General features: G+C 42.8%; 2 protein-coding genes across 2 annotated transcripts in view; one reads left to right on the plus strand and one right to left on the minus strand.

Annotated features, from left to right (window-relative positions):
- Positions 1-4,532, plus strand: part of LOC124010419 (C4b-binding protein alpha chain-like) — a 9,790-nt gene extending 5,258 nt beyond the window's left edge. Inside the window, exons 4-7 of the mRNA XM_046322830.1 lie at positions 53-235; positions 498-677; positions 3,147-3,221; positions 4,343-4,532. Coding sequence (XP_046178786.1) covers positions 53-235; positions 498-677; positions 3,147-3,221; positions 4,343-4,413 — 509 coding nt within the window. The 3' untranslated portion in view covers positions 4,414-4,532. The remainder of the gene's footprint in view (positions 1-52; positions 236-497; positions 678-3,146; positions 3,222-4,342) is intronic.
- Positions 4,533-10,311: 5,779 nt separating this feature from the next.
- LOC124011619 (interleukin-12 subunit beta-like) lies at positions 10,312-45,122 on the minus strand. Its single transcript, XM_046325070.1, has 7 exons — positions 44,843-45,122; positions 44,619-44,721; positions 40,221-40,468; positions 38,735-38,904; positions 38,342-38,451; positions 10,768-11,149; positions 10,312-10,317 (listed from the first exon to the last, which is right to left on the minus strand). Exons 1-7 carry the CDS (start codon positions 45,018-45,020, stop codon positions 10,312-10,314), a joined length of 1,197 nt encoding a protein of 398 aa, XP_046181026.1. The 5' UTR covers positions 45,021-45,122.
- Between the last annotated feature and the right edge of the window lie 26,967 nt (positions 45,123-72,089).

Genomic DNA, 72,089 nt, shown 5'->3' on the forward strand with positions numbered 1-72,089 from the left:
ACGAATGTGAACACACCATTATGTATTTATTGATATATTTTTGATGTTGCAGTGGTGAAGTGTGGAGCGCCTCCTGTTGTTGCCAATGGAAGTCTGTTGTACAGAGCTGAAGAGTCGTATGCCTACAGAGAGGTGGTGGAGTATCAGTGTGACAGGCAACTGACTCTGGATGGACCCAGGTTCTTACACTGCTCTGAAACAGGACAGTTTGAGCCAAATCCACCTAAATGTATCGGTATGTTTCAGAACATAGAAGGTGTTACTGAATAAATAATAAACTATTCCATTATGCTTTTAAAAAATCACAGATTGATCAATTGATTGATCAATTGAATTACTGATTGATTGCATGATACATTTTTTAATTGGCTGATTGGTTGATTAATTGGTATATTCCTATTGGTTCATCATCAAAGACCTACATTTAATTGTAGGTAAAACATGAATTAGATATGTTACACATGGTGATGTTGTTGGTCCTATTTCTTGTATCCTAGACATAACTTGTCCAACACCTAACATCGATAAAGCTTTCCGCGTAGAGGGACATTTGCCTCCCTACAAATACAAGTCTTTCATCAGATATGAATGTGAAAAAGGATATGAAATGGAAGGTGAATCAGGTCTTACCTGTGAAATGGACAGCCGCTGGTCAGCATCATACCCAACATGCAAAGGTAAGATGCATTGTGCACACATGATTCAATAGGTCTGTCTTGTCTAACTTGGATTGGTTCATAGATAAGTGTTTTATTATGAAACAACTATTGTGATCCATTTAGGTTGTTTATTTTAAATCACATGCCCTTGTCTTAGAAAACTATGACATAAGCCCTTGTCTTAGTTATTAGAACACTATGACATAATGGACTTGTCTTAGTTATTAGAACACTATGACATAATGGACTTGTCTTAGTTATTAGAACACTATGACATAATGGACTTGTCTTAGTTATTAGAACACTATGACATAATGGACTTGTGTTAGTTATTAGAACACTATGACTAAATGGACTTGTCTTAGTTATTAGAACATTATCACATAACCTCTTGTCTTAGTTATTAGAACACTATGACATAATGGACTTGTCCTAGGTATTAGAACATTATCACATAACCTCTTGTCTTAGTTATTAGAACACTATGACATAATGGACTTGTCTTAGTTATTAGAACATTATCACATAACCTCTTGTCTTAGTTATTAGAACACTATGACATAATGGACTTGTCTTAGTTATTAGAACATTATCACATAACCTCTTGTCTTAGTTATTAGAACACTATGACATAATGGACTTGTCTTAGTTATTAGAACACTATGACATAATGGACTTGTCTTAGTTATTAGAACACTATGACATAATGGACTTGTCTTAGTTATTAGAACACTATGACATAATGGACTTGTGTTAGTTATTAGAACATTATGACTAAATGGACTTGTCTTAGTTATTAGAACATTATCACATAACCTCTTGTCTTATTTATTAGAACACTATGACATAATGGACTTGAGTTAGTTATTAGAACACTATGACATAATGGACTTGTCCTAGGTATTAGAACATTATCACATAACCTCTTGTCTTATTTATTAGAACACTATGACATAATGGACTTGTCCTAGGTATTAGAACATTATCACATAACCTCTTGTCTTAGTTATTAGAACACTATGACATAATGGACTTGTCCTAGGTATTAGAACATTATCACATAACCTTTTGTCTTAGTTATTAGAACACTATGACATAATGGACTTGTCTTAGTTATTAGAACACTATGACATAATGGACTTGTCTTAGTTATTAGAACACTATGACATAATGGACTTGTCTTAGTTATTAGAACACTATGACATAATGGACTTGTCTTAGTTATTAGAACACTATGACATAATGGACTTGTCTTAGTTATTAGAACATTATCACATAACCTCTTGTCTTAGTTATTAGAACACTATGACATAATGGACTTGTCCTAGGTATTAGAACATTATCACATAACCTCTTGTCTTATTTATTAGAACACTATGACATAATGGACTTGTCCTAGGTATTAGAACATTATCACATAACCTCTTGTCTTAGTTATTAGAACACTATGACATAATGGACTTGTCCTAGGTATTAGAACATTATCACATAACCTTTTGTCTTATTTATTAGAACACTATGACATAATGGACTTGTCTTAGTTATTAGAACACTATGACATAATGGACTTGTCTTAGTTATTAGAACACTATGACATAATGGACTTGTCCTAGGTATTAGAACATTATCACATAACCTCTTGTCTTAGTTATTAGAACACTATGACATAATGGACTTGTCCTAGATATTAGAACATTATCACATAACCTCTTGTCTTAGTTATTAGAACACTATGACATAATGGACTTGTCCTAGGTATTATAACATTATCACATAACCTCTTGTCTTAGTTATTAGAACACTATGACATAATGGACTTGTCCTAGGTATTAGAACATTATCACATAACCTTTTGTCTTAGTTATTAGAACACTATGACATAATGGACTTGTCTTAGTTATTAGAACACTATGACATAATGGACTTGTCTTAGTTATTAGAACACTATGACATAATGGACTTGTCCTAGGTATTACAACATTATCACATAACCTATTGTCTTAGTTATTAGAACACTATGACATAATGGACTTGTCCTAGGTATTAGAACATTATCACATAACCTCTTGTCTTAGTTATTAGAACACTATGACATAATGGACTTGTCCTAGGTATTAGAACATTATCATATAACCTCTTGTCTTAGTTATTAGAACACTATGACATAATGGACTTGTCTTAGTTATTAGAACACTATCAAATAATTGTAACCCTATTATACGATTATCTCCTTGTGTTTATGTTTCAGTACTTGCTGACCGGATGTTCGACATAATGGTTTCATATCATATAATTGTTTCAAGAATGGTGGATATTTATTCAGAATTAACATCGTCTTACAATGAAAGCAGAGAGAACAGGACCTTGAACTAGTTACCTGTTCCAAGACATGGAAGGAGGAGATGCGGTCTGCTCTGCTGTTATAGCAAGACACCCGACGAACATCTGAAAAACTCATTTCTATGACAACTTATGTTTGCATTATAGTGTCAAAAGACAGCAACCCTGAAGCTGAAAATGGTTTTTTTTCCAAGATTGGAGATGAAATCAAAGGTGGACTCAGTAAGTCATTGGGTGGTTTATAAGTAACTATTTGCATAGCTGTATGCACAACTGTTTTCAAGTTATCTCTGTAGATTATTTTTGTATGTTATCTCTGTAGGTATTCTCTGTAGGTATTCACTGTAGGTTATCACTGTAGGTATTATCTGTAGGTATTATCTGTAGGTTATCACTGTAGGTATTCTATATAGGTTTATCACTGTAGGTTATCACTGTAAGTTATCTCTGTATGTTATCTCTGTAGGTTATCACTGTAGGTATTATCTGTAGGTATTCACTGTAGGTTATCACTGTAGGTATTCTATATAGGTTTATCACTGTAGGTTATCACTGTAAGTTATCTCTGTATGTTATCTCTGTAGGTATTCTCTGTAGGTATTCACTGTAGGTTATCACTGTAGGTTATCACTGTAGGTATTCTCTGTAGGTATTCACTGTAGGTTATCACTGTAGGTATTCTATATAGGTTTATCACTGTAGGTTATCACTGTAGGTTATCACTGTAGGTATTCTATATAGGTTTATCGCTGTAGGTTATCACTGTAGGTTTTCACTGTAGGTTATCACTGTAGGTTATCACTGTAGGTATTCTCTGTAGGTTTTCTCTGTAGGTTTTCTCTGTAGGTTTTCTCTGTAGGCTTTCTCTGTAGGCTTTCTCTGTAGGCTTTCTCTGTAGGTATTCTCTGTAGGTATTCTCTGTAGGTATTCTCTGTAGGTTTTCTCTGTAGGTTTTCTCTGTAGGTTTTCACTGTAGGTTTTCTCTGTAGGTATTCTCTGTAGGTTTTCACTGTAGGTTTTCTCTGTAGGCTTTCTCTGTAGGCTTTCTCTGTAGGCTTTCTCTGTAGGCTTTCTCTGTAGGTATTCTCTGTAGGTATTCTCTGTAGGTATTCTCTGTAGGTTTTCTCTGTAGGTTTTCTCTGTAGATTTTCACTGTAGGTTATTTCTTTATGTTATATATGTAGGTTATCTTTGTAGCCTGCAGTTATATTGTGCTGTGAAGCCTAGGGTGGTTCATTCAGATTATTCAATTGTTTTGTATTGTATTGTTTTTCATTCTATTGAGGTGTCATTTTTATGGTTTCAATCCAACTTTTTACATTCCGCAACTTCCTTTTTTTCAGACACATTTTTAAACTGGGTTTCCAACAAAATCCCAGAGGTCGAACTCAAGCTCCCCTGGATGAGGAAATGACACATTTAAACTAAAAAACTATTAAACTCATCACATTGGGAAGGACATTCAGGACATCAAAATGAACCTTTACACATGTATCTTTTACAGTAGTAACAATACATGTCTTCTGAAAAGTAGCTTGACTTCTGGTATCATTCCATACTTCATGAGCCAGACACTTTTCTCCCTCTCTACCACTAGAGGTCAGCAAAGTATTCACTTGAGCTTTACATACCCACATAATATATATGGACATGAGCTTCACATACCCACATAAGCGTGAGAGTGTGCATGTTTCTAACCCCTGTGTGTGTGTGTGTGTGTGTGTGTGTGTGTGTGTGTGTGTGTGTGTGTGTGTGTGTGTGTGTGTGTGTGTGTGTGTGTGTGTGTGTGTGTGTGTGTGTGTGTGTGTGTGTGTGTGTGTGTGTGTGTGTGTGTGTGTGTGTGTGTGTGCTTCAGAATTTCGATCCATCCTATGTGGGTAAATTATTTCATTCACATTGTCATTCCAGAACATTTTTCTTGTTTGTTTTGAGCCTATTGATAGTTGTATAGTGAGTCTGCCAGAAAAAGCTTACAACATTGTGGCATCTTCTGCTTTCATATGAAGGAACTAAACCAACCGCTGCTGACATAGGCTACATCCCTAATGACACCATATTCCCTTTATAGTGCACTACTTTTGACCTGGGTCCATATGGCTATGATTAACAGTAGGGAACAGGGTGCCATTTGGGATGCACACTTACGGACTGTAAAGGCAATGTTGGACAGCAGGTTACTTTGGGATGCACCCCTTGTCTATGGGCTAGGCTGGCTGGGGTTTCCATTCATGTGACATGGAATTCCTGGCTGAAATTCACAACATAGATTCCCAAGTCATGTTGATATATTCAACCAGTTTATAGGTACATGTCCAGATTCTACCAGTTTATAGGTACATGGTCAGATTCTACCAGTTTATAGGTACATGGTCAGATTATACCAGTTTATAGGTACATGTCCAGATTCTACCAGTTTATAGGTACATGTCCAGATTCTACCAGTTTATAGGTACATGTCCAGATTCTACCAGTTTATAGGTACATGGTCAGATTCTACCAGTTTATAGGTACATGGTCAGATTCTACCAGTTTATAGGTACATGTCCAGATTCTACCAGTTTATAGGTACATGTCCAGATTCTACCAGTTTATAGGTACATGTCCAGATTCTACCAGTTTATAGGTACATGTCCATATTCTACCAGTTTATAGGTACATGTCCAGATTCTACCAGTTTATAGGTACATGTCCAGATTCTACCAGTTTATAGGTACATGTCCAGATTCTACCAGTTTATAGGTACATGTCCAGATTCTACCGGTTTATAGGTACATGGCCATATTATACCAGTTTATAGGTACATGGTCAGATTCTACCAGTTTACAGGTACATGGTCAGATTCTACCGGTTTATAGGTACATGTCCAGATTCTACCAGTTTATAGGTACATGGTCAGATTCTACCAGTTTATAGGTACATGGTCAGATTCTACCAGTTTATAGGTACATGGTCAGATTATACCAGTTTATAGGTACATGGTCAGATTCTACCAGTTTATAGGTACATGTCCAGATTCTACCAGTTTATAGGTACATGTCCAGATTCTACCAGTTTATAGGTACATGGTCAGATTCTACCAGTTTATAGGTACATGGTCAGATTCTACCAGTTTATAGGTACATGTCCAGATTCTACCAGTTTATAGGTACATGTCCAGATTCTACCAGTTTATAGGTACATGTCCAGATTCTACCAGTTTATAGGTACATGTCCAGATTCTACCAGTTTATAGGTACATGTCCAGATTCTACCAGTTTATAGGTACATGTCCAGATTCTACCAGTTTATAGGTACATGGTCAGATTCTACCAGTTTATAGGTACATGTCCAGATTCTACCAGTTTATAGGTACATGTCCAGATTCTACCAGTTTATAGGTACATGGTCAGATTCTACCAGTTTATAGGTACATGGTCAGATTCTACCAGTTTATAGGTACATGTCCAGATTCTACCAGTTTATAGGTACATGTCCAGATTCTACCAGTTTATAGGTACATGGTCAGATTCTACCAGTTTATAGGTACATGGTCAGATTCTACCAGTTTATAGGTACATGGTCAGATTATACCAGTTTATAGGTACATGGTCAGATTCTACCAGTTTATAGGTACATGTCCAGATTCTACCAGTTTATAGGTACATGTCCAGATTCTACCAGTTTATAGGTACATGGTCAGATTCTACCAGTTTATAGGTACATGGTCAGATTCTACCAGTTTATAGGTACATGTCCAGATTCTACCAGTTTATAGGTACATGTCCAGATTCTACCAGTTTATAGGTACATGTCCAGATTCTACCAGTTTATAGGTACATGTCCAGATTCTACCAGTTTATAGGTACATGTCCAGATTCTACCAGTTTATAGGTACATGTCCAGATTCTACCAGTTTATAGGTACATGGTCAGATTCTACCAGTTTATAGGTACATGGCCAGATTCTACCAGTTTATAGGTACATGGTCAGATTCTACCAGTTTATAGGTACATGGTCAGATTCTACCAGTTTATAGGTACATGTCCAGATTCTACCAGTTTATAGGTACATGTCCAGATTCTACCAGTTTATAGGTACATGGCCAGATTCTACCAGTTTATAGGTACATGGTCAGATTCTACCAGTTTATAGGTACATGGTCAGATTCTACCAGTTTATAAGTACATGTAACAGCTTTCCTCCTGCTTTTCTGAGAGGAGAAGTGAGAAGGATCGGAGGACCAATGCGCAGCGTGGTAAGTATCCATAACGTTTATCTACAGACATAAACTGAACACTAGAAAACAAGAAACGTGAAACGAACGAAACCGAAACAATACCGTGTGGCAACAAACACTCACACGGAAAACAAACACCCACAACTCAAAAGTGAAACCCAGGCTACCTAAGTATGATTCTCAATCAGAGACAACTAACGACACCTGCCTCTGATTAAGAACCATACTTGGCTGAACTCAAAATCCCAACATAGAAAAACACACATAGACTGCCCACCCCAACTCACGCCCTGACCATACTAAATAAAGACAAAACAAAGGAAATAAAGGTCAGAAAATGACAGTACAGTTGAAGTCGGAAGTTTACATACACCATAGCCAAATATATTAAACTCAGTTTTTCACAATTCCTGACATTTAATCCTAGTAAAATGTCCCCGTCTTAGGTCAGTTAGGATCACCACTTTATTTTAAGAATGTGAAATGTCAGAATAATAGTACAGATAATGATTTATTTCAGCTTTTATTTCTTTCATCACATTCCCATTGAGTCAGAAGTTTACATACACTAAATTAATATTTGGTAGCATTCCCATTAAATTGTTTAACTTGGGTCAAAAGATTCGGGTAGCCTTCCACAAGCTTCCTACAATAAGTTGAGTGAATTTTGGCCCATTCCTCCTGACAGAGCTGGTGTAACTGAATCAGGTTTGTTGGTCTCCTTGCTCGAACACACTTTTTCAGTTCTGCAAACAAATTTTCTCTGGGATTGAGGTCAGGGCTTTGTGATGGCCACTCCAATACCTTGACGCTGTTGTCCTTAAGCCATTTTGCCACAACTTTGGAAGTATGCTTGGGTCATTGTCCAGTTGGAAGACCCATTTGCGATCAAGCTTTTAACTTCCTGACTGATGTCTTGAGATGTTGCGTCAATATATCCACAGAACTTTCAGGCCTCATGATGCTATCTATTTTGTGAAGTGCACCAGTCCCTCCTGCAGCAAAGCATCCCCACAATATGATGCTGAAACCCCCATGCTTCACGGTTGGGATGGTGTTCTTCGGCTTGCAAGACTCCCCCTTTTTCCTCCAAACATAACGATGGTCATTATGGCCAAACAGTTCTACTTTTGTTTCATCAGACTGGAGGACATTTCTCCAAAACGTACGATCTTTGTCCCTATGTGCAGTTGCAAACCGTAGTCTGGCTTTTTTAAGTCGGTTTTAAAGCAAGGCTTCTTCCTTGCTGAGAGGCCTTTCAGGTTATGTTGATATAGGACTCGTTTCACTGTGGATATAGATAGTATTGTACGTGTTTCCTCCAGCATCTTCACAAGGTCCTTTGCTGTTGTTCTGGGATTGATTTGCACTTCGCACCAAAGTATGTTCATCTGTAGGAGACAGAACGCGTCTCCTTCCTGAGCGGTATGATGGCTGCGTGGTTCCATGGTGTTTATACTTGCATACTATTGTTTGTACAGATGAATGTGGTACCTTAAGGCGTTTGGAAATTGCTCTCAAGGATGATCCAGACTTGTGGAGGTCTACACATTTCTTTTTTTTTAGGTTGATTTATTGTGATTTTCCCATGATGTTAAGCAAAGAGGCACTGAGTTTGAAGGCAGGCCTTGAAATACATTCACAGGTACACCTCCAATTCACTCAAATGATGTCAATTAGCCTATCAGAAGCTTCTAAAGGCATGTCATAATTTTCTGGAATTTTCCAAGCTGTTAAAAGGGACAGTCAACTTAGTGTATGTAAACTTCTGACCCACTGGAATTGTGATACAGTGAATTATAAGTGAAATAATCTGTCTGTAAACAATTGTTGGAAAAATTACATGCACAAAGTAATGTCCTAACCGACTTTACAAAACTATAGTTTGTTAACAAGACATTTGTGGGGTGGTTTAAAAACAAGTGTTAATGACTCCAACCTAACTGTATGTAAACTTCTGACTCCAACTGTGCATGGAAACAACTACTGAAATCAGTTGATGCTCCACCTACTGACATAGCTCATACAGTCACAGCTAGTCCAGTTGATACTCCACCTACTGACATAGCTCATACAGTCACAGCTAGTCCAGTTGATACTCCACCTACTGACATAGCTCATACAGTCACAGCTAGTTCAGTTGATACTCCACCTACTGACATAGCTCATACAGTCACAGCTAGTCCAGTTGATACTCCACTGTAACTGGGAGTCTTGTGAGTGCAACCATATGAAGATCATCAAAGGCAAGTGATTCATTTTATCGCTATTTCTGACTTTAGTGACTCCTCTATGATACAAAGAGATACAGTCTGAGTACCTGTAAGACCACCCATGATACAAAGAGATACAGTCGCAGTACCTGTAAGATCACCCATGATACAAAGAGATACAGCCTGAGTACCTGTAAGACCACCCATGATACAAAGAGATACAGTCTGAGTACCTGTAAGACCTCCCATGATACAAAGAGATACAGTCTGAGTACCTGTAAGGGAAGAGGAAAGACAACCTGAGAATTAACACTCACCTGATCGAAACGAACCAGAGCCAGAGAATGAGCACGAGGAGCATCTTGAAAATGAGCAGAAAGAGAGATGCACGACCCCCCCGCCAGGCTGCATGGAGAATGTCACAGTATTACTGATATGGGGTTTCAAGGCTGCATGGGGAATGTCACAGTATTACTGATATGGGGTTTCAAGGCTGCATGGAGAATGTCACAGTATTACTGATATGGGGTTTCAAGGCTGCATGGGGAATGTCACAGTGTTACTGATATGGGGTTTCAAGGCTGCATGGGGAATGTCACAGTGTTACTGATATGGGGTTTCAAGGCTGCATGGAGAATGTCACAGTGTTACTGATATGGGGTTTCAAGGCTACATGGAGAATGTCACAGTGTTACTGATATGGGGTTTCAAGGCTGCATGGAGAATGTCACAGTGTTACTGATATGGGGTTTCAAGGCTGCATGGAGAATGTCACAGTGTTACTGATATGGGGTTTCAAGGCTGCATGGAGAATGTCACAGTGTTACTGATATGGTTTTTCAAGGCTGCATGGAGAATGTCACAGTGTTACTGATATGGGGTTTCAAGGCTGCATGGAGAATGTCACAGTGTTACTGATATGGGGTTTCAAGGCTGCATGGAGAATGTCACAGTATTACTGATATGGTTTTTCAAGGCTGCATGGAGAATGTCACAGTGTTACTGATATGGGGTTTCAAGGCTGCATGGAGAATGTCACAGTATTACTGATATGGTTTTTCAAGGCTGCATGGGGAATGTCACAGTATTACTGATATGGTTTTTCAAGGTTGCATGCGCATTTACATTCCTGTGTTTATGAAAGAAATGTGGTTTTCCAATTGCTGTATTTGAGATGTGACGCACCACAAATGTATATTCAATGCATAGAAAGGTCTCAGTCAAATAGGTTTCGGTCAAATGTTTAGATTGGTTTTTAAATAGCACAAATTCCACCTCTGTATTTATCATCCAGAATAAATAACATATTTTCAGGTGGAGCGTCAACATTTAGTTCTACCAGTTGAGGGAGACATGAGTGTTGCTGCTGCCTGTCATGCTGCTGCCCGTCCTGCTGCCTGTCATGCTGCTGCCCGTCCTGCTGCCTGTCATGCTGCTGCCCGTCCTGCTGCCTGTCATGCTGCTGCCCGTCCTGCTGCCTGTCATGCTGCTGCCCGTCCTGCTGCCTGTCATGCTGCTGCCCGTCCTGCTGCCTGTCATGCTGCTGCCTGTCCTGCTGCCTGTCATGCTGCTGCCCGTCCTGCTGCCTGTCATGCTGCTGCCCGTCCTGCTGCCTGTCATGCTGCTGCCCGTCCTGCTGCCTGTCATGCTGCTGCCCGTCCTGCTGCCTGTCATGCTGCTGCCCGTCCTGCTGCCTGTCATGCTGCTGCCCGTCCTGCTGCCTACATTTATCCGTTTCAAGCAACCCAAAAAACCAAATGACCACTGCTGCACATGCTGCCACTGTTTAGAACAGATTAGATTATACCATTTAGAACGAGCAGCCAGCTCATGAATAAACGAGTGCACCAGGGGGAACGTAACAAGCATGCAGATGCAATAAGTGAAAACACATGAACTTACTCGGGGTAGCTGTGTTACTTTTTATTTTATTGTGTTACTTTTAAAAATATATATTTAGTAAATATTTTCTTAACTCTATTTCATCAACTGTGTTGTTGGTTTAGGGCTTGTAAGTAAGCATTTCACCTGTTGTATTTGACTCATATGACAAATCAGATTTGATTTGAGTTAACTTTAATTCTGAAATAACTTCCTGTTTCCAAGTTAGTCAGATATTATACTGAACAAAAATATAAACCCCACATGCAAACATTTCAAAGAGATACAGTTCAAATAAGGAAATCAGTGAATTTAAATAAATTCATTAGACTCTAATCTATGGATTTCACATAACTAGGTAGGTGTGCAGCTATGGGTGGGCCTGCGAGGGCATATGGGAACAGCCCCAGCCAATCAGAATGAGTTTTTCCTGACAAAAGGCTTTATTACAGACAGAAACGCTTCTCAGTTTCATTAGCTGTCCAGGTGGCTGGTTTCAGATGTTCCTGTAGGTGAAGAAGCCAGATTTGGATCCTGGATCCTGGACTGGTTTGGATACACTTGGTCTGCGGTTGTGAGGCCGGATGGATGTATTTTCTAAAACAACACCGGAGGCGGTTTATGATTTATATTTTTGTTCAGTATAGTTTAGAAATACTTGAAATTGGTATGGGAGCTAACTACAGTAGCTAGTGAGCTACTAGCTAGCTATAGCTAGCCAGCTGCCTATCAAAAAGTAGATCACTGGTTCAATTGACCAAACTATTTCTCAATGTTTAAAAAAATGACCGTGGCTGGCTAATGAATTTGATCATGCTTTGTGATACACCCGGGTTTATGCTATTGTAGTGCACACAACATGTCACTCTGTAATCTAGCTACAGTAGAACCTGATGAACAACATGGAGGGAAACAATGAGCCACAGTCATGCTTTGTTGTCCTAGCAGGTCTGCCGTGAAAATAATCTATCTAGTGTATCCATCTGTCCATCGACTCTTGTTGGATGGATATGTCAGGTTTATCAGGTCCCAGGCTCACACTGGTATGATTGTTTATTTACAATTTATATACAATTAGCATTTTGCTTTAGCGCCATCTGTATAGAGCAAATCTAGTCTCATGTGCGGAAGCAAGCCGCCTGGTGCGAGAGACTCATTGGGAGGGAGAGTAGGGCAGACCCAGAAGTTCTGACTGAACGTACATTTGAGCGCACCCAGGATGGTCCAGTTACTTCGTGCTGTTGTAATTTAATCTATATTTAATCTATAATCTGTTGTAATTCATGCTATGATTTCATTTTGGCAGTTCCCCCTCATAGCAAATTGCTTTGATTGTTTTGCTAGCTATTTTGCTAGCTATGTTCACTCAGCCTATGTGCCTTCGGTGGCGGAGTGCTGCTCCTGGCAGAGTAGTGAGTAACTGAACAGCTCGTTTTGAACAATATCTTTTTTAAACAGGAACAGGTTCACATTTACCACACTTTTATAAGCATTAAAAAAATAATCCATGAATTATATAATATATGAACAGTACCAGTCAAAAGTTTAGACATTCTTTTTTACTATTTTCGACATTGTAGAGTAATAGTGAAGACGTTAAAACTATGAAATAACATATGGAATCATGTAGTAACCACAAAACGTGTTAAACAAATCAAAAGAAATGTTATATTTGAGATTCTTCAAAGTAGCTACTCTTTCCCTTCATGACAGCTTTGCACACTCTTTGCATTCTCTCAACCAGCTTCACCTGGAATGCTTTTCAAACAGTCTTGAAATAGTTCCCACATATGCTGAGCACTTGTTGGCTGCTTTTCCTTCACTCTGCAATCCAACTCATCCCAAACCATCTCAATTGGATTGAGGCCGGGTGATTGTGGAGGCCAGGTCATCTGATGCAGCACTAAATCACTCTCCTTCTTGGTCAAATAGCCCTTAAACAGCCTGGACGTGTGTTGGGTCAATTCCCTGTTGAAAAACAAATTATATTCCCACTAAGCGCAAACCATATGGGATGGCGTATCGCTGCAGAATGCTGTGGTAGCCATGCTGGTTAAGTGTGCTTTAAATTCTAAATAAATCACAGACAGTGTCAGCAGCAAAGCACCCCCACACCATCACACCTCCTCCTCCATGCTTCAGGGTAGGAACCACACATGCAGAAATAATCCGTTCACCTACTCTGCGTCTCACAAAGACACAGACACAAATCTCAAATTTGGACTCATCCAACGAAAGGACAGGTTTCCACCGGTCTATTGTCCATTGCTGTGTTAATGGGCCAAGCAAGTCTCTTCTTATTATTGGAGTCCGTTAGCAATGGTTTCTTTGCAGCAATTCAACCATGAAGGTCTGATTCACGCAGTCTTCTCTGAACAGTTGATGTTGAGATGTGTCTGTTATTTATTTATTTATTTATTTTATTTATTTGTGCTGCAATCTGAGGTGCAGTTTACTCTAATGAATTTATCCTCTACAGTAGCGTTAACTCTGGGTCTTCCTTTCCTGTGGTGGTCCTCATGAGAGTCAGTTTCATTGGCTACAATGTATTTAGAAGGAAAGAAATTCCACAAATAAACTTTTAACAAGGCACACCTGTTAATTGAAATGCATTCCAGGTGACTACCTCATGAAGCTGGTTGAGAGAATGTCAAGAGTGTGCAAAGCTGTCATCAAGGCAAAGGGTGGCTACTTTGAAGAATCTCAAATATAAATATATATTTAGATTTGTTTAACATTTTTTTGGTTACTACATGATTCCATTTGTGTTATTTTATCGTTTTGATGTCTTCAATATTATTATTCTACAATGTAGAAAATAGTGAAAATAAAGAAAAACCTTTGAAGGTGTGTCCAATACAGTTGAAGCCAGAAGTTTACATACACCTTAGCCAACTACATTTAAACTCAGTTTTGACAGAGCTGGGGTAACTGAATCAGGTTTGTAGGCCTCCTTGCTCGCACACACTTCTTCAGTTCTGCCCACAAATCTTCTGTGGGATTCAGGTCAGGGCTTTGTGATGGCCTCTCCAATTACCTTGACTTAGTTGTCCTTAAGCCATTTTGCCACCACCTTGAAAGTATGCTTGGGGTCATTGTCCATTTGGAAGATCCATTTGCAGATTTACATTTACATTTACATTTAAGTCATTTAGCAGACGCTCTTATCCAGAGCGACTTACAAATTGGTGCATTCACCTTATGACATCCAGTGGAACAGTCACTTTACAATAGTGCATCTAAATCTTAAAGGGGGGAGGGAATACTTATCCTATCCTAGGTATTCCTTAAAGAGGTGGGGTTTCAGGTGTCTCTGGAAGGTGGTGATTGACTCCGCTGTCCTGGCGTCGTGAGGGAGTTTGTTCCACCATTGGGGAGCCAGAGCAGCGAACAGTTTTGACTGGGCTGAGCGGGAGCTGTACTTCCTCAGTGGTAGGGAGGCGAGCAGGCCAGAGGTGGATGAACGCAGTGCCCTTGTTTGGGTGTAGGGCCTGATCAGAGCCTGGAGGTACTGAGGTGCCGTTCCCCTCACAGCTCCGTAGGCAAGCACCATGGTCTTGTAGCGGATGCGAGCTTCAACTGGAAGCCAGTGGAGAGAACGGAGGAGCGGGGTGACGTGAGAGAACTTGGGAAGGTTGAACACCAGACGGGCTGCGGCGTTCTGGATGAGTTGAAGGGGTTTAATGGCACAGGCAGGGAGCCCAGCCAACAGCGAGTTGCAGTAATCCAGACGGGAGATGACAAGTGCCTGGATTAGGACCTGCGCCGCTTCCTGTGTGAGGCAGGGTCGTACTCTGCGGATGTTATAGAGCATGAACCTACAGGAACGGGCCACCGCCTTGATGTTGGTTGAGAACGACAGGGTGTTGTCCAGGATCACACCAAGGTTCTTAGCGCTCTGGGAGGAGGACACAATGGAGTTGTCAACCGTGATGGCGAGATCATGGAACGGGCAGTCCTTCCCCGGGAGGAAGAGCAGCTCCGTCTTGCCGAGGTTCAGGTTGAGGTGGTGATCCGTCATCCACACTGATATGTCTGCCAGACATGCAGAGATGCGATTCGCCACCTGGTCGTCAGAAGGGGAAAGGAGAAGATTAGTTGTGTGTCGTCTGCATAGCAATGATAGGAGAGACCATGTGAGGTTATGACAGAGCCAAGTGACTTGGTGTATAGCGAGAATAGGAGAGGGCCTAGAACAGAGCCCTGGGGGACACCAGTGGTGAGAGCGCGTGGTGAGGAGACAGATTCTCGCCACGCCACCTGGTAGGAGCGACCTGTCAGGTAGGACGCAATCCAAGCGTGAGCCGCGCCGGAGATGCCCAACTCGGAGAGGGTGGAGAGGAGGATCTGATGGTTCACAGTATCGAAGGCAGCCAATAGATCTAGAAGGATGAGAGCAGAGGAGAGAGAGTTAGCTTTAGCAGTGCGGAGCGCCTCCGTGATACAGAGGAGAGCAGTCTCAGTTGAATGACTAGTCTTGAAACCTGACTGATTTGGATCAAGAAGGTCATTCAGAGAGAGATAGCGGGAGAGCTGGCCAAGGACGGCACGTTCAAGAGTTTTGGAGAGAAAAGAAAGAAGGGATACTGGTCTGTAATTGTTGACATCGGAGGGATCGAGTGTAGGTTTTTTCAGAAGGGGTGCAACTCTCGCTCTCTTGAAGACGGAAGGGACGTAGCCAGCGGTCAGTGATGAGTTGATGAGCGAGGTGAGGTAAGGGAGGAGGTCTCCGGAAATGGTCTGGAGAAGAGGGGAGGGGATAGGGTCAAGCGGGCAGGTTGTTGGGCGGCCGGCCGTCACAAGACGCGAGATTTCATCTGGAGAGAGAGGGGAGAAAGAGGTCAGAGCACAGGGTAGGGCAGTGTGAGCAGAACCAGCGGTGTCGTTTGACTTAGCAAACGAGGATCGGATGTCGTCGACCTTCTTTTCAAAATGGTTGACGAAGTCGTCTGCAGAGAGGGAGGAGGGGGGGGAGGGGGAGGAGGATTCAGGAGGGAGGAGAAGGTGGCAAAGAACTTCCTAGGGTTAGAGGCAGATGCTTGGAATTTAGCGTGGTAGAAAGTGGCTTTAGCAGCAGAGACAGAGGAGGAAAATGTAGAGAGGAGGGAGTGAAAGGATGCCAGGTCCGCAGGGAGGCGAGTTTTCCTCCATTTCCGCTCGGCTGCCCGGAGCCCTGTTCTGTGAGCTCGCAATGAGTCATCGAGCCACGGAGCGGGAGGGGAGGACCGAGCCGGCCTGGAGGATAGGGGACATAGAGAGTCAAAGGATGCAGAGAGGGAGGAGAGGAGGGTTGAGGAGGCAGAATCAGGAGATAGGTTGGAGAAGGTTTGAGCGGAGGGAAGAGATGATAGGATGGAAGAGGAGAGATGTTGCTTCAATATATCCACATAGTTTTTCTCCCTCATGATGCCAACTATTTTGTGAAGTGCACCAGCCCCTCCTGCAGCAAAGCTCCCCCACAAATTGCTGCCACCCCCGTGATTCACGGATGGGATGGTGTTCTTCGGCTTGCAAGCCTCCCCCTTTTTCCTCCAAACATAACAATGGTCATTGTTGGCAAAACGATCTAGTATTGTTTCATCAGACCAGCGGACATTCCTCCCAAAAGTATGATCTTTGTCCCCATGTGCAGTTCCAAACTGTATTCTGGCTTTTTTATGGCAGTTTTAGAGCAGTGGCTTCATCCTTGCTGAGTGGCCTTTCAAGTTATGTCGTTATAGGACTCGTTTTACTGTGGATATAGCTACTTTTGAAGCTGTTTCCTCCAGCATCTTCACAGGGTCCTCTGCTGTTCTGGGATTGATTTGCACTTTTCGAACCAAAATACGTTAATCTCTAGGACACAGAACGCGTCTCCTTCCTGAGCGGTATGACGGCTGCATGGTCCAATGGTGTTTATACTTGTGTACTATTGTTTGTACAAATGGATGTGGTACCTTCAGGTGTTTGGAAATTGCTCATAAGGATGATCTAGACTTGTGGAGGTCTACAATTATTTTTCTGAGGTCTTGGCTGATTTCTTTTGATGTCCCAAAGATGTCAAGCAAAGAGGCACTGAGTTTGAAGGGAGGCCTTGAAATACATACACAGGAACACCTCCAATTGACTCAAATTATGTAAATTAGCATATCAGAAGCTTCTAAAGGCATGACATAATTTTCTGGAATTTTCCAAGCTGTTTAAAGGCACAATCAACTTCATGTATGTAAACTTCTGTCCCACTGGAATTGTGATACAGTGAATTATAAGTGAAATAATCTGTAAACAATTGTTGGAAAAATTACTTGTGTCATGCACAAAGTAGATGTCCTAACAGACTTGCCAAAACTGTTGAAAAACTAGTTTTAATGACCCTGACCTAAGTGTATGTAAACTTCTGACTGTATATATATTTACTTTTTGAAACAAAGGACATCAAAGACAACTGAAATCATAACAGCAATGCCAACTGTATACGTTTGTGTGCATGTCTGGCACTATTACATGTATTTGTGTGTTCTTGTTTGTGTTTGTTTGATTGAGAGTGTGTGTATATGCATGTGTACAAACACCTGCACGGCATCAGCCTCAGACAAACCAGCATTAGTTGTAAAAACACTGTCCCTCAGTGTCATTCAAACATACTTTTTATTATGTTTTATTTTTACTGTCATGCAGGTGAAAGAGGACCCAAAAGCGACTTGGCGAAAACAGAGTCTTTAATCCAGTAAAGTAAATACAAACAAAAAAACACAACTTTCACTCGAAATGACGAGGACAAACTGGAGACTCGATCTTGAACAGCAGGTGAACAGCAGGTTGCCTCGGGAAGGCACTTGAACCAGACAGACTCAGACACCTGCTCACCACGCAGCATCTGAGGAAAACACGACACGACAGGGCGATACACAATCACAGCACGGTGAATTCTAAACAAGGAACCGACAGGACAGGAACGGAACACAAAGGAAGAAATAGGGACTCTAATCAGGGGAAAGGATCGGGAACAGGTGTGGGAAGACTAAATGATTGATTAGGGGAATAGGAACAGCTGGGAGCAGGAACGGAACGATAGAGAGAAGAGAGAGCGAGAGAGTGAGAGAGGGAGGGGGAGAGAGAGGGATAGAAAGAGGGAAAGAACCTAATAAGACCAGCAGAGGGAAACGAATAGAATGGGAAGCACAGGGACAAGACAAGATAATAAATGACAAAACATGACAGTACCCCCCACTCACCGAGCGCCTCCTGGCGCACTCGAGGAGGAATCCTGGCGGCAACGGAGGAAATCATCAATGAGTGAACGGTCCAGCACGTCCCGAGACGGAACCCAACTCCTCTCCTCAGGACCGTAACCCTCCCAATCCACTAAGTATTGGTGACCCCGTCCCCGAGAACGCATGTCCATGATCTTATGTACCTTGTAAATAGGTGCGCTCTCGACAAGGACGGGAGGGGGGAGGGAAGACGAACGGGGGTGCGAAGAAAGGGCTTAACACAGGAGACATGGAAGACAGGATGGACGCGACGAAGATGTCGCGGAAGAAGCAGTCGCACAGCGACAGGATTGACGACCTGGGAGACACGGAACGGACCAATGAACCGCGGAGTCAACTTACGAGAAGCTGTCGTAAGAGGAAGGTTGCGAGTGGAAAGCCACACTCTCTGGCCGCAACAATACCTTGGACTCTTAATCCTGCGTTTATTGGCGGCTCTCACAGTCTGTGCCCTGTAACGGCAAAGTGCAGACCTCACCCTCCTCCAGGTGCGCTCACAACGTTGGACAAAGGCTTGAGCGGAGGGAACGCTGGACTCGGCAAGCTGGGATGAGAACAGAGGAGGCTGGTAACCCAGACTACTCTGAAACGGAGATAACCCGGTAGCAGACGAAGGAAGCGAATTGTGAGCGTATTCTGCCCAGGGGAGCTGTTCTGCCCAAGACGCAGGGTTTCTGAAAGAAAGGCTGCGTAGTATGCGACCAATCGTCTGATTGGCCCTCTCTGCTTGACCGTTAGACTGGGGATGAAACCCGGAAGAGAGACTGACGGACGCACCAATCAAACGACAGAACTCCCTCCAAAACTGTGACGTGAATTGCGGGCCTCTGTCTGAAACGGCGTCTAACGGGAGGCCATGAATTCTGAATACATTCTCGATAATGATTTGTGCCGTCTCCTTAGCGGAAGGAAGTTTAGCGAGGGGAATGAAATGTGCCGCCTTAGAGAACCTATCGACAACCGTAAGAATCACAGTCTTCCCCGCAGACAAAGGCAGACCGGTAATGAAGTCTAGGGCGATGTGAGACCATGGTCGAGAAGGAATGGGGAGCGGTCTGAGACGACCGGCAGGAGGAGAGTTACCCGACTTAGTCTGCGCGCAGTCCGAACAAGCAGCCACGAAACGGCGCGTGTCACGCTCCTGAGTCGGCCACCAAAAGCGCTGGCGAATAGACGCAAGAGTGCCTCGAACACCGGGATGACCAGCTAACTTGGCAGAGTGAGCCCACTGAAGAACAGCCAGACGAGTGGAAACAGGAACGAAAAGGAGGTTACTAGGACAAGCGCGCGGCGACGCAGTGTGCGTGAGTGCTTGCTTAACCTGTCTTTCAATTCCCCAGACTGTTAACCCGACAACACGCCCATAAGGAAGAATCCCCTCGGGATCAGTAGAAGCCACAGAAGAACTAAACAGACGGGATAAGGCATCAGGCTTGGTGTTCTTGCTACCCGGACGGTAAGAAATCACAAACTCGAAACGAGCGAAAAACAACGCCCAACGAGCTTGACGGGCATTAAGTCGTTTGGCAGAACGGATGTACTCAAGGTTCTTATGGTCTGTCCAAACGACAAAAGGAACGGTCGCCCCCTCCAACCACTGTCGCCATTCGCCTAGGGCTAAGCGGATGGCGAGCAGTTCACGGTTACCCACATCATAGTTGCGCTCAGATGGCGACAGGCGATGAGAAAAATAAGCGCAAGGATGAACCTTATCGTCAGACTGGAAGCGCTGGGATAGAATGGCTCCCACGCCTACCTCTGAAGCGTCAACCTCGACAATGAATTGTCTAGTGACGTCAGGAGTAACGAGGATAGGAGCGGACGTAAAACGTTCTTTTAGAAGATCAAAAGCTCCCTGGGCGGAACCGGACCACTTAAAACACGTCTTGACAGAAGTAAGAGCTGTGAGAGGGGCAGCAACTTGACCGAAATTACGAATGAAACGCCGATAGAAATTAGCGAAACCTAAAAAGCGCTGCAACTCGACACGTGACCTTGGAACGGGCCAATCACTGACAGCTTGGACCTTAGCGGAATCCATCTGAATGCCTTCAGCGGAAATAACGGAACCGAGAAAAGTAACGGAGGAGACATGAAAAGAGCACTTCTCAGACTTTACGTAGAGACAATTCTCTAAAAGGCGCTGTAGAACACGTCGAACGTGCTGAACATGAATCTCGAGTGACGGAGAAAAAATCAGGATATCGTCAAGATAGACAAAAACAAAGATGTTCAGCATGTCTCTCAGAACATCATTAACTAATGCCTGAAAAACAGCTGGCGCATTGGCGAGACCAAACGGCAGAACCCGGTACTCAAAATGCCCTAACGGAGTGTTAAACGCCGTTTTCCACTCGTCCCCCTCTCTGATGCGCACGAGATGGTAAGCGTTACGAAGGTCCAACTTAGTAAAGCACCTGGCTCCCTGCAGAATCTCGAAGGCTGATGACATAAGGGGAAGCGGATAACGATTCTTAACCGTTATGTCATTCAGCCCTCGATAATCCACGCAGGGGCGCAGAGTACCGTCCTTCTTCTTAACAAAAAGAACCCCGCCCCGGCCGGAGAGGAAGAAGGCACTATGGTACCGGCGTCAAGAGACACAGACAAATAATCCTCGAGAGCCTTACGTTCGGGAGCCGACAGAGAGTATAGTCTACCCCGAGGAGGAGTGGTCCCCGGAAGGAGATCAATACTACAATCATACGACCGGTGAGGAGGAAGGGAGTTGGCTCGGGACCGACTGAAGACCGTGCGCAGATCATGATATTCCTCCGGCACTCCTGTCAAATCGCCAGGTTCCTCCTGAGAAGTAGGGACAGAAGAAACGGGAGGGATGGCAGACATTAAACACTTCACATGACAAGAAACGTTCCAGGATAGGATAGAATTACTAGACCAATTAATAGAAGGATTATGACATACTAGCCAGGGATGACCCAAAACAACAGGTGTAAACGGTGAACGAAAAATCAAAAAAGAAATAGTCTCACTGTGGTTACCAGATACTGTGAGGGTTAAAGGTAGTGTCTCAAATCTGATACTGGGAAGATGACTACCATCTAAGGCGAACATGGGCGTAGGCTTCTCTAACTCTCTGAAAGGAATGTCATGTTTCCGAACCCATGCTTCGTCCATGAAACAACCCTCAGCCCCAGAGTCTATCAAGGCACTACATGTAGCACCCGAACCGGTCCAGCGTAGATGGACCGACAAAGTAGTACAGGATCTTGATGGAGAGACTTGAGTAGTTGCGCTCACCTGTAGCCCTCCGCTTACAGATGAGCTCTGGCTTTTACTGGACATGAATTAACAAAATGTCCAGCAACTCCGCAATAGAGGCACAGGCGGTTGGTGATCCTCCGTTCCCTCTCCTTAGTCGAGATGCGAATCCCTCCCAGCTGCATGGGCTCAGACTCTGAGCCAGAGGAGGGAGATGGTTGCGATGCGGAGCAGGGAAACACCGTTGATGCGAGCTCTCTTCCACGAGCCCGGTGACGAAGATCTACCCGTCGTTCTATGCGGATGGCGAGAGCAATCAAAGAGTCCACATCTGAAGGAACCTCCCGGGAGAGAATCTCATCCTTAACCACTGCGTGGAGTCCCTCCAGAAAACGAGCGAGCAGCGCCGGCTCGTTCCACTCACTAGAGGCAGCAAGAGTGCGAAACTCAATAGAATAATCCGTTATGGACCGTTCACCTTGGCATAAGGAAGCCAGGGCCCTAGAAGCCTCCCTACCAAAAACTGAACGGTCAAAAACCCGAATCATCTCCTCTTTAAAGTTCTGGAACTTGTTAGAGCAATCAGCCCTTGCCTCCCAGATAGCTGTGCCCCATTCTCGAGCCCGGCCAGTAAGGAGTGAAATGACGTAAGCAACCCGAGCTCTCTCTCTAGAGTATGTGTTGGGTTGGAGAGAGAACACAATCTCACACTGCGTGAGAAAGGAGCGGCACTCAGTGGGCTGCCCGGAGTAGCAAGGTGGGTTATTAACCCTAGGTTCTGGAGGCTCGGCAGGCCAGGAAGTAACAGGTGGCACGAGACGTAGACTCTGGAACTGTCCAGAGAGGTCGGAAACCTGAGCGGCCAGGTTCTCCACGGCATGGCGAGCAGCAGACAATTCCTGCTCGTGTCTGCCGAGCATGGCTCCTTGGATCTCGACGGCAGTGTAACGAGCGTCTGAAGTCGCTGGGTCCATTCCTTGGTCGGTTCCTTCTGTCATGCAGGTGAAAGAGGACCCAAAAGCGACTTGGCGAAAACAGAGTCTTTAATCCAGTAAAGTAAATACAAACAAAAAACACAACTTTCACTCGAAATGACGAGGACAAACTGGAGACTCGATCTTGAACAGCAGGTGAACAGCAGGTTGCCTCGGGAAGGCACTTGAACCAGACAGACTCAGACACCTGCTCACCACGCAGCATCTGAGGAAAACACGACACGACAGGGCGATACACAATCACAGCACGGTGAATTCTAAACAAGGAACCGACAGGACAGGAACGGAACACAAAGGAAGAAATAGGGACTCTAATCAGGGGAAAGGATCGGGAACAGGTGTGGGAAGACTAAATGATTGATTAGGGGAATAGGAACAGCTGGGAGCAGGAACGGAACGATAGAGAGAAGAGAGAGCGAGAGAGTGAGAGAGGGAGGGGGAGAGAGAGGGATAGAAAGAGGGAAAGAACCTAATAAGACCAGCAGAGGGAAACAAATAGAATGGGAAGCACAGGGACAAGACAAGATAATAAATGACAAAACATGACATTTACATGATGTTTTACTTCTATATTTGACCATCATTCTATCTCCCGAACAGCAACTCCACTCCCACTTGTCTCCACTTCCACATCCCAACCCTCAGTTTCCCTCAGCCCATCCCATCTATCTCTGTTGGCCACCCTCAGCCCATCCCATCTATCTCTGTTGGCCACCCTCAGCCCATCCCATCTATCTCTGTTGGCCACCCTCAGCCCATCCCATCTATCTCTGTTGGCCACCCTCAGCCCATCCCATCTATCTCTGTTGGCCACCCTCAGCCCATCCCATCTATCTCTGCTGGCCACCCTCAGCCCATCCCATCTTTCTGCTGGCCACCCTCAGCCCATCCCATCTATCTCTGCTGGTCACCCTCAGCCCATCCCATCTATCTCTGTTGGCCACCCTCAGCCCATCCCATCTATCTCTGTTGGCCACCCTCAGCCCATCCCATCTATCTCTGCTGGTCACCCTCAGCCCATCCCATCTATCTCTGTTGGCCACCCTCAGCCCATCCCATCTATCTCTGTTGGCCACCCTCAGCCCATCCCATCTATCTCTGCTGGCCACCCTCAGCCCATCCCATCTATCTCTGCTGGTCACCCTCAGCCCATCCCATCTATCTCTGCTGGTCACCCTCAGCCCATCCCATCTATCTCTGTAGGCCACCCTCAGCCCATCCCATCTATCTCTGCCGGTCACCCTCAGCCCATCCCATCTATCTCTCCTGGTCACCCTCAGCCCATCCCAGAATCAAATCAAATCAAATCAAGTTGTATTTGTCACATACACATGGTTAGCAGATGTTAATGCGAGTGTAGCGAAATGCTTGTGCTTCTAGTTCCGACAATGCAGTAATAACCAACAAGTAATCTAGCTAACAATTCCAAAACTACTACCTTATAGACACAAGTGTAAGGGGATAAATAATATGTACATAACGATATATGAATGAGTGATGGTACAGAGCGGCGTAGGCAAGATACAGTAGATGGTATTGACTGCAGTAATGTATATCTCTGTTGGCCACCCTCAGCCCATCCCATCTATCTCTGCTGGCCACCCTCAGCCCATCCCATCTATCTCTGCTGGTCACCCTCAGCCCATCCCATCTATCTCTGCTGGTCACCCTCAGCCCATCCCATCCCTCAGCTTCCCTCAGCCCATCCCATCTATCTCTGCTGGCCAACCTCTTCAGATTTCTACGCAGCATATATCTTTCAACTATGCTGTGATGTTTAACTTACAATTTCAATCTATCTATTCGAATAGGATCCACAGATTGCGAGTTGAAGATAAATACTTTTATTAAGAGTTTTAGTATATTAGTAATTGACTGACCCGGTCTCTCCAGATCTCCTAACAGTAATATTTCTAGGGTCAATTTTAGATCAATGCTTTTCATTTTCAGCCATTCCTGAACCTGAGACCAGAGACAGGCTACCCGAGGGCAATACCAAAATAAATGGTCTATTGATGATTTTATGCCCCAAATATTCAACATTTTGTTGGTGGAAAGAATTCTATATAATAATTTTAGCTGAAAAGCACAAAGTCTTGAATCTTGCGTTGGTTTATATATCAACTCATACCCTGTACCATGGAATCGGTACATAAAAAATCTCTTCCCAACTATTTTGCAATCTGTATGGCACAGTTGTCAACATCCTGGTCCTCAAATGAAACTGGTGTCACCTGCCTCCTCCAATTTTGATCCTTTATATTGGGCAGACAGACCATTTCACTGCCTCCTCCCACTACCACCTGCCTCCTCCAGTTTTGGAGTAATGCTGTAATCAATTGGATTGAGCAGACCTTCCCGTACAATTCTGATAACTTCATGAAGGACATAACTCTACCATTCCAATTTACAATATAATTTAAGAACAAAATACCCTTTTCCAACATCTTCCCCATAAATACAGGTATTTTATCAACCAGCACATTTGAGTTTAGCCATAATATTTGTTCTATCTTTTCAGGGAGAGGAAATTGAAATTGTAGCCAGCTCTGCAATGCTTGTTTGAAAAGAGAGATATTTTTTTAATGTATCAGGGTAGCTTAATGGTTGGAGCGTTGGAGCGTTGGACTAGTAACCGGAAGGTTGCAAGTTCAAACCCCCGAGCTGACAAGGTACAAATCTGTCATTCTGCCCCTGAACAGGCAGTTAACCCACTGTTCCTAGGCCGTCATTGAAAATAAGAATTTGTTCTTAACTGACTTGCCTAGTTAAATAAAGATAAACAATTAATCGAAAATGAGATGTGGCAATCTGCACAAATGTAAAAAGGCAATTTTTAAACAATGGATGAGATTATTTTAGTAATCTACTTGATAACTATTTAGGTTCAAGTAAGACTTTTGAATACGTGAAGCTTTTATATTTAATAATCTCAACCCACCTCCCAATTCATATTCACTATATAGATAGGCATGTTTCATTTTGTCTGGTTCAGTGTCCCAGATAAAGCTAAATATTTTTTGCTCATATGATTTGAAAAACGAATCATCAGCAGTAGGCAGCGCCATAAGTAAGTGAGTAAACTGAGATATATAAACTTTAAATAGACAGGTATTTACCTCTCAAGGGTTGCAGGATCTTGTCTATTTTTACAAGTTTTCTATTGAAATTCATTGTGGAGAGCGTATTTATATATTTTGTGATGTGAATACTGAGTATGTCTACTTCACCATCAGCCCATTTTATAGGTAAACTGCAGGGTAATGTAAAAGTTGTATTTTTTAAGTATCCAAGGTCTTAGTCCAGAGAGTCCAGAAAAGTTATCTAGATGTTTAATGAGACATTGCAGGGATCTAGCTTGAGGACTTCATATAAAACTTGAGTCATCGGCTCACATGGACACCTTTGTTTTTAAGCCTTGGGTTTCTATTCCTCTAATGTTGCTATTGGATCTGATTTTAATAGCTTGCATTTCTATGGCCGTAACGAATAGATATGTTGACAGCGGACACCTTTGTTTTTAAGCCTTGGGTTTCTATTCCTCTAATGTTGCTATTGGATCTGATTTTAATAGCTTGCATTTCTATGGCCGTAACGAATAGATATGTTGATAGCGGACACCTTTGTTTTTAAGCCTTGGGTTTCTATTCCTCTAATGTTGCTATTGGATCTGATTTTAATAGCTAGCATTTCTATGGCCGTAACGAATAGATATGTTGACAGCGGACACCTTTGTTTTTAAGCCTTGGGTTTCTATTCCTCTAATGTTGCTATTGGATCTGATTTTAATAGCTAGCATTTCTATGGCCGTAACGAATAGATATGTTGACAGCGGACACCTTTGTTTTTAAGCCTTGGGTTTCTATTCCTCTAATGTTGCTATTGGATCTGATTTTAATAGCTTGCATTTCTATGGCCGTAACGAATAGATATGTTGATAGCGGACACCTTTGTTTTTAAGCCTTGGGTTTCTATTCCTCTAATGTTGTTATTGGATCTGATTTTAATAGCTAGCATTTCGATGTCCATAACGAATAGTTATGGTGACAGCGGACACCCTTGTTTAACTCCTCTTGACAATTCAAAACTCTCTGAGAAGTAACCATTATTTACTATATTACATCTGGGGTTACTATACATTATTTTTTACCCTTACGAGAATTACTGAAATTTAAAAAATCTAGGCATTTATAAATAAAATCCAGACTTACTTTATTCAAATGCCTTTTCAAAATTCGCTATAAACACCAGGCCTGGCTTCTTATGTGTTTCATGATGTTATATTATTTCTAGTAGTTGTCGTGTATTATCTCCAATGTATCGTCCATGTAAAAAAACCTGTCTGATTAGGATGAACAATACCTGGTAAAACCCTTATAATTCTGAGTGTTATGGATTTCGCTAGTATTATTGCATCACAACATTGAAGTGTTAGGGGCCTCCAGTATTTTAGATAGACTGGGTCTTTATATTTGCCATCTGGGTCTTGTTTTAATAATAGAGAAATCAGACATTCCTGCTGAGTACCTGACAGACTGTCATTTCTATAGGAGTAGTTAAAACTGTCATGTTTGTCATTTATTATCATGTCTTGTCCCTGTGCTCCCCATTCTATTCGTTTCCCTCTGCTGGTCTTATTAGGTTCTTTCCCTCTTTCTATCCCTCTCTCTCCCCCTCCCTCTCTCACTCTCTCGCTCTCTCTTCTCTCTATCGTTCCGTTCCTGCTCCCAGCTGTTCCTATTCCCCTAATCATCATTTAGTCTTCCCACACCTGTTCCCGATCCTTTCCCCTGATTGGAGTCCCTATTTATTCCTTTGTGTTCCGTTCCTGTCCTGTCGGTTCCTTGTTTAGAATTCACCGTGCTGTGATTGTGTATCGCCCTGTCCTGTCGTGTTTTTGCTGTGATTGTGTATCGCCCTGTCCTGTCGTGTTTTTTGCCTTCATCAGATGCTGCGTGTGAGCAGGTGTCTCTGTCAACTACGGCCTGCGCCTACCCGAAGCGACCTGCAGTCTGTGGCCGCTTCTCCTGTTATTTCCCTCTACAGACTAGAGGATTTCTGTTATTCCCTGTTTGGACTTGAATAAACTCTGTTTCTGTTAAGTCGCTTTTGGGTCCTCTTTCACCTGCATGACAGAAGGAACCGACCAAGGAATGGACCCAGCGACTTCAGACGCTCGTTACACTGCCGTCGAGATCCAAGGAGCCATGCTCGGCAGACACGAGCAGGAATTGTCTGCTGCTCGCCATGCCGTGGAGAACCTGGCCGCTCAGGTTTCCGACCTCTCTGGACAGTTCCAGAGTCTACGTCTCGTGCCACCTGTTACTTCCTGGCCTGCCGAGCCTCCAGAACCTAGGGTTAATAACCCACCTTGCTACTCCGGGCAGCCCACTGAGTGCCGCTCCTTTCTCACGCAGTGTGAGATTGTGTTCTCTCTCCAACCCAACACATACTCTAGAGAGAGAGCTCGGGTTGCTTACGTCATTTCACTCCTTACTGGCCGGGCTCGAGAATGGGGCACAGCTATCTGGGAGGCAAGGGCTGATTGCTCTAACAAGTTCCAGAACTTTAAAGAGGAGATGATTCGGGTTTTTGACCGTTCAGTTTTTGGTGGGGAGGCTTCTAGGGCCCTGGCTTCCTTATGCCAAGGTGAACGGTCCATAACGGATTATTCTATTGAGTTTCGCACTCTTGCTGCCTCTAGTGAGTGGAACGAGCCGGCGCTGCTCGCTCGTTTTCTGGAGGGACTCCACGCAGTGGTTAAGGATGAGATTCTCTCCCGGGAGGTTCCTTCAGATGTGGACTCTTTGATTGCTCTCGCCATCCGCATAGAACGACGGGTAGATCTTCGTCACCGGGCTCGTGGAAGAGAGCTCGCATCAACGGTGTTTCCCTGCTCCGCATCGCAACCATCTCCCTCTTCTGGCTTTGAGACTGAGCCCATGCAGCTGGGAGGGATTCGCATCTCGACTAAGGAGAGGGAACGGAGGATCACCAACCGCCTGTGCCTCTATTGCGGAGTTGCTGGACATTTTGTTAATTCATGTCCAGTAAAAGCCAGAGCTCATCTGTAAGCGGAGGGCTACAGGTGAGCGCAACTACTCAAGTCTCTCCATCAAAATCCTGTACTACTTTGTCGGTCCATCTACGCTGGACCGGTTCGGGTGCTACATGTAGTGCCTTGATAGACTCTGGGGCTGAGGGTTGTTTCATGGACGAAGCATGGGTTCGGAAACATGACATTCCTTTCAGAGAGTTAGAGAAGCCTACGCCCATGTTCGCCTTAGATGGTAGTCATCTTCCCAGTATCAGATTTGAGACACTACCTTTAACCCTCACAGTATCTGGTAACCACAGTGAGACTATTTCTTTTTTGATTTTTCGTTCACCGTTTACACCTGTTGTTTTGGGTCATCCCTGGCTAGTATGTCATAATCCTTCTATTAATTGGTCTAGTAATTCTATCCTATCCTGGAACGTTTCTTGTCATGTGAAGTGTTTAATGTCTGCCATCCCTCCCGTTTCTTCTGTCCCTACTTCTCAGGAGGAACCTGGCGATTTGACAGGAGTGCCGGAGGAATATCATGATCTGCGCACGGTCTTCAGTCGGTCCCGAGCCAACTCTCTTCCTCCTCACCGGTCGTATGATTGTAGTATTGATCTCCTTCCGGGGACCACTCCTCCTCGAGGTAGACTATACTCTCTGTCGGCTCCCGAACGTAAGGCTCTCGAGGATTATTTGTCTGTGTCTCTTGACGCCGGTACCATAGTGCCTTCTTCCTCTCCGGCCGGGGCGGGGTTCTTTTTGTTAAGAAGAAGGACGGTACTCTGCGCCCCTGCGTGGATTATCGAGGGCTGAATGACATAACGGTTAAGAATCGTTATCCGCTTCCCCTTATGTCATCAGCCTTCGAGATTCTGCAGGGAGCCAGGTGCTTTACTAAGTTGGACCTTCGTAACGCTTACCATCTCGTGCGCATCAGAGAGGGGGACGAGTGGAAAACGGCGTTTAACACTCCGTTAGGGCATTTTGAGTACCGGGTTCTGCCGTTCGGTCTCGCCAATGCACCAGCTGTTTTTCAGGCATTAGTTAATGATGTTCTGAGAGACATGCTGAACATCTTTGTTTTTGTCTATCTTGACGATATCCTGATTTTTTCTCCGTCACTCGAGATTCATGTTCAGCACGTTCGACGTGTTCTACAGCGCCTTTTAGAGAATTGTCTCTACGTAAAGGCTGAGAAGTGCTCTTTTCATGTCTCCTCCGTTACTTTTCTCGGTTCCGTTATTTCCGCTGAAGGCATTCAGATGGATTCCGCTAAGGTCCAAGCTGTCAGTGATTGGCCCGTTCCAAGGTCACGTGTCGAGTTGCAGCGCTTTTTAGGTTTCGCTAATTTCTATCGGCGTTTCATTCGTAATTTCGGTCAAGTTGCTGCCCCTCTCACAGCTCTTACTTCTGTCAAGACGTGTTTTAAGTGGTCCGGTTCCGCCCAGGGAGCTTTTGATCTTCTAAAAGAACGTTTTACGTCCGCTCCTATCCTCGTTACTCCTGACGTCACTAGACAATTCATTGTCGAGGTTGACGCTTCAGAGGTAGGCATGGGAGCCATTCTATCCCAGCGCTTCCAGTCTGACGATAAGGTTCATCCTTGCGCTTATTTTTCTCATCGCCTGTCGCCATCTGAGCGCAACTATGATGTGGGTAACCGTGAACTGCTCGCCATCCGCTTAGCCCTAGGCGAATGGCGACAGTGGTTGGAGGGGGCGACCGTTCCTTTTGTCGTTTGGACAGACCATAAGAACCTTGAGTACATCCGTTCTGCCAAACGACTTAATGCCCGTCAAGCTCGTTGGGCGTTGTTTTTCGCTCGTTTCGAGTTTGTGATTTCTTACCGTCCGGGTAGCAAGAACACCAAGCCTGATGCCTTATCCCGTCTGTTTAGTTCTTCTGTGGCTTCTACTGATCCCGAGGGGATTCTTCCTTATGGGCGTGTTGTCGGGTTAACAGTCTGGGGAATTGAAAGACAGGTTAAGCAAGCACTCACGCACACTGCGTCGCCGCGCGCTTGTCCTAGTAACCTCCTTTTCGTTCCTGTTTCCACTCGTCTGGCTGTTCTTCAGTGGGCTCACTCTGCCAAGTTAGCTGGTCATCCCGGTGTTCGAGGCACTCTTGCGTCTATTCGCCAGCGCTTTTGGTGGCCGACTCAGGAGCGTGACACGCGCCGTTTCGTGGCTGCTTGTTCGGACTGCGCGCAGACTAAGTCGGGTAACTCTCCTCCTGCCGGTCGTCTCAGACCGCTCCCCATTCCTTCTCGACCATGGTCTCACATCGCCTTAGACTTCATTACCGGTCTGCCTTTGTCTGCGGGGAAGACTGTGATTCTTACGGTTGTCGATAGGTTCTCTAAGGCGGCACATTTCATTCCCCTCGCTAAACTTCCTTCCACTAAGGAGACGGCACAAATCATTATTGAGAATGTATTCAGAATTCATGGCCTTCCGTTAGACGCCGTTTCAGACAGAGGCCCGCAATTCACGTCACAGTTTTGGAGGGAGTTCTGTCGTTTGATTGGTGCGTCCGTCAGTCTCTCTTCCGGGTTTCATCCCCAGTCTAACGGTCAAGCAGAGAGGGCCAATCAGACGATTGGTCGCATACTACGCAGCCTTTCTTTCAGAAACCCTGCGTCTTGGGCAGAACAGCTCCCCTGGGCAGAATACGCTCACAATTCGCTTCCTTCGTCTGCTACCGGGTTATCTCCGTTTCAGAGTAGTCTGGGTTACCAGCCTCCTCTGTTCTCATCCCAGCTTGCCGAGTCCAGCGTTCCCTCCGCTCAAGCGTTTGTCCAACGTTGTGAGCGCACCTGGAGGAGGGTGAGGTCTGCACTTTGCCGTTACAGGGCACAGACGGTGAGAGCCGCCAATAAACGCAGGATTAAGAGTCCAAGGTATTGTTGCGGCCAGAGAGTGTGGCTTTCCACTCGCAACCTTCCTCTTACGACAGCTTCTCGTAAGTTGACTCCGCGGTTCATTGGTCCGTTCCGTGTCTCCCAGGTCGTCAATCCTGTCGCTGTGCGACTGCTTCTTCCGCGACATCTTCGTCGCGTCCATCCTGTCTTCCATGTCTCCTGTGTTAAGCCCTTTCTTCGCACCCCCGTTCGTCTTCCCTCCCCCTCCCGTCCTTGTCGAGAGCGCACCTATTTACAAGGTACATAAGATCATGGACATGCGTTCTCGGGGACGGGGTCACCAATACTTAGTGGATTGGGAGGGTTACGGTCCTGAGGAGAGGAGTTGGGTTCCGTCTCGGGACGTGCTGGACCGTTCACTCATCGATGATTTCCTCCGTTGCCGCCAGGATTCCTCCTCGAGTGCGCCAGGAGGCGCTCGGTGAGTGGGGGGTACTGTCATGTTTGTCATTTATTATCATGTCTTGTCCCTGTGCTCCCCATTCTATTCGTTTCCCTCTGCTGGTCTTATTAGGTTCTTTCCCTCTTTCTATCCCTCTCTCTCCCCCTCCCTCTCTCACTCTCTCGCTCTCTCTTCTCTCTATCGTTCCGTTCCTGCTCCCAGCTGTTCCTATTCCCCTAATCATCATTTAGTCTTCCCACACCTGTTCCCGATCCTTTCCCCTGATTGGAGTCCCTATTTATTCCTTTGTGTTCCGTTCCTGTCCTGTCGGTTCCTTGTTTAGAATTCACCGTGCTGTGATTGTGTATCGCCCTGTCCTGTCGTGTTTTTGCTGTGATTGTGTATCGCCCTGTCCTGTCGTGTTTTTTGCCTTCATCAGATGCTGCGTGTGAGCAGGTGTCTCTGTCAACTACGGCCTGCGCCTACCCGAAGCGACCTGCAGTCTGTGGCCGCTTCTCCTGTTATTTCCCTCTACAGACTAGAGGATTTCTGTTATTCCCTGTTTGGACTTGAATAAACTCTGTTTCTGTTAAGTCGCTTTTGGGTCCTCTTTCACCTGCATGACAAAAACAATCTAACAATGGAGCTTTTAGGATATCAAAAATGCTTGATATGCCTCTACTTGTACGCCATCAAGCCCTGGGGTTTTTCCAGAATGAAATGAAAGGATTTAATAGCTTCAAAAAGTTCTTCCTTTGTAATTTGGCCTTCGCACTGATCTCTCTGTGCATTTGTTAATTTTGTATTTTTTATACTGTAGTATTTGGAAAGAATTCCTTACCGTAATCTTCATTCAGTGGGAGAGGATGAGACGGAAAAGAGAAGATCTGCCTAAAATAATTAGCTTCCTCTTTTAAAATGTCATTCAGAGAATCATAGATGACTCCGAGTTTCTGCAAATTGTTTTTGTTAGTATTCCCGTATTGGAGATTCAGGAATAATTTTGTGCATTTTTCTCCATATTCCATCCAGTTTGCTTTATTTTTGTAATAGATTACATTAGATCATTCTTGAATAAGTTCCTCAAGTTCTTTTTGTTTTTCCTCTTAACTTATCTTGTATCTCTGTAGTATCGTTTATATTGCTATATTGCTAGCCGGAAACGTTGTTTTATTATTGATGAATATTGAATATTGAATATTGAACTGAATGACCTCTGAAGGTACATTTTAAGGTCTCCCAAACAATAAGGGGATTTGCTGAATGTATATTATTACTGGAATAGCTCAGTTATAAACTATTTTGTTTCAGTTAAAAATAAATTGTCCTCCAGTAAACTGTGATTACATTTCCAATATCCCCGTCCACATGGAAATCTATAAGTTATGTGAAGGCCAATTAGATGATGATCCGATCGCATTGTCTCCTATTCAAACTTTTAAAATCTTTGATGCAAGAGAGAAAGAGACAAGAAAGTAGGCAAGACGACTAGCTTGATGAAGTCTCCTCCATGTATATCTCACTAGGTCTGGGTTTTTTAGTCTCCAAATATCCACTATTTCTAATGTGTCCATAATATTTGTGATTTCCTTAAAGACACGGTGATGATAGTCTGTAGAGTGATTTCCTTAAAGACACGGTGATGATAGTTTGTAGAGTGATTACCTTAAAGACACGGTGATGATAGTTTGTAGAGTGATTTCCTTAAAGACACGGTGATGATAGTTTGTAGAGTGATTTCCTTAAAGACACAGTGATGATAGTTTGTAGAGTGATTTCCTTAAGGGCACGGTGATGATAGTTTGTAGAGTGATTTCCTTAAAGACACGGTGATGATAGTTTGTAGAGTGATTTCCTTAAAGACACAGTGATGATAGTTTGTAGAGTGATTTCCTTAAGGACACGGTGATGATAGTTTGTAGAGTGATTTTCTTAAAGGCACGGTGATGATAGTTTGTAGAGTGATTTCCTTAAGGGCACGGTGATGATAGTTTGTAGAGTGATATCCTTAAAGGCACGGTGATGATAGTTTGTAGAGTGATTTCCTTAAAGGCACGGTGATGATAGTTTGTAGAGTGATTTCCTTAAAGACACGGTGATGATAGTTTGTAGAGTGATTTCCTTAAAGGCACGGTGATGATAGTTTGTAGAGTGATTTCCTTAAGGACACGGTGATGATAGTTTGTAGAGTGATTTCCTTAAAGGCACGGTGATGATAGTTTGTAGAGTGATTTCCTTAAGGACACGGTGATGATCGTTTGTAGAGTGATTTCCTTAAAGGCACGGTGATGATAGTTTGTAGAGTGATTTCCTTAAGGACACGGTGATGATAGTTTGTAGAGTGATTTCCTTAAAGGCACGGTGATGATAGTTTGTAGAGTGATTTCCTTAAGGACACGGTGATGATAGTTTGTAGAGTGATTTCCTTAAAGACACGGTGATGATAGTTTGTAGAGTGATTTCCTTAAAGGCACGGTGATGATAGTTTGTAGAGTGATTTCCTAACTGTCCATTGATGTATTTAACACTGTGTTATAGTCTCCTGTCATAATGATTTAATCATTTGTTGCCTGTAAGTTCAATAAATTGGTCTAAATGTTTTCAAAGAAGTATGGACCATATAGATTAATGAGTCAGTGCACCTCATGCAGTCTTGCAAAATAACTTCCATCCCTGCAACCTCACAACCCTAAGTTGGATAAATAGAGAGAAAAGCAACAGTCACCGTGATCGAGAACCCTCAAGTGTCACGACATTGGTCTAAGCATTCCAACCAGTTTCCTGGACATCCTGTTGTGGTTTGTAAGAGACAAAGGAAGTGTATTAGCGTAGGTATTTATATTGCATTTAACAATGAGATTAGTCCTACATTACTGCCTTTTCATTGATGCTTGATTTCACGTTGTTATTTTTTTATCCTGAAAGTCATTAAAGATTGTGAGCACAGAGTAGTGGAAAGAACTCTAACACATCTACTGTAAGTGCAGGTCTGTACGTTTATTTTGATTTATAGTATTAAAGTCACAAAAATGTAATTTCAGTTTATGTTAGTGCATGACATGTCATACTCTATGAGATAAAAAGCAACATTAATAAATAAATAATCATAAATATTACTAAATACATTTCATAACAAGTATAAAGATTGTAAAAGTGAAGTTTATGTCAGTAAATGATCTTGGCAACAAAGTCATCTTTGTCATAATGGATGTTTTAGAGTGTAAATTAAGTCACCTTTGTCATAATGGATGTTTTAGAGTGTAAATGAAGTCACCTTTGTCATAATGGATGTTTTAGAGTGTAAATGAAGTCACCTTTGTCATAATGGATGTTTTAGAGTGTAAATGAAGTCACCTTTGTCATAATGGATGTTTTAGAGTGTAAATGAAGTCACCTTTGTCATAATGGATGTTTTAGAGTGTAAATGAAGTCACCTTTGTCATAATGGATGTTTTAGAGTGTAAATGAAGTCACCTTTGTCATAATGGATGTTTTAGAGTGTAAATGAAGTCACCTTTGTCATAGTGGATGTTTTAGAGTGTAAATGAAGTCACCTTTGTCATAATGGATGTTTTAGAGTGTAAATGAAGTCACCTTTGTCATAATGGATGTTTTAGAGTGTAAATGAAGTCACCTTTGTCATAATGGATGTTTTAGAGTGTAATTGAAGTCACCTTTGTCATAATGGATGTTTTAGAGTGTAAATGAAGTCACCTTTGTCATAATGGAAGTTTTAGAGTGTAAATGAAGTCACCTTTGTCATAATGGATGTTTTAGAGTGTAAATGAAGTCACCTTTGTCATAATGGATGTTTTAGAGTGTAAATGAAGTCACCTTTGTCATAATGGATGTTTTAGAGTGTAAATGAAGTCACCTTTGTCATAGTGGATGTTTTAGAGTGTAATTGAAGTCACCTTTGTCATAATGGATGTTTTAGAGTGTAAATGAAGTCATCTTTGTCATAATGGATGTTTTAGAGTGTAAATGAAGTCACCTTTGTCATAATGGAAGTTTTAGAGTGTAAATGAAGTCACCTTTGTCATAATGGATGTTTTAGAGTGTAAATGAAGTCACCTTTGTCATAATGGAAGTTTTAGAGTGTAAATGAAGTCACCTTTGTCATAATGGATGTTTTAGAGTGTAAATGAAGTCACCTTTGTCATAATGGATGTTTTAGAGTGTCAATTAAGTCACCTTTTTCATAGTGGATGTTTTAGAGTGTCAATTAAGTCACCTTTTTCATAGTGGATGTTTTAGAGTGTAAATGAAGTCACCTTTGTCATAATGGATGTTTTAGAGTGTAAATGAAGTCACCTTTGTCATAATGGATGTTTTAGAGTGTAAATGAAGTCACCTTTGTCATAGTGGATGTTTTAGAGTGTAAATGAAGTCACCTTTGTCATAATGGATGTTTTAGAGTGTAAATGAAGTCACCTTTGTCATAATGGATGTTTTAGAGTGTAAATGAAGTCACCTTTGTCATAATGGATGTTTTAGAGTGTAAATGAATTCACCTTTGTCATAGTGGATGTTTTAGAGTGTAAATGAATTCACCTTTGTCATAGTGGATGTTTTAGAGTGTAAATGAAGTCACCTTTGTCATAATGGATGTTTTAGAGTGTAAATGAAGTCACCTTTGTCATAATGGATGTTTTAGAGTGTAAATGAAGTCACCTTTGTCATAATGGATGTTTTAGAGTGTAAATGAAGTCACCTTTGTCATAGTGGATGTTTTAGAGTGTAATTGAAGTCACCTTTGTCATAATGGATGTTTTAGAGTGTAAATGAAGTCATCTTTGTCATAATGGATGTTTTAGAGTGTAAATGAAGTCACCTTTGTCATAATGGAAGTTTTAGAGTGTAAATGAAGTCACCTTTGTCATAATGGATGTTTTAGAGTGTAAATGAAGTCACCTTTGTCATAATGGATGTTTTAGAGTGTAAATGAAGTCACCTTTGTCATAATGGATGTTTTAGAGTGTAAATGAAGTCACCTTTGTCATAGTGGATGTTTTAGAGTGTAATTGAAGTCACCTTTGTCATAATGGATGTTTTAGAGTGTAAATGAAGTCATCTTTGTCATAATGGATGTTTTAGAGTGTAAATGAAGTCACCTTTGTCATAATGGAAGTTTTAGAGTGTAAATGAAGTCACCTTTGTCATAATGGATGTTTTAGAGTGTAAATGAAGTCACCTTTGTCATAATGGAAGTTTTAGAGTGTAAATGAAGTCACCTTTGTCATAATGGATGTTTTAGAGTGTAAATGAAGTCACCTTTGTCATAATGGATGTTTTAGAGTGTCAATTAAGTCACCTTTTTCATAGTGGATGTTTTAGAGTGTCAATTAAGTCACCTTTTTCATAGTGGATGTTTTAGAGTGTAAATGAAGTCACCTTTGTCATAATGGATGTTTTAGAGTGTAAATGAAGTCACCTTTGTCATAATGGATGTTTTAGAGTGTAAATGAAGTCACCTTTGTCATAGTGGATGTTTTAGAGTGTAAATGAAGTCACCTTTGTCATAATGGATGTTTTAGAGTGTAAATGAAGTCACCTTTGTCATAATGGATGTTTTAGAGTGTAAATGAAGTCACCTTTGTCATAATGGATGTTTTAGAGTGTGAATGCCTACAAACTAGAGTGAATTAATAGGTTAATATTTGATGGCCATCAGTATGGTAAAGATATACTATTGAGACACATTCTTCTTCTTCTTCTTCTTCTTCTTCTTCTTCTTCTTCTTCTTCTTCTTCTTCTTCTGCTTTTCCCGCCTCCCCCTCTTGTTTCCCTTGTTGCTGAGTCTGAAAAATCACATTATATTGTAAAACGTGTTGTTCTACAACGTCTTCTCAGAAATTATATTCTTGAATTGATAAACAAAGGCCCATTTTCCAATTTCAATCCACGTACTGAATGTACTGAATGGAAAACCACATTGAACCTAACCCAGGTAGTGTAGATGTAGCTCAATGTCTCCGTAATGAAACAATAGACTACAGCAGGGTTTTTAACCCTCTACTCGGGGAGCTGTTTCACTATTTTGTTGTAGCCCTGAACTAGCACACCTGATTCAGTACTATTCAAGGGCTTGATGATTGGTTGACAGATTGAATCAGGTGTGTTAACTCTTCAATAGTTCAACTACATGGAACAGCTGGGGGTCCTCGAGGAGAGGTTCTGCTGAATACAGTAGACTAGAGAGTGTGGTACTGACCTGTACTCTGTCCAGTCGCTCCAGGGGGAGTCACATAGGGCATCCTGGGCCCTGACACACACCGTCACCTTGGCCTTGACTGACCACTGGCTGCTCTCTGTGGTGTGAACCTGGGGGAACGCAAAGGTTTCATTCATTAAGCACCAAATGTAGGAAAATGGCCTGACGCAGGGACAACATGAACTTGCCAATAAGAAATGCTCCTTTTCGTTGCAAAACGTTTTGCTAAGGTGTGCTCTAATGAATTGAACCAGGAACCAGAGTGACCACCTCTATTAGTTGAAGAGTATGAGCCTATTAGTACATGGTCTGGATCTCTTGGTGTAATGGCCCTCAAAAAGCTCTGGAGACAAGGGTTAGTAGGATGTACAGTATGTAGACAGTAGTCCTCACCTCTGTGTAGGGAGAATCACACGTGCACCCATTCTTGCACTTTCTGCCTTCGATTTCTTTGACCTGGAAAGAGAGGGGAAAGTAGGAGATGGGTCTGTTCCAGGAGACAGGATAGCTCCACTCTATAGTACTGCTGTTCACCTCCTTAATGTATACATTGTCTGGCTTCACTGGAGAGAGAGAGAGAGAGAGAGAGAGAGAGAGAGAGAGAGAGAGAGAGAGAGAGAGAGAGAGAGAGAGAGAGAGAGAGAGAGAGAGAGAGAGAGAGAGAGAGAGAGAGAGAGAGAGAGAGAGATGGGATAGATAATATTAACATAACTTCTACTAACACTGCACTATCAAACTACCTTTCAGTAGCACTTAAACCAACAAACTCTCAGCATAAAATCTTCTGATAGGCCTACGTATATCCAAGATTTTGCTGAGTAACAATTCATATAAGGAAATCAGTCAATTGAATTAAATGTATTAGGCCCTAATCACAACCCAGGCCCATCCACCTGGTCTGCAGTTGTGAGGTAGGTTTGACGTACCGCCAAATTCTCTACTAAGACGGTGGAGGCAGCTGATGCTAGACAAATGAACATTCCATTTTCTGGCAACAGCTCTTGTGGATATTCCGGCAGGCAGACTTCCTCAAAACCTGAGACATCTGTGGCATTGTGTTGTGTGAAAAAACAGCATATTTTAGAGTGGCCTTTTATCAGCACAAGGTGCACCTGTGTAATGCCCATGCTGTTTAATAAGCTTCCTGATATGCCACACCTGTCAGGTAGATGGATTATTTTGGCGAAGGACAATTGCTCACCAGTAGGGATGTAAACAGATTTGTGAACAGAATTTGAGAGAAATACATTTTTTTGTGCATCTGGAAAATTTCAGGGATTTTTACACTTCACATGTTGCGTTTATATTTTTATTCAGTGTATTTAGAGGTGGTGACGAAGACTTTAGTAGTGCGTCTCTGCACTAGTGCTCTACAAACTCCTGCCATTTTAGAGAGCTTTGTTTCTGCATTCTAAATGTTTGCTACGGGATAGACAGGTTTACCAGCTCCAAAGCTTTTTATTTTCAGAGACCACTTACATTGTGAAGTTTGTAAATATAATTGTTTCATTAGTTGGTAAATATAGTGAAGTGCACACCTAGACCATTATTGTCACCTTTAAGTAGCCTAAAATCACAACTTGTGCACCTGACCCTGCCAGCCTCTTGCAGCATGTCTGCCCTTATGACTGCAACAAGGTCCCCTTTTAACACTCACCTATCTCTGATAAGTAGAAGTGTTGTGTGTGTGTGTGTGTGTGTGTGTGTGTGTGTGTGTGTGTGTGTGTGTGTGTGTGTGTGTGTGTGTGTGTGTGTGTGTGTGTGTGTGTGTGTGTGTGTGTGTGTGTGTGTGTGTGTGTGTGTGTGTGTGTGTGTGTGTGTGTGTGTGTGTGTGTGTGTGTGTGTGTGTGTGTGTGTGTGTGTGTGTGTGTGTCCTCACCTATCTCTGATATGTAGAAGCGTTTGGAGTATTCCTCCAGCAGGTAGTTAGTCCTCATGTAGATGGTCAGGGTGATCCGGTCAGTCTCCTCAGCATAGGGACAATACTGTCTGTCCACACAGGACAACCCCAGTCCACTACTGTTCACAGAACACATGATGTCACTCTGGCCAGACAAAGAGGAACATGTCCACTGCTGTCCACTGGCATCCACAGAACAGCTGATGTTCTCCGCATCAGACAGGCCACTATAGAAAAGCCAAGAAATGGATGAATAAAAGTAGAGTAACATTGCAGTAGTCCAGTAATATTTGACATTGAGGTAGTCCATTCAGTAATATTTGACATTGCAGTAGTCCATTCAGTAATATTTGACATTGAGGTAGTCCATTCAGTAATATTTGACATTGAGGTAGTCCATTCAGTAATATTTGACATTGCAGTAGTCCATTCAGTAATATTTGACATTGCAGTAGTCCATTCAGTAATATTTGACATTGCAGTAGTCCATTCAGTAATATTTGACATTGAGGTAGTCCATTCAGTAATATTTGACATTGCAGTAGTCAATTCAGTAATATTTGACATTGCAGTAGTCCAGTAATATTAGACATTGCAGTAGTCCACTCAGTAATATTTGACATTGCAGTAGTCCATTCAGTAATATTTGACATTGCAGTAGTCCATTCAGTAATATTTGACATTGAGGTAGTCCATTCAGTAATATTTGACATTGAGGTAGTCCATTCAGTAATATTTGACATTGCAGTAGTCCATTCAGTAATATTTGACATTGCAGTAGTCCATTCAGTAATATTTGACATTGCAGTAGTCCATTCAGTAATAGTTGACATTGCAGTAGTCCATTCAGTAATATTTGACATTGCAGTAGTCCATTCAGTAATATTTCATTTGAAGTCAAGTCAATACTGTAAGTTATTATTTACATGTTTTAGGCTATACAGCACTATAGCACTATACAATAGTCACATGTTATAGGCTATACAGCACTATAGCACTATACAATAGTCACATGTTATAGGCTATACAGCACTATAGCACTATACAATAGTCACATGTTTTAGGCTATACAGCACTATAGCACTATACAATAGTCACATGTTATAGGCTATACAGCACTATAGCACTATACAATAGTCACATGTTATAGGCTATACAGCACTATAGCACTATACAATAGTCACATGTTATAGACTATACAGCACTATAGCACTATACAATAGTCACATGTTATAGACTAAGTCGTTCTGGATAAGAGCGTCTGCTAAATGACTTAAATGTAAATGTAAATACAATAGTCACATGTTATAGGCTATACAGCACTATAGCACTATACAATAGTCACATGTTATAGGCTATACAGCACTATAGCACTATACAATAGTCACATGTTATAGGCTATACAGCACTATAGCACTATACAATAGTCACATGTTATAGGCTATACAGCACTATAGCACTATACAATAGTCACATGTTATAGGCTATACAGCACTATAGCACTATACAATAGTCACATGTTATAGGCTATACAGCACTATAGCACTATACAATAGTCACATGTTATAGGCTATACAGCACTATAGCACTATACAATAGTCACATGTTATAGGCTATACAGCACTATAGCACTATACAGCACTATAGCACTATACAATAGTCACATGTTATAGGCTATACAGCACTATAGCACTATACAATAGTCACATGTTATAGGCTATACAGCACTATAGCACTATACAATAGTCACATGTTATAGGCTATACAGCACTATAGCACTATACAATAGTCACATGTTATAGGCTATACAGCACTATAGCACTATACAATAGTCACATGTTATAGGCTATACAGCACTATAGCACTATACAATAGTCACATGTTATAGGCTATACAGCACTATAGCACTATACAATAGTCACATGTTATAGGCTATACAGCACTATAGCACTATACAATAGTCACATGTTATAGGCTATACAGCACTATAGCACTATACAATAGTCACATGTTATAGGCTATACAGCACTATAGCACTATACAATAGTCACATGTTATAGGCTATACAGCACTATAGCACTATACAATAGCCACATGTTATAGACTATACAGCTCTATAGCACTATACAATAGTCACATGTTATAGGCTATACAGCACTATAGCACTATACAATAGTCACATGTTATAGGCTATACAGCACTATAGCACTATACAATAGTCACATGTTATAGGCTATACAGCACTATAGCACTATACAACAGTCACATGTTATAGGCTATACAGCACTATAGCACTATACAATAGTCACATGTTATAGGCTATACAGCACTATAGCACTATACAATAGTCACATGTTATAGGCTATACAGCACTATAGCACTATACAACAGTCACATGTTATAGGCTATACAGCACTATAGCACTATACAATAGTCACATGTTATAGGCTATACAGCACTATATCACTATACAATAGTCACATGTTATAGGCTATACAGCACTATAGCACTATACAATAGTCACATGTTATAGGCTATACAGCACTATAGCACTATACAATAGTCACATGTTATAGGCTATACAGCACTATAGCACAATACAATAGTCACATGTTATAGGCTATACAGCACTATAGCACAATACAATAGTCACATGTTATAGGCTATACAGCACTATAGCACTATACACTAGTCACATGGTATAGGCTATACAGCACTATAGCATAATACAATAGTCACATGTTATAGGCTATACACCACTATAGCACTATACAATAGTCACATGTTATAGGCTATACAGCACTATAGCACAATACAATAGTCACATGTTATAGGCTATACAGCACTATAGCACAATACAATAGTCACATGTTATAGGCTATACAGCACTATAGCACTATACAATAGTCAGACCCATATAATGTTTACACTTTTAGAAAAAAGGGTTCCAAACGGGTTCTGTGAGGAGGGAGAGGGTTCTACCAAGAACCACTTCAATCAAAATAACCCTTTTTGGAAGACAGGAGTTCTTTGTAAGACAAAGGGTTCTACCTAGACCATTTAACATCCTAAGAACCATTTTTGTAAGAAACGATTTCTTGATGATTCTTCAGAAGGCAAGAATGATTTTTCATAGAACCATATATAATATTTCCCAGCATGCTCTCTTGCAGGGAGAGAATTAGTAATCTTTTTTTGTATTTGACACCCTTTTCACCTCAATTTCGATCTTGTCTCATCGCCGCAAGTCCCCAACGGGCTTGGGAGGTGACAGTCGAGTCATGCGTCCTCCGAAACATGAAGCATCAAACCAAGCTTCTTAACAGCCACCCGCTTAACCCGGAAGCTGCACCAATGTGTCGGAGGAAACACAGTTCAACTGATGACCGAGGTCGGCTTGCAGGCGCCCGGCCCGCCACAAGGAGTCGCTACAGCGCGATGAGCCAAAGCCCCCCCGGCCAAACTCTCCCCTAACCCGGATGACGCTGGGCTGATTGTGCACCGCTTTATGTGACTACCGATCAAGGCCGGCCGTGTTACAGCCCGGGATCAAACGTGGGTCTGTAGTGACGCCTCTAGCTCTGCGATGCAGTGCCTTAGACCGCTGCGCCACTCAGGAGGCTGCAGGGAGATTTACTTAATTGTTTATTTTATTGATATATCTGTGTTTTTGCATGTTCTACACATTGATTGATTGATTAATTTTATGCTACATAAAGATAAATAACATACCGTTTTTATAAACGTATCCCAATCTGTTAGTTATTGGATTTATTGCACCTGTTGCTGAGATGGTTGTTCCAGTATAGATGATTGAGCTAGGCTCAGAATTCAATCTTCTCTACCCTGGCAGTTATTCTGAATGCAGGTCGCAAGTGATAACATATTCCACTTGTTCGATATTCTAGCTCTGGCTGGATTTCAATAAGAGTTTAAAGTCAATAAGACTTTGCAAGCCAGCATAATGTGATTTGCAGTCCTGATGTGGCCTGTGAACCAGGAGTTTCCAAACACCACTTTGTTAGGCTATAACTAGGCGCTCAAAGACAGGCCTTATGATATATGTCATTTAATAATAAAATTATAACGGCTGGTGGAACCATTTATAATGGGTTCTAGGAAGAACACTTCATAGATAAAAGGGTTCTCGGTAGAACCCATTACAGACGGTTCTTGGCAGAACCCTTCAGAGGTTGTAGGTAGAACCATAGTATATTATACAGGGGGTTCTCTACATATAGGGTTTTAGATAGAAACCTCTGCAAAGGGTTCTATCCAGAACCAAAAATGGTTCAAATCGAAGAACCCTCCATGGTTCTACTTCTACTTTCTAATAGTGTAGTAGTAATACATAGAAAAGGTTGGTGGTGATAGTACCGTGCCACTTTGACAAACATAACAGTCCCAAAACGTGTAGGGGTGAATTTCCAGGAGCAGTGGAACCTTCCTTGGTAGTTCTGTGTTGAACATTTCATAAAGCCTTAGAATAGAAACAAACAAACAGAAGAGAGACAGAAGATGTCATGTTAGAATTGGATAATGAATGGAAAAACAATATTTGACTTGATTTCAGATGACAGACAGACAGACATCCTGTATACCTGTTCTGGTGGATCCTTCTAGAATGCGTTTCTCTTCGTCCAAGTGTTTGACCAGCACTGTAGTATTCTTCAGGAGGGTTTTATCCAGGCTGTGACATGTAAATATCCCCCCTCCAGTTCTCTCTTCCAGGTTGACAAGGAAGCTGTTCCCCTTCTTCTTCTCCTCTTCATCCATCATCCATATGATCTCCTCATCCTCCTCTCCATCTCTCCGCCACACCCAGTCATTGTCTCTCCTCCAACCCTCCTGCTCTCGGTTGAAGGAACCCAGGCAGGTTAGAGGATGTTGAACCAGTGAGCCGTCTACGTTCACCACAACAACTGGTGACAACACACACTTCAATCAACACCAACATATAGAGTCAGGTCAAACAGTATTGCCACGCTTGATAAAGATGAGCAAAAAAATACTGTTTAAAATATATCATAAAAATACTGTATAAAATATATCATAAAAATACTGAGCTATATTGTATGCTCAAATTCTTTTGAGAATTATATTATTTTAAACTAATACAATTGCTCAGAGATCTTGTGTAACAAGCATAATTTTATTTTTTAAAGATTGTTAAAAATGATTGGGAACCCTGTTGTCAATACCTTTCAATACCTCCCCTTTCAAGGATAATGGCACTGAGCCTCTTTCTAAATTGACCACAACATCAAGACTTTGCAATGGCCTTCTCAGTCTTCTGACTTGAACCCCATCAGAAACCTGTGGTTTGAATTGAAGAGGCCAGCCCATAAGAGCAGACAAAGAATATCAAGGATCTGGACAGGTTCTGTATGGAGGAATGGAAAGGTCTAGTATCCTTTCCAATGTGTTTTCCAATTTCAAAACATTCTAGAAAAAAGCTCAGTGCCCGTGAGTTATCCTGTTAAAAACACGGGTGCCAATAATTTTGATCAATAGCTTTTTGAGAGAAAAAAATAATATTTGTTGAACAAATTCTCTTTCTCTGACTAATTGTATTGGTATAAAATAATATAATTATTCCATCTGTTTGAGCGTATAAGATACAGTAGTTCAGCATTTGTATTATGTATTTTATACGTTATTTTTTTGCTCATCTTTTTCAAGGGTGCCGATAATTTGGGATCTGACTGAAGCTCATCAACACAAACATATAAAGTACCTCAACTGTATATAGCCTTATAATGAACTGACATACACATAGCTTTACACTCCGGACTGGGAAAACCAAAATAGAACTACAGTAAGTGATCATTATAGACAGTTCCTTCAGAAGTATTAACACCCCTTGACATTTTACACATTTTCTTGTGTTACAGTCTGAATTTAAAACGGATTCAATTGAGATTTTGTGTAACTGGCCTACACACAATACCCTATAATATAAAAGTAGAATTTTGTCTTTAGAACATTTTACAACTGAATTAAAATTGAAAAGCTGAAATGTCTTGGGTTAATAAGTATTCAATCCCTTTGTTATGGCCTAAATAAAGAACCGGAAGTGAGCTAAGCAAAATACTAGCGGAAAACCTGATTCATTCTGCTTTTCAAAGGACACTGGGTGACAAACGGACCTTTCAGCAGGAGTTGCCTACCAAGATTATATTGAATGTTCCTGAGTGGCCAAGTTACAGTTTTGAATTAAATCGGCTTGAAAATCTATGGAAAGACTTGAAAATGGCTGTCTAACAGTGATCAACAACCGACTTGACAGAGTTTGAAGAATTCTTTAAAGAATAATGTGCAAATATTGTACAATCCAGGTGTGTAAAACTCTTAGAGACTTACCTAGAGAAACTCACATCTGTAATCCTTTCCAAAGGTGATTATAACAAGTATTGACTCAAGGTGTGAATACTTATGTATAATATGTGGTATTGTGTGTGGAATCAGTCAAGGGGTATGAATACTTTCTGAAAGCACTATACCAGAGTGGAAACACATATACGTCGCTTGATAATGAGATGACAACATACTGACAAGTGTACAGGCTGACATTATTGTGACAAACTGTACTGATCTAACAGATGACAGTAATATACATGTACTGATCAGAGATAATGATTTCCTACCATTGGGTAGAAGATTCCAGCTGCTCTGAGTGAACTTGGGGCTTTGGCTTTTTGACCAGTGTAGGAATAGAATGCCTAGTAAAGTAGGCAGGATGCTTAATAAAGTAAACCTCATCTACGTGGGAGACAGAGTATGAGGCAGGGAGAGAGAGTGAGAGAGAGAGAGAATCATGTTTAGTCAAATCAATTTAAACATAAAAATCTAAGATTCTACCCATGCAAGTGTTCATGATGAATAGAATATGATGTACACAATGAATAATTGATCTGCATAATACATTCATAGGCCAACAAGTTAATTTAAACGTAAATTGTTCATACCTTTAGACAGCAATCAAACATCTTCTGATCAACACGTCCTCTGAATAACGCTGAACTCTCAACAGTGGCTTTTTAATATGTGTCAATGACAATGACATTTAGCATCCAATAGAATTCCCCCGTTGAGAAAAGTACAGACAGACAGAACGAGGAACTCAACCACTTTCTAATCAAACCTAAATAAGGCATGGTCATAGAGGACTGTTCAGGCAAGGTCATAGAGGACTGTTCAGGCATGGTCATAGAGGACTGTTCAGGCATGGTCATAGGGGACTGTTCAGGCATGGTCATAGAGGACTGTTCAGGCAAGGTCATAGAGGACTGTTCAGGCATGGTCATAGAGGACTGTTCAGGCATTGTCATAGAGGACTGTTCAGGCATGGCCATAGGGGACTGTTCAGGCATGGTCATAGAGGACTGTTCAGGCATGGTCATAGGGGACTGTTCAGGCATGGTCATAGAGGACTGTTCAGGCATGTCATAGAGGACTGTTCAGGCATGGTCATAGAGGACTGTTCAGGCATGGTCATAGAGGACTGTTCAGGCATGGCCATAGAGGACAGTTCAGGCATGGTCATAGGGGACTGTTCAGGCATGGTCATAGAGGACTGTTCAGGCATGGTCATAGAGGACTGTTCAGGCATGGCCTAGCTGTATTTTTCGTACTTCCACATGCTGTGTACACATCCCAAGACTTTCATGTATTCTTTGAAAGGTTTTTATTAGTTGCCAACAGTATTTCTTAATATAATCTGGATATTGTAGCCTCAATCATCCCCTTTCAAAATCAATCTCTTCACTTTGATAGAATTATTATCCTTCTTATCCATAAAGTTATAAATGTAAACATGGTATGTAATTGCACAGTAAACAGCAGTGAAATTAAAATGGTTTCATATAAGCCTTTACTAGTTTTATGTTACTATTCTGCAATACTTGGGCAATGGGCTACAGATGATGTGATCGAGTAGGGACTGAGGAAATGAAGTGATGTAACGCAGGTGAGCGAGAAACACGTCTTTTACTTTCACCTCCTTCGAGACGTGTTTGTCTGTGATGATGGACCTTTGCAGGTATGTGAAAGGTAGTGAGGTAATGAGGTAATGTAGCTAATATTGGATTTCCCTGACAGTGTGCAGAACAGTTTTAGACCTATGAATTAGTCAAGTGAATTGCTGTCTTTTCAGTGTAGTGACAATAAATGCACAGGTTTTATGGAAAAGACTGGTAAGTTATCATATACTGTCAACATAGTATGTTATGATCACTCAATTAAAACGCTACTAAATTAGTTAGAATGTAGAAACTGTAAAAGAACACGCATGGTGAACCATTGTGATGTCAGTGTCAGGTAGAGCTGAGAAGGACAGCTGTTCTGCAGTGGTCAGTCAGTGTCAGGTAGAGCTGAGAAGGACAGCTGTTCTGCAGTGGTCAGTCAGTGTCAGGTAGAGCTGAGAAGGACAGCTGTTCTGCAGTGGTCAGTCAGTGTCAGGTAGAGCTGAGAAGGACAGCTGTTCTGCAGTGGTCAGTCAGTGTCAGGTAGAGCTGAGAAGGACAGCTGTTCTGCAGTGGTCAGTCAGTGTCAGGTAGAGCTGAGAAGGACAGCTGTTCTGCAGTGGTCAGTCAGTGTCAGGTAGAGCTGAGAAGGACAGCAGTTCTGCAGTGGACAGTCAGTGTCAGGTAGAGCTGAGAAGGACAGCAGTTCTGCAGTGGTCAGTCAGTGTCAGGTACAGCTGAGAAGGACAGCATTTCTGCAGTGGTCAGTCAGTGTCAGGTAGAGCTGAGAAGGACAGCAGTTCTGCAGTGGACAGTCAGTGTCAGGTAGAGCTGAGAAGGACAGCAGTTCTGCAGTGGTCAGTCAGTGTCAGGTAGAGCTGAGAAGGACAGTAGTTCTGCAGTGGTCAGTCAGTGAGCCAAGATGAAGCTAAAGAAAGGAGCTGTTTTACAGTTTTTTTTTCAATTGCTACAAAGCATTGGTCAACTGAAGCCACTTTTTCAAAACCCTTCACACAGTCTGCATTACCAACATGCATCTTGGCCAAACAGTTAATCTCACCTCCAAAAACTCACTCAAACCACCAAAACAATTCATACATGTTTCAAAGTAAGCTTGTTTGACCATAACACTGGCAACAATTCTCACTCAGAAAGCATACAACACACGGACCTATAGGGAACATTACATAAATAGTGAACTTTTCACAAATCAGTATTTCATTATAGAAAAATAATAACACCTTTTCACTTTATTGAAGTGTACTAAAGTATATGTAACAAGAATGAACCAGAACTGCAGCAATTTGCTTCAATAGGCTTTTTTTTCTTTACTTTGCATATAGTAATTTACTTGTAAAAAATAAAAGTTGCAACAAAAACATAATTCCTGAAATTCCAGGGCTGCAAAAAAAAAATTACAAAAAAACATCGACAACATGTGTAGTATAACACTCATACTGTACAGTACTGTGAGGGTTCTAGTTCTCATCAACATGTATAGTATAATCACTCATACTGTACAGTACTGTGAGGGTTCTAGTTCTCATCAACATGTATAATATAACACTCATACTTTACAGTACTGTGAGGGTTCTAGTTCTCATCAACATGTATAATATAACACTCATACTGTACAGTACTGTGAGGGTTCTAGTTCTCATCAACATGTATAATATAACACTCATACTGTACAGTACTGTGAGGGTTCTAGTTCTCATCAACATGTATAATATAACACTCATACTGTACAGTACTGTGAGGATTCTAGTTCTCATCAACATGTCTAGTATAATCACTCATACTGTACAGTACTGTGAGGGTTCTAGTTCTCATCAACATGTATAGTATAACACTCATACTGTACAGTACTGTGAGGGTTCTAGTTCTCATCAACATGTATAATATAACACTCATACTGTACAGTACTGTGAGGATTCTAGTTCTCATCAACATGTCTAGTATAATCACTCATACTGTACAGTACTGTGAGGGTTCTAGTTCTCATCAACATGTATAGTATAACACTCATACTGTACAGTACTGTGAGGGTTCTAGTTCTCATCAACATGTATAATATAACACTCATACTGTACAGTACTGTGAGGGTTCTAGTTCTCATCAACATGTATAATATAACACTCATACTGTACAGTACTGTGAGGGTTCTAGTTCTCATCAACATGTATAATATAACACTCATACTGTACAGTACTGTGAGGGTTCTAGTTCTCATCAACATGTATAATATAACACTCATACTGTACAGTACTGTGAGGGTTCTAGTTCTCATCAACATGTATAATATAACACTCATACTGTACAGTACTGTGAGGGTTCTAGTTCTCATCAACATGTATAATATAACACTCATACTGTACAGTACTGTGAGGGTTCTAGTTCTCATCAACATGTATAATATAACACTCATACTGTACAGTACTGTGAGGATTCTAGTTCTCATCAACATGTCTAGTATAATCACTCATACTGTACAGTACTGTGAGGGTTCTAGTTCTCATCAACATGTATAGTATAACACTCATACTGTACAGTACTGTGAGGGTTCTAGTTCTCATCAACATGTATAATATAACACTCATACTGTACAGTACTGTGAGGGTTCTAGTTCTCATCAACATGTATAATATAACACTCATACTGTACAGTACTGTGATGGTTCTAGTTCTCATCAACATGTATAATATAACACTCATACTGTACAGTACTGTGAGGGTCCTAGTTCTCATCAACATGTATAATATAACACTCCTACTGTACAGTACTGTGAGGGTTCTAGTTCTCATCAACATGTATAATATAACACTCATACTGTACAGTACTGTGAGGGTTCTAGTTCTCATCAACATGTATAATATAACACTCATACTGTACAGTACTGTGATGGTTCTAGTTCTCATCAACATGTATAATATAACACTCATACTGTACAGTACTGTGAGGGTTCTAGTTCTCATCAACATGTATAATATAACACTCCTACTGTACAGTACTGTGAGGGTTCTAGTTCTCATCAACATGTATAATATAACACTCATACTGTACAGTACTGTGAGGGTTCTAGTTCTCATCAACATGTATAATATAACACTCATACTGTACAGTACTGTGAGGGTTCTAGTTCTCATCAACATGTATAGTATAATCACTCATACTGTACAGTACTGTGAGGGTTCTAGTTCTCATCAACATGTATAATATAACACTCATACTGTACAGTACTGTGAGGGTTCTAGTTCTCATCAACATGTATAATATAACACTCATACTGTACAGTACTGTGAGGGTTCTAGTTCTCATCAACATGTATAATATAACACTCATACTGTACAGTACTGTGATGGTTCTAGTTCTCTCTCTCTCCTGCATTTATTCACACGTTCCCATCAACATTACATCTCATGTCTTCTCTGGTGATACATCTTGTAAAGTATCTTCTGGGATGTCTAATCCAACCCTGCCACTCTTTTTTCCCCACAAACCTGTCTTTCTTGATCCAAGTTTCCAAACTAAATCATTCCGGAAGCTGTCCTTTTTTGTCTGTTTGGTAACGAGACTAAAAACAGGACACTTGGGTCGTCTTTCAGCTGAAATTGCATTCACCTGTGTTTAGAATGATTCAATATTCTGCTGAGATTTTCTTTTTCTTTCAATCTGGTTACTGCAGAAATGCACAACATTTGCGATCATTCTGTTTTGAATGTGTTTAACATTTTTTTAAAACAGTGTGTTAGCATTTGAAAACGTGCTGCAAAAATATAATTTAGCAGGTGGTGGAGTATGAATGAGAAAAGAGTTGATGGAGTTCGGAGAATGTGGTCATTGAATGCATTTTGTGTGAAAGCAATGAAAAATGATTCACAGTTTGGTTCGCATACACTGGTTCGCTGACTGTGTGAAGAGTTTTGATAACGTGACTTCAGTTTTGACCAACGCATGTTAGCAATTGGAAACATGTCAGGGATTTCCTCCACTTCTTCCTAAGAGGAGAGGCGAAAAGGATCAGAGGACCAATATGCGGCGTGGTAAGTGTCCATGGTTCTTTTAATACGTAAATGTACACTACAAAACAATAAACATGGAAAACCTAAACAGTCCTATCTGGTGCAAAGACAGAGACAGGAACAATCACCCACAAACACACAGTGAAACCCAGGCTACCTAAGTATGATTCTCAATCAGAGACAACTAATGACACCTGCCTCTGATTGAGAACCATACTAGGCCGAAACATAGAAATACCCCAAAACATAGAAAAACAAACAGACTGCCCACCCAACTGCCCACCCAACTCACGCCCTGATCATACTAAATAATGACAAAACAAAGGAAATAAAGGTCAGAACGTGACAGTACCCCCCCCCCCCCCACAAAGGTGCGGACTCTGGCCGCAAAACCTTAACCTATAGGGGAGGGTCTGGGTGGGTGTCTGTCCACGGAGGCGACTCTGGCGCGGGACGCGGACCCCACTTCACCATTGTCTTAGTCCGCTTTATTGTCCGCCTCCGTGGCTTTCTAACCATGGCCACCCCTCTCAATGACCCCACTGGACAGAGGGGCAGCTCGGGACAGAGGGGCGGAAGCTCTGGACAGAGGGGCGGAAGCTCTGGACAGAGGGGCAGAAGCTCTGGACAGAGGGGCAGAAGCTCGGGACAGAGGGGCAGAAGCTCGGGACAGAGGGGCAGGGGCTCTGGCGCCTCAGACTCCGGCAGCAGCGCCGGACAGGCGGGAGACTCCGGCAGCAGCGCCGGACAGACAGGACCACCTGCAGGGAGGAGACAGAGAGACAGCCTGGTGTGTGGGGCTGCCACAGGAACCACCAGGCTGGGGAGACCTTCAGGAGACTTGGTGTTAGGAGGAGGCACCTGAAGGACTGGGCTGTGGGGGAGCACTGGAGCTCTGGTGCGCAACCTTGGCACCACTTCCCCAGGCTGGACAACTACTCTAGCCCGGACCCTCCAGAGTGCAGGCACAGGTTGAACCGGGCTGTGGGTAAGCACGGGAGATCTAGTGCTTACTACATGCACCTCTCCCTTAGGCTCCACTCCCACATTTGCCCAGCACGAGCGAAGCGCAGGCAGAGGACGCACTGCACCCTCCCAGCGCCCCGGAGACACAGCACGCAGAGCCGGCGCAGGATACCCTGGACCAAAACTGCGAACCGGCGACCAGACCCGATGAGCAGGCACCATACGCCCTGGCTCGATGCCCACACTCGCATGGCACTTTCGGGGGGCTGCCCTATAGCACACCGGGCTATGGGCACGTACTGGCGACACCGTGCGCTTAACCGCATAACACGGTGCCTGACCAGTAATGCGCTGCTTATAATAAGCACGAGGAGTGAGCTCAGGTCTGCTACCTGGCTTAGTACACACCTCGTCTGCCCCCTTCCCCCCAAAAAAGTGGCGTGGTAAGGGCTGCCTCTCATACCTGTCGCACTGCCGTGCTGCCTCCTCATATCGCCGCCGCGCAGCTTTCGCTGCCGCCAGCTCTGCTTTGGGGCGGCGATATTCCCCAGCCTGTGCCCAGGGTCCCTCTCCGTTCAGTATCTCCTCCCATGTCCAGGAGTCCTGTGATGCTGGCCTCTGTTGTTGATGCTGCTGCTGCTGCTGTCGTCGCTGTCTTTTACCACGTCGCTTGGTCCTTGGTTGGTGGGTGATTCTGTCAGGGATTTCCTCCTCTTCTTCCGAAGAGGAGAGGCGAAAAGGATCAGAGGACCAATATGCGGCATGGTAAGTGTCCATGGTTCTTTTAATACGTAAATGTACACATGAACACTACAAAACAATAAACATGGAAAACCTAAACAGTCCTATCTGGTGCAAAGACAGAGACACTTTCTAATCAAACCTAAATAAGGCATGGTCATAGAGGACTGTTCAGGCAAGGTCATAGAGGACTGTTCAGGCATGGTCATAGAGGACTGTTCAGGCATGGTCATAGAGGACTGTTCAGGCATGGTCATAGAGGACTGTTCAGGCATGGTCATAGAGGACTGTTCAGGCATGGTCATAGAGGACAGTTCAGGCATGGTCATAGGGGACTGTTCAGGCATGGTCATAGAGGACTGTTCAGGCATGGTCATAGGGGACTGTTCAGGCATGGTCATAGAGGACTGTTCAGGCATGGTCATAGAGGACTGTTCAGGCATTGTCATAGAGGACTGTTCAGGCATGGCCATAGGGGACTGTTCAGGCATGGTCATAGAGGACTGTTCAGGCATGGTCATAGAGGACTGTTCAGGCATGGTCATAGAGGACTGTTCAGGCATGGTCATAGAGGACTGTTCAGGCATGGTCATAGAGGACTGTTCAGGCATTGTCATAGAGGACTGTTCAGGCATGGCCATAGGGGACTGTTCAGGCATGGTCATAGAGGACTGTTCAGGCATGGTCATAGGGGACTGTTCAGGCATGGTCATAGAGGACTGTTCAGGCATGGTCATAGAGGACTGTTCAGGCATGGTCATAGAGGACTGTTCAGGCATTGTCATAGAGGACTGTTCAGGCATGGCCATAGGGGACTGTTCAGGCATGGTCATAGAGGACTGTTCAGGCATGGTCATAGGGGACTGTTCAGGCATGGTCATAGAGGACTGTTCAGGCATGGTCATAGAGGACTGTTCAGGCATGGTCATAGAGGACTGTTCAGGCATGGTCATAGAGGACTGTTCAGGCATGGTCATAGGGGACTGTTCAGGCATGGCCATAGAGGACTGTTCAGGCATGGTCATAGAGGACTGTTCAGGCATTGTCGTAGAGGACTGTTCAGGCATGGTCATAGAGGACTGTTCAGGCATGGTCATAGGGGACTGTTCAGGCATGGTCATAGAGGACTGTTCAGGCATGGTCATAGAGGACTGTTCAGGCATGGCCTAGCTGTATTTTTCGTACTTCCACATGCTGTGTACACATCCCAAGACTTTCATGTATTCTTTGAAAGGTTTTTATTAGTTGCCAACAGTATTTCTTAATATAATCTGGATATTGTAGCCTCAATCATCCCCTTTCAAAATCAATCTCTTCACTTTGATAGAATTATTATCCTTCTTATCCATAAAGTTATAAATGTAAACATGGTATGTAATTGCACAGTAAACAGCAGTGAAATTAAAATGGTTTCATATAAGCCTTTACTAGTTTTATGTTACTATTCTGCAATACTTGGGCAATGGGCTACAGATGATGTGATCGAGTAGGGACTGAGGAAATGAAGTGATGTAACGCAGGTGAGCGAGAAACACGTCTTTTACTTTCACCTCCTTCGAGACGTGTTTGTCTGTGATGATGGACCTTTGCAGGTATGTGAAAGGTAGTGAGGTAATGAGGTAATGTAGCTAATATTGGATTTCCCTGACAGTGTGCAGAACAGTTTTAGACCTATGAATTAGTCAAGTGAATTGCTGTCTTTTCAGTGTAGTGACAATAAATGCACAGGTTTTATGGAAAAGACTGGTAAGTTATCATATACTGTCAACATAGTATGTTATGATCACTCAATTAAAACGCTACTAAATTAGTTAGAATGTAGAAACTGTAAAAGAACACGCATGGTGAACCATTGTGATGTCAGTGTCAGGTAGAGCTGAGAAGGACAGCTGTTCTGCAGTGGTCAGTCAGTGTCAGGTAGAGCTGAGAAGGACAGCTGTTCTGCAGTGGTCAGTCAGTGTCAGGTAGAGCTGAGAAGGACAGCTGTTCTGCAGTGGTCAGTCAGTGTCAGGTAGAGCTGAGAAGGACAGCTGTTCTGCAGTGGTCAGTCAGTGTCAGGTAGAGCTGAGAAGGACAGCTGTTCTGCAGTGGTCAGTCAGTGTCAGGTAGAGCTGAGAAGGACAGCTGTTCTGCAGTGGTCAGTCAGTGTCAGGTAGAGCTGAGAAGGACAGCATTTCTGCAGTGGTCAGTCAGTGTCAGGTAGAGCTGAGAAGGACAGCAGTTCTGCAGTGGACAGTCAGTGTCAGGTAGAGCTGAGAAGGACAGCAGTTCTGCAGTGGTCAGTCAGTGTCAGGTAGAGCTGAGAAGGACAGTAGTTCTGCAGTGGTCAGTCAGTGAGCCAAGATGAAGCTAAAGAAAGGAGCTGTTTTACAGTTTTTTTTTCAATTGCTACAAAGCATTGGTCAACTGAAGCCACTTTTTCAAAACCCTTCACACAGTCTGCATTACCAACATGCATCTTGGCCAAACAGTTAATCTCACCTCCAAAAACTCACTCAAACCACCAAAACAATTCATACATGTTTCAAAGTAAGCTTGTTTGACCATAACACTGGCAACAATTCTCACTCAGAAAGCATACAACACACGGACCTATAGGGAACATTACATAAATAGTGAACTTTTCACAAATCAGTATTTCATTATAGAAAAATAATAACACCTTTTCACTTTATTGAAGTGTACTAAAGTATATGTAACAAGAATGAACCAGAACTGCAGCAATTTGCTTCAATAGGCTTTTTTTCTTTACTTTGCATATAGTAATTTACTTGTAAAAAATAAAAGTTGCAACAAAAACATAATTCCTGAAATTCCAGGGCTGCAAAAAAAATTACAAAAAAAACATCGACAACATGTGTAGTATAACACTCATACTGTACAGTACTGTGAGGGTTCTAGTTCTCATCAACATGTATAGTATAATCACTCATACTGTACAGTACTGTGAGGGTTCTAGTTCTCATCAACATGTATAGTATAATCACTCATACTGTACAGTACTGTGAGGGTTCTAGTTCTCATCAACATGTATAATATAACACTCATACTTTACAGTACTGTGAGGGTTCTAGTTCTCATCAACATGTATAATATAACACTCATACTGTACAGTACTGTGAGGGTTCTAGTTCTCATCAACATGTATAATATAACACTCATACTGTACAGTACTGTGAGGGTTCTAGTTCTCATCAACATGTATAATATAACACTCATACTGTACAGTACTGTGAGGATTCTAGTTCTCATCAACATGTCTAGTATAATCACTCATACTGTACAGTACTGTGAGGGTTCTAGTTCTCATCAACATGTATAGTATAACACTCATACTGTACAGTACTGTGAGGGTTCTAGTTCTCATCAACATGTATAATATAACACTCATACTGTACAGTACTGTGAGGATTCTAGTTCTCATCAACATGTCTAGTATAATCACTCATACTGTACAGTACTGTGAGGGTTCTAGTTCTCATCAACATGTATAGTATAACACTCATACTGTACAGTACTGTGAGGGTTCTAGTTCTCATCAACATGTATAATATAACACTCATACTGTACAGTACTGTGAGGGTTCTAGTTCTCATCAACATGTATAATATAACACTCATACTGTACAGTACTGTGAGGGTTCTAGTTCTCATCAACATGTATAATATAACACTCATACTGTACAGTACTGTGAGGGTTCTAGTTCTCATCAACATGTATAATATAACACTCATACTGTACAGTACTGTGAGGGTTCTAGTTCTCATCAACATGTATAATATAACACTCATACTGTACAGTACTGTGAGGGTTCTAGTTCTCATCAACATGTATAATATAACACTCATACTGTACAGTACTGTGAGGGTTCTAGTTCTCATCAACATGTATAATATAACACTCATACTGTACAGTACTGTGAGGATTCTAGTTCTCATCAACATGTCTAGTATAATCACTCATACTGTACAGTACTGTGAGGGTTCTAGTTCTCATCAACATGTATAGTATAACACTCATACTGTACAGTACTGTGAGGGTTCTAGTTCTCATCAACATGTATAATATAACACTCATACTGTACAGTACTGTGAGGGTTCTAGTTCTCATCAACATGTATAATATAACACTCATACTGTACAGTACTGTGATGGTTCTAGTTCTCATCAACATGTATAATATAACACTCATACTGTACAGTACTGTGAGGGTTCTAGTTCTCATCAACATGTATAATATAACACTCCTACTGTACAGTACTGTGAGGGTTCTAGTTCTCATCAACATGTATAATATAACACTCATACTGTACAGTACTGTGAGGGTTCTAGTTCTCATCAACATGTATAATATAACACTCATACTGTACAGTACTGTGATGGTTCTAGTTCTCATCAACATGTATAATATAACACTCATACTGTACAGTACTGTGAGGGTTCTAGTTCTCATCAACATGTATAATATAACACTCATACTGTACAGTACTGTGAGGGTTCTAGTTCTCATCAACATGTATAATATAACACTCATACTGTACAGTACTGTGAGGGTTCTAGTTCTCATCAACATGTATAATATAACACTCATACTGTACAGTACTGTGAGGGTTCTAGTTCTCATCAACATGTATAGTATAATCACTCATACTGTACAGTACTGTGAGGGTTCTAGTTCTCATCAACATGTATAATATAACACTCATACTGTACAGTACTGTGAGGGTTCTAGTTCTCATCAACATGTATAATATAACACTCATACTGTACAGTACTGTGATGGTTCTAGTTCTCTCTCTCTCCTGCATTTATTCACATGTTCCCATCAACATTACATCTCATGTCTTCTCTGGTGATACATCTTGTAAAGTATCTTCTGGGATGTCTAATCCAACCCTGCCACTCTTTTTTCCCCACAAACCTGTCTTCCTTGATCCAAGTTTCCAAACTAAATCATTCCCGAAGCTGTCCTTTTTTGTCTGTTTGGTAACGAGACTAAAAACAGGACACTTGGGTCATCTTTCAGCTGAAATTGCATTCACCTGTGTTTAGAATGATTCAATATTCTGCTGAGATTTTCTTTTTCTTTCAATCTGGTTACTGCAGAAATGCACAACATTTGCCATCATTCTGTTTTGAATGTGTTTAACATTTTTTTTAAACAGTGTGTTAGCATTTGAAAACGTGCTGCAAAAATATAATTTAGCAGGTGGTGGAGTATGAATGAGAAAAGAGTTGATGGAGTTCGGAGAATGTGGTCATTGAATGCATTTTGTGTGAAAGCAATGAAAAATGATTCACAGTTTGGTTCGCATACACTGGTTCGCTGACTGTGTGAAGAGTTTTGATAACGTGACTTCAGTTTTGACCAACGCATGTTAGCAATTGGAAACATGTCAGGGATTTCCTCCACTTTTTCCTAAGAGGAGAGGCGAAAAGGATCAGAGGACCAATATGCGGCGTGGTAAGTGTCCATGGTTCTTTTAATACGTAAATGTACACTACAAAACAATAAACATGGAAAACCTAAACAGTCCTATCTGGTGCAAAGACAGAGACAGGAACAATCACCCACAAACACACAGTGAAACCCAGGCTACCTAAGTATGATTCTCAATCAGAGACAACTAATGACACCTGCCTCTGATTGAGAACCATACTAGGCCGAAACATAGAAATACCCCAAAACAAAGAAAAACAAACAGACTGCCCACCCAACTGCCCACCCAACTCACGCCCTGATCATACTAAATAATGACAAAACAAAGGAAATAAAGGTCAGAACGTGACAGTACCCCCCCCCCCACAAAGGTGCGGACTCTGGCCGCAAAACCTTAACCTATAGGGGAGGGTCTGGGTGGGTGTCTGTCCACGGAGGCGACTCTGGCGCGGGACGCGGACCCCACTTCACCATTGTCTTAGTCCGCTTTATTGTCCGCCTCCGTGGCTTTCTAACCATGGCCACCCCTCTCAATGACCCCACTGGACAGAGGGGCAGCTCGGGACAGAGGGGCGGAAGCTCTGGACAGAGGGGCGGAAGCTCTGGACAGAGGGGCAGAAGCTCTGGACAGAGGGGCAGAAGCTCGGGACAGAGGGGCAGAAGCTCGGGACAGAGGGGCAGGGGCTCTGGCGCCTCAGACTCCGGCAGCAGCGCCGGACAGGCGGGAGACTCCGGCAGCAGCGCCGGACAGACAGGACCACCTGCAGGGAGGAGACAGAGAGACAGCCTGGTGTGTGGGGCTGCCACAGGAACCACCAGGCTGGGGAGACCTTCAGGAGACTTGGTGTTAGGAGGAGGCACCTGAAGGACTGGGCTGTGGGGGAGCACTGGAGCTCTGGTGCGCAACCTTGGCACCACTTCCCCAGGCTGGACAACTACTCTAGCCCGGACCCTCCAGAGTGCAGGCACAGGTTGAACCGGGCTGTGGGTAAGCACGGGAGATCTAGTGCTTACTACATGCACCTCTCCCTTAGGCTCCACTCCCACATTTGCCCGGCACGAGCGAAGCGCAGGCAGAGGACGCACTGCACCCTCCCAGCGCCCCGGAGACACAGCACGCAGAGCCGGCGCAGGATACCCTGGACCAAAACTGCGAACCGGCGACCAGACCCGATGAGCAGGCACCATACGCCCTGGCTCGATGCCCACACTCGCATGGCACTTTCGGGGGGCTGCCCTATAGCACACCGGGCTATGGGCACGTACTGGCGACACCGTGCGCTTAACCGCATAACACGGTGCCTGACCAGTAATGCGCTGCTTATAATAAGCACGAGGAGTGAGCTCAGGTCTGCTACCTGGCTTAGTACACACCTCGTCTGCCCCCCTCCCCCCAAAAAAGTGGCGTGGTAAGGGCTGCCTCTCATACCTGTCGCACTGCCGTGCTGCCTCCTCATATCGCCGCCGCGCAGCTTTCGCTGCCGCCAGCTCTGCTTTGGGGCGGCGATATTCCCCAGCCTGTGCCCAGGGTCCCTCTCCGTTCAGTATCTCCTCCCATGTCCAGGAGTCCTGTGATGCTGGCCTCTGTTGTTGATGCTGCTGCTGCTGCTGTCGTCGCTGTATTTTACCACGTCGCTTGGTCCTTGGTTGGTGGGTGATTCTGTCAGGGATTTCCTCCTCTTCTTCCGAAGAGGAGAGGCGAAAAGGATCAGAGGACCAATATGCGGCGTGGTAAGTGTCCATGGTTCTTTTAATACGTAAATGTACACATGAACACTACAAAACAATAAACATGGAAAACCTAAACAGTCCTATCTGGTGCAAAGACAGAGACAGGAACAATCACCCACAAACACACAGTGAAACCCAGGCTACCTAAGTATGATTCTCAATCAGAGACAACTAATGACACCTGCCTCTGATTGAGAACCATACAAGGCCGAAACATAGAAATACCCCAAAACATAGAAAAACAAACATAGACTGCCCACCCAACTCATGCCCTGACCATAATAAATAATGACAAAACAAAGGAAATAAAGGTCAGAACGTGACAAAACAACTGTAAATGATCTGGACTAAGTATTCCCGAGTTCATTCGTGTACTTAGAAGTGTGTGGGTAATGTGGAGGCAGTAACCTGACAGAACAGCATTGGTGAAAAGGTAGATAGCTTTGTCAGTGTAGTCATAGACATCCAGGCCGTTTGTGTCCTCCTGTACGTGTCTGGGTGTAGCTCATTGCTTGCTGTTTGGGGTTTTAGGCTGGGTTTCTGTACAGCACTTTGAGATATCAGCTGATGTACAAAGGGCTATATAAATACATTTGATTTGATTTGATTTGATTTTAAAAACATTTTCCCACAAACTTCCTTAAAGATCAGTGTCGGAAGCAGCAAACAGTAGTCTATTTTCCCATGTCTCTTCTTCTTGCAGACATCCAGTTCTACCACTTCATGCACCATGTGACACCATGTGACAGTAGATCATGATGACCTTTGACCTGCTAGACTGGAACGCCAGCGGAGAGATCGGCTCAGTTCTACATGCTGGTCTCCATCCTGCTATGCAGCGAGTTAGTGTTCCTCTCTCTCCCTCTCTGTGTGTGTGTGTGTGCGTGTGTGCGTGTGTGTGTGTGTGTGTGTGTGTGTGTGTGTGTGTGTGTGTGTGTGTGTGTGTGTGTGTGTGTGTGTGTGTGTGTGTGTGTGTGTGTGTGTGTGTGTGTGTGTGTGTGTGTGTGTGTGTGTGTGTGTGTGTGTGTGTGTGTGTGTGTGTGTGTGTGTGTGTGTGTGTGTGTGTGTGTGTGTGTGTGTGTGAGAGAGGTCTGGAGAATAGAGCTTGTATATCGGTACCGTTCGGTCAAACTGAAGGCCATTATCTGTTAATCTTGTGTATCATGAGAAAACCACTTCTCATATCTGGCTGTTTGACAAAGAGATGAAAACCCCTTGAACACAACCCACTTCCTAATTCATTTTTCATCTCATGAAAACATTGCTACCATGTTTACAGAGACAACAAAAGGCTTTTCACTGCCATGATTCAAAGTTGACCAGAAAACAGAGGTTTCATAGAAATGTAATAAATCATAGCTGAAACAGTAATGAGACATGCACAGGGTAACGTACGTTACAGAACCTTCTGACACAGTTTGTCTTATCTTCATGTGTGTGAATGCATCACGTGTGTGTGTGTTTTCAACCTCTTCCAGCACCACATGGAGAAGAACATCCTCTTCCGTCACTCCAGGCCGGTGTTTGAGTTTCTGGACATTGATGGAGGTCGCACCATCAGCCCCGCCGAGTTCCAGGCCTCTGGCTTCCTGTTCAACCTCAAGGGACACGCCCTCGATAAGATCTTCTACGAGCTCAATGTCTCCAGAGACGAGGTACACTGACGCTCTCTCCCGGGATTTGAAATGGCACCCTATTTAATATAGTGTATAGTGCACTACCTTTGACAAGGGCCCAGGGATCTTTTTGCCAACAAGATCTTCTAGTTTGATGTCTCTTGTTAGAGACGTCTCCAGAGACAGCAATGTCTCTCCTGTCCAGCTTAAGGTTGGCATCTATGTGTTTCTACATAGTGTACTCTACACCTCTGTCTACCTTAGCACCTGAGCTACAAAGAGTTGAAGATGTTCACTATCACCTCCATTGGGGATTTTAGCATGCCAATCTTGGTGGGGCAAAAAATAAAAAGTGGGATGCATGCCAGCAAAGCCAATACACATAAAAACATAGTTGATATGGCAGACTTGCTTCAATAAATGGGGTTTCTTCTGGCAATTGCTGGCATAAGAGGATGACTATGGCATAAGGGGACAACAAACTATGGCATAAGGGGATGACAAACTATGGCATAAGGGGATGACAAACTAATAAGGGGATGACAAACTATGGCATAAACTATGGCATAAGGGGATGACAAACTATGGCATAAGGATGACAAACTATGGCATAAGGGGACATATGGCATAAGGGGATGACAAACTATGGCATAAGGGGATGACAAACTATGGCATAAGGGGATGACAAACTATGGCATAAGGGGACAACAAACTATGGCATAAGGGGATGACAAACTATGGCATAAGGGGATGACAAACTATGGCATAAGGGGATGACAAACTATGGCATAAGGGGATGACAAACTATGGCATAAGGGGACAACAAACTATGGCATAAGGGGATGACAAACTATGGCATAAGGGGATGACAAACTATGGCATAAGGGGATGATAAGGGGATGACAAACTATGGCATAAACTATGGCATAAGGGGATGACAAACTATGGCATAAGGGGATGACAAACTATGGCATAAGGGGATGACAAACTATGGCATAAGGGGATGACAAACTATGGCATAAGGGGACGACAAACTATGGCATAAGGGGATGACAAACTATGGCATAAGGGGACGACAAACTATGGCATAAGGGGATGACAAACTATGGCATAAGGATAACAAACTATGGCAAAGGGGATGACAAACATAAACTATGGCATAAGGGGACAACAAACTTTTGATTATAAGGGGATGACAAACTTATATGGCATAAGGGGATGACAAACTATGGCATAAGGGGATGACAAACTATGGCATAAGATGACAAACTATGGCATAAGGGGACAACAAACTATGGCATAAGGGGACGACAAACTATATAACTATTTGTTCAAACTATATAAGGGGATGACAAACTCATTTATGGCATAATGACAAACTATGGCATAAGGGGACGACAAACTATGGCATAAGGGGATGACAAACTATGGGCCCTTATTACAGTGTTCTCCCTGTATACCAAGTCAGAACCATAGGATAAACAAAGGGGGCATATAAACAGACAATGAAAGCTCTTACAATATTCAATGATGACATTTTCTCTAAAACAGGTTCTAGGCTATTTGTGCACCACCAAGTTAGAACAGTAGATGAAATTAGACCAAATTATTAGGGTGAGGCACATAGAACGACGTTTGGATCTTTGCGTATAAAAATAAATACACGTCATATAACACTATTTGACTCATTAAATAAGCTTTTAATTTGACACGTCAAATAACACAATTATATTATAGAATGTTGTGTGTTCTGAATTTGCACGTGCAAGCCAAGCGCCACCACTCTATCAGTAGCACTGTCAAAGCTGTACAAAAAGTAGTCTAACAAGCACACACCAGACCATGAACAATGTATTTACAATACAGCGTTGGTGAAAAGAGACCAAATTATTGGGGTGAGGCACATCGGCTACTAGCAGCTTACTAAACAACATACACTTAGCATTACTATATTAGCTACATATCACATAATTTATGCAGCAGCATACAAGACATTCTTGGACTCACCTTGTGAAGGCGGCACAGCGGTACTGAGTTGGAACATTTGGTCATCAGACCTTGTCATCAAAGTCTGGTAATCTCTGGATTTTAAAAAACACAGCCACTCTATTGCATAACAGGCCAACATCATTGGTTTCTTTGCAATGCTTGCAGTTAGCTACTGATTCCTTCCAAACCACTCATTGTTGAATTTACAACTTGTTGTGTAATCTCTATGTGCAATGGACCAATGAGCACCAATATGTTTTATCTATAATTTCTCTTCATTATTTCTCTTCATATGACAGGGACTGAAAAGGATTTGCCAGTAGATTGTCGACTTGATGTCAACTGATGATGACTGCTAGCTAAGACTTTGAAAGTAAAATGTTGACATGATCAGTCCAATCAAAGCTACTGTAGATATGAGGTGATTTGGTGTCATTCAAACCGTGGCCAATGACCTTGAGCCTTCTTGGATGGGCACACTAATATAACTCTATGGCAGAACCCAAGGGTCAAACATTTTCGAGCTCTGACCTTGGAATTGGGGATGACGTACTGTCCCATGAGTGACGGAAAACTGAGCCAATCCTGACAGAAAACTGAGCCAATGGCTAGCCCCACCACAGAAAACACTGAACTAGGCTGAAACACCTGCATTTTGGAGCTGCCTTACTCAACAAAAAGCAAAAAGGAGACCATGTTTGTATTTAACTCAATTACTTTCTTTTTTTTAAAATTTATTTGCAAACTGATCTGTGACACGTATTAATGGCAAAATAACAAAAAAAGTATGGTGCTCAAAACAGGTGCGGCCCTACCTGCCCTGAATGACAGGCTGCCACCGGTCGCCTGTATGGACATGCAGGAGGAGCCCAAGAAGATGCAGAAGTAAGGATTTAGTCTGAGAAGTCTATCTCTCTTTAATACTTTCTGAAGTTTGTACTTTCCGATGCTTGTAACTTATTTATGAACTTTTCTTAATTCAAAATGTATTTCCTTTCATTGCTTAGGAAGTTGTTTAGGAAGACCTGTGCTTCTTGTCGATACCTGGCAGAGGTGTGTGTGTGTGTGTGTGTGTGTGTGTGTGTGTGTGTGTGTGTGTGTGTGTGTGTGTGTGTGTGTGTGTGTGTGTGTGTGTGTGTGTGTGTGTGTGTGTGTGTGTGTGTGTGTGTGTGTGTGTGTGTGTGTGTGTGTGTGTGTGTGTGTGTGTGTGTGTGTGTGAGCGTGCATGCAAGTAAGTGTGTGAATGTGTGTGTATCCGACGAAACACAACAGCTATACCAACATGAGCCATTGAAACTGGTCAGCCACCACTGCCAAAGAAATGACCAGGTTACAGTACCATGCTATGCAGCTGAATCTACTCCTAATCCTCAAAATATTTCCCTTTCAGTTCCAGGACTCTCATTGGGTGATCCTATGTTTATTGCTACCACCAGTCTCTTTCAGGTTCCTATAACTCCTCTGTGCCTCTGACTATGTTGTGGCCAGGTATTTCTGGATGACTCTGGGCAGACAAAAACAAAGTAGCTACTAAGAAGCTGTAGTCTCACTAACCTTTCACTCCGATACCACTCTTGTCAGACTCTCTGGTCCTTCACATACACACCCACTCAGAATGAAGTGTGCTGCCTGACACAGAGGTATGACATCATCCACACTTTCATCAGAGAGAGCGAAAATAACAAATATTATGATGTAATGCAAGTATATATCTTTGCCCATTGGAGGATCGACAGTTTGATGCACCATAGTGAACATCTGTCAGGAGCTTTCAAGGGGCAGTCCTGTTATATCTCTTATAGAGTGCATTCGGAAAGTATTCAGTCCCCTTAACTTTTTCCACATTTTGTTACATTACAGCCTTATTCTAAAATGTACATATAAAAAAATCCCCAGCAATCTATACACAATAACCCATAATGACAAAGTGAAAACAAGTTTTAAGAAATGTTTGCAAATGTATGAAAAATAAAAATTAGCAAACATTTATAAAAACCTGCTTTTGCTTTGTCATTATGGGGTATTGTGTGTAGATTGATGAGGGGAAAAAAACAAATGAATCAATTTTAGAAAAAGGCTGTAATGTAACAAAACATGGAAAAATTCCAGGACTATGAATACTTCCCGAATGCAGTGTCAACTGGCTCCAGAAACGTTCCATAGGTTCATAGGGTTGGTTCTGATATGTGTCTGGTATCCTCTCCTGTCTAAACGTATAGGACATATTCTGGGCGTTCTGCCAGGTCCTAAGGAGGGGGTCATGTTGCACCCCCTCATGTCTTTACCAAGCACAGGCAGGAACCAAGGATTATTTATGACACTAAAACAAGATTAACATTTTCAAAGCTGTCTCTTCCCGTGATAAAATGTTTCATCACAGGTTTTCCCCATAATCTCACTGTTGTCTGTCTCAGTCTTTCACACCTCCATCTCTCTCTCCCTTTCTCCCTATTGAGTTTAAATGCCATGGCCAGTTCATGACCCTTGGGCCCTATAGATCCTTCTGTAGCTCAGTTGGTAGAGCATGGCGCTTGTAACGCCAGGGTAGTGGGTTCGATCCCCGGGACCACCCATACGTAGAATGTATGCACACATGACTGTAAGTCACTTTGGATAAAAGCGTCTGCTAAATGGCACATATTATTATTATTATTATTATAGATCGCCCAGAGTTCATCCTGGTGACCACCCTACCTACCTGTGTGTACCGTACCACTTAGCCAACAAAGCCTTCCTCCACGTAACCTGCTCATTAGTTGAACCCTGCCTCATTCTCAGACGGTAGTCATGAGCCACTAGGAGGACAATAGAGGCCCATTGCACAGCTTTGTCACAGTGTCATTTGCATCCCTGTGTGTGTGTGTCTGTCCTTTGCGTGCGGCAGCGTTGCGAGGCTGAGGCTCCTTCCTCTCTGTATTCAGGCGTTCCAGGTTTGACCACCTGCACAGCTGTGACACACAGTTCAGGATCAGCTGGAAAGACACACTATATATACAAAAGTATGTGGACACCCCTTCAAATTAATAGATTTGTCTATTTCAGCCACACCCATTACAGACAGGTGTATAAAATAGAGCACACAGCCATGTAATCTCCATGGACAAACATTGGCAGTAGAATGGTCTTACTGAAGAGCTCAATTACTTTCAATGTGGCACCATCACATTAGCTCCACCTTCCAACAAGTCACTTCGTCAAATTTCTGCCCTGCTAGAACTGCTCAGCTCAACTGTATGTGGTAGACCACAGAAGCTCACAGAATGGCACCACTGAGTGCTGAAGCGCGTAGCACATAAAAATCTTCTGTCTTCAGTTGCAACACTCACTACCGAGTTCCAAACTGCCTCTGGAAGCAACGACAAGAAATGTTCGCCGGAAGCTTCAAGAAGTGGGTTTCCATGGCCGAGCAGTTGCACACAAGCCTAAGGTCACCATGCGCAATGCCAAGCGTCGGCTGGAGTAGTAGACTAATCTGGGGTTGACAGAAGCCAGGAGAACTCTACCTGCCCCATTGCATAGTCTCAGCTGTACATTTTGGTGGAGGAGGAATAATGGTCTGGGGCTATTTTTTATCGTTCAGGTTAGGCCCCTTAGTTCCAGTGAAGGGAAATCTTAACGCTACAGCATATAATTACATTCTTGATCATTCTATTTTTCCAACTTTGTGGCAACAGTTTGGTGAAGGCCCCTTCCTGTTTCAGAATGACTATGCCCCCTTGCACAAAGCGAAGTCCATACAGAAATGGTACTGTTGAGATCGGTGTAGAAGAACTTGACTGGCCTGCGCAGAGTTCTAACCTCAACCCGATCGAGCACCTTTGGGATAATTTGGAACGCCAACTGCGAGCCAGGCCTAATTGCCCAACATCAGTGCCCGACCTTACTAATGCTCATGTGGCTAGATGGAAGCAGGTCCCCGCAGCAATGTTCCAACATCTAGTGGTAAGCCTTCCCAGAAGAGTGGAGGCTGTTACAGAATCAAGGGGGGGGGGATCAACTCCATATTAATGCCCATGATTTTGGAATGAGATGTTGGACGAGTAGATGTTCACATACTGCTGGTCATGGAGTGTATCTAAAGAACACACCTGCTTATGTTTGAAATCAGAACCCAACACAATCTGAGGATTAAAACGTGTCATAGGGTCGTTTTTGCAGGCCAGAGAAAACATGCAGACTGTATCTATCTACCTAGCCTCGCCAGCCACCCTGATCTCACCAGCTTACATGAATGGTTCACTACTACTTAAATAACTGCGCAGAACCACATCAACATATGAAACGTGGGATCAAAATGACTGGTGATATTGGGCTGGTTATCAGTATCACTCTTCCTCTATACATGACAATTCTGAATGACCAGACAACTCTAAGATCATCAAAAGGGAAGAGCATGTGGATTAGAGGAAAGGAGATGAAGGGCAGGTAAGTGAATGTCACAAAGCATATCTGTGTGAGTAAAAAAATGGAAATGAGAGTAGGAGTGAAAATCTTGGGGATAAACATGTGCAACAGTGAAACTATTACTCCCGTCCCAGTCAGTCTAATCCCTGTCTGACAGGAAGTAACTATTGTGTTTAAAAAAAGAAGAAGAGGCCCACATCTTCTAATTCCACTTCCCCTTAACGGCTAATAAAACTACAGACCTGTGATTGTGTGTATTTTATGTCACCGTGGCCCCAGATCACACAATCCAAAGATGGTGGATAAATGAAGACATCCAGTAAAGGCTGTTTACCATGAAATGCATTACAGTTCCTGTCCACTTTAGGCAGGAGTGGGCAATTCCAGCCCTCGAGGGCATGATTAGTGCCACATTTTTGCCCCAGCCCAATCTAACACACCTGACTCCAATAATCACCTAATCATGATGTTCAGTTCAGAACGCAATGTGATTAATCAGCTGTGTTTGCTAGGGATGGAGAAACAGTGTGACACCAATCAGGCCTTCGAGGACTGGAGTTGTCCACCACTGACTTAAGGGGTGGTTTTAACATAGGCACCAATGCGATAGAAACTGGGTCTGGACTTCTTAGTTTATTGACTATATATGTTCCAGACAAAAGGAACCAATTAAATGCCTCTCTTTCGCTTCCGTCTCTGACATAGGTTCCCCAAGACTGCTGCCGGCAGTTGTGAGAAAGAGCACCTGCAACACTTATATTTCACCACTAGATGGTGGCAGTAGCTTAGGGATGTTTGAGCAAATATTCTTCACTTTACAGTCTGAGTATGTGAAGGTATCAAACAAACTTCAAGCTATTCGGGAGACATTTCCGTGTCCTTATTTAGACCTGGCTTGATTTAGGATTCTTAGTAAACATGTTCAAATAAGGCTTGTGTTGTTCCATTACCTTGTGAGTTGTGGATGTGAAGTTATGTGGAGTTGAAAAGCTTTTAGTGTGTGGTCTTGTGGTCCTTCTGAGAGGCCGAAGCTCATGATTGTTGAATTAGTTCTGTACTCCAGTGGCCAGATTGTGAAGCGGGCTCTGTATTCCAGATGCAGTTGGGGGTATATTTACATTTAACATTTTTGTAATTTACTAGACACTTATCCAGAGAGACTTGCAGTTAGTGCATTCATCTTAAGATACCTAGGTGGGACAATGGATGTGAGAAGGGGTCGTCGTGAGGAGAGGTGGAGAGGAGGCAGAGCCTGAGACTCCCAGCCCTGAGAGGGTGGAGAGGAGGCAGAGCCTGAGACGCCCAGCCCTGAGAGGGTGGTGAGGAGGTAGAGCCTGAGACTCCCAGCCCTGAGAGGGTGGAGAGGAGGCAGAGCCTGAGACGCCCAGCCCTGAGAGGGTGGTGAGGAGGCAGAGCCTGAGACTCCCAGCCCTGAGAGGGTGGTGAGGAGGCAGAGCCTGAGACGCCCAGCACTGAGAGGGTGGAGAGGAGGCAGAGCCTGAGACGCCCAGCCCTGAGAGGGTGGTGAGGAGGCAGAGCCTGAGACTCCCAGCCCTGAGAGGGTGGAGAGGAGGCAGAGCCTGAGACTCCCAGCCCTGAGAGGATGGAGAGGAGGATCTGCTGGTTCACGGAGGCAGGATGATGAGAACAGAGGGTCGGCTTTGGCAGTGCAGAGAGCATCCGTGACACAGAGAAGAGGAGTCTCATTTGAGTGACCCGTCTTGAAGCCTGACTGGTTAGGTTCAAGAAGATTGTTTGAAGAGAGGTAGCGAGAGAGTTGGTCAGAGACAACACGCTGAAGTGTTTTGAAAATAAACGATAGAAGGGATCTGTAGTTTTTGATGTCAGATGGGTTGAGTGTTGGTTTCTTGAGGAGGGGAGCGACTAGCCATTTTGAAGTCAGGGGGAACTCAACCAGTGGTCAGGGATGATTTTATGAGGGAAGTGAGGAATGGGAGAAGGTCTCCAGAGATGGTCTGAACAAGGCAGGAGGGGATGTGGTTGAGTGAGCAGGTTGTCGAGAAGCTGGACCTCACCAGTTGCAAGATTTCATCTGGAGAGAGAGGGGAGAAAGAGGTCAAGGCGTAGGGTAGTTCTGTGTGAGTGGAACCAATGGACTCAATAGGCTCAGGGAATGAGGAGCAGATGTCGTCAACATTCTTTTCAAAGTGGTTGACAAAGTGAAAATGTAGCACAATGTCTGCATCCCAAATGGCACACTATTGATTACATAGTACACTACTTTTGACCAGAGCCTAATGAGCCCTAGTCAAAAGTAGAGCAATATAAAGTGTCCTAGTCAAAAGTAGTGCACTATAATGTTCCCTAGTCACTATAATGAGCCCTAGTCAAAAGTAGTGCACTCTAAAGGGAATAGGGTGCCATTTGGGACCATAACCAATGCCATATGGAATATAGTGCGATAAGCTCTCTATTGCAAATACAGTTGAAGTCGGAAGTTTACATACACTTAGGTTGGAGTCACTAAAACTCGTTTTTCAACAACTCCACAAATTTCTTGTTAACTTCTCTAGGGTAGGGGGCAGCATTCAGAATTTTGGATGAAAAGCATGCCCAAATTAAACGGCCTGCTACTCAGGCCCAGAAGATATGATATGCATATAACTGGCAGATTTGGATAGAAAACATTTGAAAACTCTAAAGTTTCCAAAACTGTTAACATAGTGTCTGTGAGTATAACATAACTGATTTGGTAGGCGAAAACCTCGTCGTTTTTTTAGCTGGTTTTGTAGTTTTGTAGTTTTCGGCAGGGTAGCCTAGTGGTTAGAGCGTTGGACTAGTAACCGCAAGGTTGCAAGTTCAAATCCCCGAGCTGACAAGGTACAAATCTGTCGTTCTGCCCCTGAACAGGCATTTAACCCACTGTTCCTAGGCCGTCATTGAAAATAAGAATTTGTTCTTAACTGACTTGCCTAGTAAAATAAATAAATAAAAATGCCATTACAGTATCCATTT

Source organism: Oncorhynchus gorbuscha, linkage group LG23 (assembly GCF_021184085.1).
Source record: "Oncorhynchus gorbuscha isolate QuinsamMale2020 ecotype Even-year linkage group LG23, OgorEven_v1.0, whole genome shotgun sequence".
Taxonomy (NCBI): domain Eukaryota; kingdom Metazoa; phylum Chordata; class Actinopteri; order Salmoniformes; family Salmonidae; genus Oncorhynchus; species Oncorhynchus gorbuscha.

Bases quoted from the DNA above. Each gene is read 5' to 3' on its own strand.
- LOC124011619 (XM_046325070.1), bottom strand. From the start codon at position 45,020: ATGATGGATGAAGAGGAGAAGAAGAAGGGGAACAGCTTCCTTGTCAAC. The intron at 44,722-44,842 runs GTATACAGGATG...TTCTATTCTAAG, and splicing joins AGAAGGATCCACCAGAACAG to GCTTTATGAAATGTTCAACA. The intron at 11,150-38,341 runs GTCAGTACCACA...GGATAAATGTAG, and splicing joins AGCGACTGGACAGAGTACAG to GCAGCAGGACGGGCAGCAGC.